This window comes from Oryzias latipes, chromosome 3 (assembly GCF_002234675.1).
Source record: "Oryzias latipes chromosome 3, ASM223467v1".
NCBI lineage: Eukaryota > Metazoa > Chordata > Actinopteri > Beloniformes > Adrianichthyidae > Oryzias > Oryzias latipes.
Window position 1 is genome coordinate 4,420,493 of NC_019861.2, and position 72,089 is coordinate 4,492,581.

At 42.3% G+C, this 72,089-nt stretch overlaps 2 protein-coding genes across 4 annotated transcripts in view; both read right to left on the reverse strand.

Moving 5' to 3' along the window:
* Window positions 1-1,288: 1,288 nt before the first annotated feature.
* serinc4 (serine incorporator 4) lies at window positions 1,289-39,109 on the reverse strand. Of its 2 annotated transcripts, none has more exons than XM_023951918.1 (11): window positions 38,866-39,109; window positions 17,109-17,276; window positions 12,149-12,327; window positions 11,559-11,638; window positions 11,346-11,439; window positions 10,481-10,692; window positions 8,082-8,177; window positions 6,241-6,367; window positions 6,052-6,164; window positions 2,452-2,605; window positions 1,289-2,365 (listed from the first exon to the last, which is right to left on the reverse strand). In XM_023951918.1, the coding sequence occupies exons 1-11, from the start codon at window positions 38,890-38,892 to the stop codon at window positions 2,158-2,160; spliced, it is 1,458 nt and encodes a 485-aa protein (XP_023807686.1). In that variant the 5' UTR covers window positions 38,893-39,109; the 3' UTR covers window positions 1,289-2,157. The 2 variants fall into 2 exon arrangements, with proteins under 2 accessions (XP_023807686.1, XP_023807685.1); XM_023951917.1 differs by lacking the exon at window positions 38,866-39,109 and adding an exon at window positions 33,437-33,763.
* A 26,189-nt stretch (window positions 39,110-65,298) lies between these two features.
* plekho2 (pleckstrin homology domain containing O2) overlaps window positions 65,299-72,089 on the reverse strand; it is a 21,054-nt gene continuing 14,263 nt past the window's right edge. Inside the window, exons 4-7 of one of the 2 annotated variants that reach the window (XM_020700091.2) lie at window positions 67,388-67,492; window positions 67,202-67,297; window positions 66,757-66,999; window positions 65,299-66,653 (exon numbers count right to left, since the gene is read on the reverse strand). In XM_020700091.2, the coding sequence (XP_020555750.1) occupies window positions 65,595-66,653; window positions 66,757-66,999; window positions 67,202-67,297; window positions 67,388-67,492 (1,503 nt within the window). In that variant the 3' untranslated portion in view covers window positions 65,299-65,594. The remainder of the gene's footprint in view (window positions 66,654-66,756; window positions 67,000-67,201; window positions 67,298-67,387; window positions 67,493-72,089) is intronic. The other variant, XM_023951924.1, reaches the window with a different exon arrangement.

The following is a 72,089-nucleotide window of genomic DNA, read 5'->3' on the forward strand; positions in this document are numbered from 1 at the left end:
TCTGACAATATTTAATGTCACATAACACAGAACACATGGAACTGTGTGCCATACACACACGCACGCATGCACGCACACACACACACACACACACACACACACATACATTAATTATAAAAAGATAGTAGCTTTAAAAGTAAGGGCAATTTGTTTAGCACTGATTTAACTTTTGTTAGTCAGAGATATGATTTGATGACCGAGGTGCTTCTATAACAGTAACATGAACAGTGTGAAGTTCACTGCTGGTATTACACTCTATCAAGAGGCTTTGTGTAAACAACCAGTGAACGCAGAGATTTCTGACTGAAACGTTGGTAAAATGTTCGAGCTTCTGTAAGAACCGTGTATGATTGGAGAAGGCTAGAGCACATATTCAGGTTAACAGCAAAGAGGATAAAACTTAAGATACAACAAGAGAAAAAGACTTGACTTGCATTGAATGAGGTTTTCATGGGAGAACAGCTGCTGCAGCAGGACGATCACATGATGTAGAGTTTAGCTTTTAACCCTTGTGCCATCCTATGACCCCACCCTTACATTGACGTGTTCTCCGTACCATGACAAAGGTGGATAAAGGTGGAAAGATTTCATGTAATCCATGGACACCAGTGAAGATCACAAATCATTGAACAAAAAAGGTTCAGAGCACTGTCTAGTGGGTCTAGATGACCCAACTCCCAATGTTAAAGTGCCTAGGATAGCACAAGGGTTTAAAGTATCAATATGACCCTTTTTACAACTTAAAAATTTATTATGTCATTTATATGTAGCATTAAAAAAACAAACACATAGCGGTGTTGTATTTTTTAAAGAGTAAGACTTTGCGGCTCCAACTGGGTTTTGGTTGGACAGAAATGGTCCCAAATGCCTTTTCGAGTATTAAAGACCCCTTTGTAGAATGGCTGACCTCACCTGATCCAGAGGTCAGCACTCTCTCCTAAAAACCAAGACGGTCTGTGTTCAAATCCCAACTGGGACCTTTCTGTGTGGAGTCCTCCTTGTTCATGAATGGATTTCCTCCCACAGTCCACAAACATCCCTCATACATTACCTGAGGTAAATTTTTACATGTGGTTGTCTCTCTGTCTGTGTAGCCCTGCTATGGAGGGACAAACCATCATGCATCATTTTCCCAACAGTAGCTGGAATGGGCTCCAGCCAGCTCCTGGTCCCAAAAGGGATTAAGCGAGTTTAGGAAATGGGTGGATGTCAAAGATACCATCAGTAATGGTGTCAATCAATGTTTGCGTTTGCTCTGAAATGTGGGAAAAATGAGCAGAAACACCAGAGAAGTGCAAACACCTTTATGATGGAGCAGCTTTAAAAACATTTGATGTAAAACCGGAAACGTTATCACTGCTCAGTTTCTCTTGTGGGGAAGGCAACAATAAGCATCATGAACACACAAAAGAGCAATGACGGCTCATCTAGAACCGATCCGTCTTTCAGCAGCAGACTTCATCTCTACATTCAGAGAAAGTCCGTCATTTCTGTTCCTGTTGGAGGTCTCTCACGGGCGCATTTTTCTTAGAATCAGTTTACACTCAACATGCAAAAATAGAACACTTTAGATTCTCCCTTTGAAGAGTTTTCTGTCTAAATGTTGATGTGTGGGTCTCAGAGAATCACCCCAGCGCTCCTCTGAGACAGGCGGGACCCTCAGCTTCCCGTCCTTTGTCACCGTTTCTGCTGCTTACTTCGTCGCAGAACGAACCCCCCACCCCATGAAGGTACAAAAATTTCGGCAAGCGAAGACGGGACAGGGATGAATGTAAGTTCTAAGCAGATGATGTTTTCTAAACTTTTATCCAGAATTTCCGGCAGCTTGTGAAGGATTTGTTGATGCTGGAAGGTGATAAATAAAGGTGCTGATCTGCAGCATCATATCAACACAAAGCCCCTCCTATGTCTACATTCAGCAAAAATAAAATCCCCATGAAATAGTAAACAATCAGACGTGTTCTCCTGGTACAGGATTCAGAACCAACTCCTGAATACTTCAAAACCGCAGTCCTCTCCTTTTCCAGGAGACTGGTCCCTTCAGGACCAGTTCTGCTGCCGTCCTCACACCGCCGGGTGTCTTTGACCCACCACCTCATGGGTGGGGGGATCAGAGCCCTCTCTTCGCATGGTTAGCTTCCCGATTCCCCTTCAGCGTCAGACGGTGACGCTAACGTGGCGGGAGGACGGTGGGCGACGTTTGATACGGGATCGTCTGGGTCTGGACTCGTTTTGACAGCTGCACAGAGGACCCAGCAGCAGCCACAGGTACAGAACCACGCAGGCCCAACAGGAAGTCATCTTTACCCAGAAGGTGGACCAGCTGCCGTGTGTGAAGGTGGTCTCCAGGACTGCAGACTCGTAGCTGGAAGCAGGGATGACAGAGTGCATTGATGATAAATGACTGGAATCCAGAAACATGAGTGAAACCAGGAAGTGGGACCAGCTCACCTGAACCAATTAGTAAGGGTCATCATGACGTAGAGTGAGGCCAGAAAGAACACAAAGTGAAAGAAGAAGTAACTGTAGGCCACTTTCTGTGTCTCGTTATGAATGACCTTCTGACAGCCTTTGTCTTCGTCGTCAACAACAAACTCCTCCTCAGCTGGAACACAGAAGAGCAGAAGAGAGATAAGATAAGATAATATAAGAGAAGAGAAGAGAAGAGAAGAGAAGAGAAGAGAAGAGAAGAGAAGAGAAGAGAAGAGAAGAGAAGAGAAGAGAAGAGAAGAGAAGAGAAGAGAAGAGAAGAGAAGAGAAGAGAAGAGAAGAGAAGAGAAGAGAAGAGAAGAGAAGAGAAGAGAAGAGAAGAGAAGAGAAGAGAAGAGAAGATAAGATAAGATAAGATAAGATAAGATAAGATAAGATAAGATAAGATAAGATAAGATAAGATAAGATAAGATAAGATAAGATAAGATAAGATCAGATCAGATCAGATCAGATCAGATCAGATCAAATCAACCTTTATTTATATAGCACTTTTTCAACAACATATGTCACTCAAAGTGCTGTGCATAAAATACAATAAAATTTAAAAACAAGATGACAAGACAAACCGTGCGACAACCCCCCCCCCCCCCCGCAAAAACACACACACACACACACACCCACACACACACACACACATCAATAAATAAATAAATAAATGAATGAATAAATTAAAAAAGTGATAAAATGATAGAATGTAGAGACCAGGCTTTGTCCTGAAGTGGGGAAACGATATTTTGGGGACATGTCCACACCAGCGACCCCCCAACCCAAGTTCAGGGAGAACACTACCACAGAACCCCCCAGATCCGATCAAAAGAGTCAGACCCAGGAGATCCCACTGCAGCGTCCCCGTTCACTGAGAAGGGTCAGTCACTGATGTGGAGGATCCCTCAGAGGAAAACACTGGAGTGTAATAAAATGTAAAAGGAATAAAATTAAAATATAAAATTAAAACATGGACAAAAAAACAAATAATTACATAAACCTCAATAGGCATATGAAATAGTAAGAGCGACTTAAAAATTAATAGAATAAATAAATAAATGTATTTACATACACATATAAAACTAGTTAAAAGAAAAATAAAAAAATAAATAATTAAAATATTTTAATAATAATAATAATAATAATAATAATAAATAAATAAATAAATAAATAAATAAATTAATAATAATAAAATAAAATAAATTAAAAATCCTAAAATTCAACTAAAAGCTAAATTAAAAAGGTAGGTCTTAAGCCTTCCTTTAAAAACATGAACAGTCTCTGCGGCCCTGAGGCTCCCTGGGAGGCTGTTCCACAGGCGGGGTCCGTAAAAACTGAATGAGGCCTCGCCGTATGTTTTTGTTCTTACTTTTGGAATAACCAAAAGGCCTGTATCAGAGGACACAAGATAAGATAAGATAGGACTTTACGGATCCCTGGGGGGAAATTCAGTTGTCACAGCAGCAAAAACAAGAAATATAGTAGTTAGAAAAAACAAAAAAGCATTAAGTAAGAATAAAATTGTAAAAATAGAAACTGGAGTGAAAGTACACATCAAAATAACAAGTCAAGTGGTAAAATAACAGCAGCGGTTTCAGCAGTCCAAGACCGTGTTGTTGTATAGCCTGACTGCTGTTGTGACGAAGGACCTCTGGTATCGTTCCTTTTTGCACTGGGGGTGCAGCAGTCTTCGGCTGAATGAGCTACTCATCGTCCTTACCGTCACATACAGAGGGTGGGAAGGGGTTGTTCCGGATGCTGGATAGCTTGGTCAGCATCCTATAGCATCCTCCTCTCACCTACAGAGTCCACTGAGTCCAGGGGACAGCCCAGCCCAGGACAGAGCTAGCTCTCTTCACCAGCTTGTCCAGTTTCTTTTTGTCCCTATCTGATGACATCATCTGCAACTCTAATTTCCGACCCATAGTGTAAATGTGGGCAAATCACGTCATTTAACCTGAATTTAACACTGAAGTTGACGAAAACTTCATTGAAGACGTTAGGAAATATCTTAATTCACACACAGACACAGAGAGAGAGCGGACAATTAGATAGAAAATAGAGATCCTATAAGTTACTGGAAAGATCTCATTTCTCATACCTTGCAGTGCTATAGAATGTAATTGGCCTGTTTCTATTTTTTTTATAGGCTGCTTCTGATTGGTGTACGAACACACCACCTCCTCTGCCTCATTGTGTGCCTGCGTTGTAAACGCGAATAGGTTCAGTAAACTCAAAATGAATGATGAAACTGATTACATAATATTTTTATTATCTTACTTAAAAATCACAAGTTATTGAGAACTTAGAATGTTTGAGTTGACACTTAACACTTTAAATTTAAACTATAACTTTTCTCTCATACACGACCCTCAAGGGGTCGAGGGGTCTCACAGACCTATGGCGTGTTGGGGGATCCCAACACATCAAACTCCACACAGAAAGCCGCTCTGTTACAGATCCTACTGGGGCCTACTTGCTCTGAGGCAGGAGCACTAACCGCTGTGCCACCTTGAAGAATTACTCAGCATGTGGGTGGCTTCACGTCTTAACGTTCATGGGCATATACAGTACGTTATGACGTCATCACGTCTCTTCACAAATCATTTTAGACACCAAGGTTTGATTTACTCCAAATGTTCAAGTCCAATAAAGATATAACTGTCAGGGTTGCATCGGCGTATAGGTTTCAAGCTAACTTTACTTGGTTGCTACTTTTGAGTTCTATGATTATAAAACTTTTGAGCTCATTAAACTGTTCCGGTTTACTTTCTGTGCCCATTCGCAGACACAGAGAGTCTATGATCAAGATGTCATTCATGTTAAAAATAAACGCTAGAAGCAATTGCGTCGCTTGAAAACTATAAACGCCACTCATCATCATTTATTCCTGAAATGTTAGAAATGAGGAAATTAGACTCTCAGAGTGTAGTTTCCATTGACATTACAGTCACTGGCAAATCACCTGCACAACTGCACCATTTGCTCTAGGGGTGTAACGAATACTCCATGAATCGATTTCTATTTCAACAATCTAACCAGATCAATCTGTCTGAGGGATGATATTAATCGAATCCAATTGACCCATACCATTAAAAAAACATTTTAAAAGGAAATCTACAATTGAGTTAGCCATTGAGACATGGTAGTTTTATTTAGCTAAAGTGTAAAAACAATCAACTGCATCGCAGCGGACAACAGATGTGTGATGGGACAAAAACTGATCATCATTCCAGTCCAATGTGTGGAAATACTCTGCATTTAGCAAAGAGACATGTGACCATACAGTGTGATAGAAACTATGAACGTCAGAAGAAAGGCGGCAGACACAAATTTGATGTGTGAATTGGGTTTGGTGTGAGCCCAGCATAAATCTACATATATGAGCCCTGGCTGCTCATTTCTATCTTCAGTAGAGGATCTGAGGTGGACTCCCCTGTCTTTCCCTCCCTTCAGTGTCAGCAGATGCTCTGCTGCCTACGGCAGAAACACCATCCATCCTCACTCTGTCCTCCTCCTGCTTCTTCTTCTGTGGTGTTTTGGTTGTCTCTTCAGAATAGCTGGGTGGCTACAAACCTGTGTCTTCCTCGGGGCAGCAGAAGCAGCAGGTGGCCTTCTGGAACTCGTATCGGTAAACCTTTATCATCCAGAAGGGCCCGAACACCTCAGCCAGGTAGGAGGCCTCGTTGCTGCAGGGAGAGAAGAGCGGGACAGTTGAAGGGGGGGTTTCTCTGGCTGCGTGATTTAGGATGGGGTTCTCCTCACCAAGCAAACAGGACGCAGCAGTACATGATGAAGGCTCCGATGACGGCCACAGCGTTGCCTTCGTTCTGGATGCCATCCTGTCCCACGTTGGGGTAACAGACAGTCATGTTCCTGCCCTGATGAAGCACTGAGACAGAGGAGAACATCACATGTTTGCCAAAGATGCAGTCAAAGCAGCCATGCTCCTCACAAGAGATTATCCATCCATAGAGGCATTTCTTAGGCAGAAATAGGAGAGGGGGGTCAAGATGACCCAACAGTTTTAGACGGATGTTAGAGAAGCAGCTGTGCTGCAGAGCTTTAGTCCAGCTTGGTGGAGGTTATGTTCTCCTCTGCTGACGAGGGGACCACTCTGTAGGCCAGTGTGTGTGCATGTGTGCGTGTTTGTGTGTGTGTGTGTGTGTGTGTGGGGGGGGGAAATAAGATGACTGAAACTATCAGATGTTTCCTCTGCCCACAAATGCTCCCCCCACATCGATGCTTCCATCACACCGACATGGAGAGATGCAGCAGACCCCAGATTTGACTGAGAACCTCCTTCCATCAGCAAGGGCATTAAAGATGAAACGTGGCTGGGTCTTTCAGCCTGACAACGATCCCAAACACACTGTTGCCTGGGTAACAAAAGAGGGGCTTTGTAAAAAGTATTCCTAGGTCCTGGAGTGGCCTAGCCAGTTTCCAGATCTCAACCCCATACAAAATCTTTGGAGGGAGTTGAAAGTCTGTGTTGCCCAGCGACAGCCCCTCCTCTGCTGCAGAGGAGATCTGCATGGAGGAATGGGCCAAAATATCAGCAACAGTTTGTGGAAACCTTGTGAAGACTTACAGAAAATGTTTGACTGCTGTCATTGTCAACAAAAGTTATCTAAAAAAGTTTTGAGTAAAATTTTGCTATTGACCAAGTGCTTAATTTCCACCATAATTTGTTAATAAAATCTTTGAAAATAAGAAAATGTGATTTTCTGGATTTTTATCTTATTTTGTCTCTCATAGTTGAGGTTTACCTACGATGAAAATGACAGGCCTCTCTCATCTTTTTAAGTGGGAGAACTTGCACAATTGGTGGCTAACAAAATACTTTTTTGCACCACTGGTCTGGGTTTGCATGTTTTTAAATAAGACTCAGAGTCACATGCCACTGTTAGAACATCACCCAGACTTTTTGTAATCAACCTTGTTTTGGATGTTGCTTTTTTTTCACATCTAAGGACTGTTTCAGCAGTAGCTCAGACTCACATGTCCATTCCCAACTCAATATATCATAGGTTTACAGTGTCTATGTCTCCTGGCTGCGGACCAAATAGTGCCGTTGTCGTGTTTGTGCGATGTTTTTGTTTCAAACACTGTAAGAAGATCTGTTTTGAAGCCATTGCAGTCTTTAAGGGAACACGTTCTGACATCGCTGAGCCGTCATTTTGTCAGGAATGCACAGAAAGAACACCTCTTTGTGTGATCCAACGGCAGGCCACCAGCTTTGCGGACAGCGTGTCTGAGCACACCACCTGTGGATGTGTGAGCAGGTGAGTCATAGCAATCAGAGGAAGGTTTGTGCGTATTGGCTTGTGTGCGAACTTACTGTATTTTGTTAGCCTGTACAGGCAGCAACAAAGTAATATCCTGAGGTAGGAGGTTTCTCTGTAATTATCTGATTTACAGATGGGAAGGAGACCTCTCATTTCTGATCAGCAAAACTGTACTTTGCCCTTTTCCAGAACCACAAACACTTTCCTGACGTGTTCATGCTCACTCCTGGACCCGAGCCATGGCTTTGATAACATTCTTCACATACACAGTGGCGTGTGTCGCGTGTGCATCTGCTCCAGGGGAAATGGTTAACATACCTTTTTCTGGAGGACGGCTGGAGAGAGCAGAAAAAGTCAAATACATGACATAACAGCTGATGATGGAGGCCTGGAGGAGTCCAGAACGGGGCTGTTCTGCAGGAGGAGAGACTACAGTCAGGAAAACACACACACACACACTAAAGAAATACACACAATGACACACACACGCACCATAAAGAAATACACACCATAACACACACATGTACCATAAAGAAATACACACCATGACATACACATGCCAGGAAGAAATACACACCATAACACACACACATGCACTAAAAAAATACACACAATAACACACACATACGCACCATCAAGAAATACACACCATAACACACACACACGCACCATCAAGAAATGCACACTATAACACACACATGCCAGGAAGAAATACACACCATAAAACACACACACGCACCATCAAGAAATACACACCATAACACACACACACGCACCATCCAGAAATACACACCATAACACACACATGCACTAAAGAAATACACACCATAAAACACACACACGCACCATCAAGAAATTCACAGCATAACACACACGCACCATAAAGAAATACACACCATAACACACACACACGCACCATCAAGAAATACACACCATAACACACACACACGCACCATCAAGAAATACACACCATAACACACACATGCCAGGAAGAAATACACACCATAACACACACACCATAAACACAAATACACACACCCCCACACACAAAGAAATGCACATACACACCATAAAGAAATACACAGCATGACACATACATGCCAGGAAGAAATACACACCATAACACACACACCTTAAAGAAATACACACCATGACACACACACCTTAAAGAAATACACACCATGACACACAGATGCACCAGAAAAAAATACACACCATAACACACACATGCACCATTAAGAAATACACACCATAACACACACACGCACCAGAAAGAAATACACCATAACACACACACATGCCAGGAAGAAATACACACCATAACACACACACATGCACTAAAGAAATACACACAATAACACACACACACGCACCATAAAGATATACACACCATAACACACTCATGTACCATAAAGAAATACACACCATAACACACACACGCACCATAAAGATATACACACCATAACACACACACGCACCATAAAGATATACACACCATAACACACACACGCACCATAAAGATATACACACCATAACACACACACGCACCATAAAGATATACACACCATAACACACACACGCACCATAAAGATATACACACCATAACACACACATGCACCATAAAGAAATACACACCATGACACACACATGCACCATAAAGAAATACACACCATGACACACACACGCACCATAAAGATATACACACCATAACACACACACGCACCATAAAGATATACACACCATAACACACACACGCACCATAAAGATATACACACCATAACACACACATGCACCATAAAGAAATACACACCATGACACACACACGCACCATAAAGATATACACACCATAACACACACATGCACCATAAAGAAATACACACCATGACACACACATGCCAGGAAGAAATGCACACCATAACACACACACAAAGAAATTCACAGCATAACACACACACACGCACCATCAAGAAATACACACCATAACACACACACCATAAACACAAACACACACACACCCACACACAAAGAAATACACATACACACCATAAGGAAATACACACCAAAACACACACACCATAAACACAAACACACACACCCACAATGAAAAAAAACACACACGGACCATGAAGAAATACAAATCCCATAACATACACTTATACAATGAAGAAATACACACACACACACCTGGAAGAAATACACACACCATAACATACCTGCAATAATACACACATCTCCACACACATCTCCCACACACGCACCCATGCCATGAGGAAATACACACCATAACACACACACATGCAGACATTCCCCCCTTTTTAATAAGGATGTTTTTAAGAGATGGTATATGCACGTGAACAATTTTGGAGGATTTTTGTCATTGTTTGTGTCTGTGTTTCAGAGGCAGGTACTACTTTACACAAGTGTGCACTTTTGCTGTCCCCGTTGGAGGAGAAGAATGAGACACATCACCAAAGAGGTGGAGAGAGCATCTTCCCTGCTCCTGAGTGTCTCTGACATTCCAAAGAAGACACATCTTCTATCCAGCCTCACAGTTTTGGGCCTTAAGTTAGCTACTGGTGTGGAATCAAACAGACATTCTTGATGTCTGTCTATTTCCTCTTGTTTTTAAGAACTTTTTATTTCCTAGCTCATCTCCCCCACTACTTCCTGTGTTGGTCTGCAGAGGTGCAGGTGTGCGTGCTAAAACACAGACTCACTCTGCTTCACGCATGGTGTAACAGCGATGAAGGACATGAGGCCGCAGAGCCCCAGGTTGACCCACAGCAGGACCTTGTTGAAGTGGCAGGCGATGGGATGCGTGTAGTACTTATACATGAAAGTGAAGGCCATGGTTGCAATCGTGTAGAAGAAGAGGGTGGCACACATCACAGCCAGGTACCAGCGCTTGTTCTCTGCAGCTCCAGTCAACCTGAGACATCCCAGAGATTTGGTTAGCAAGAAGCAGTTTTTGGTGAAGCGTTAATCAGTTGTTGTGATCAGCATCAGCTGGTAAAGGACAGCAGGAACCCCTTTAGCGCCTTTTTTTGAGAAGGCAGATCCACAACTGACTACACATGCTGCTTAGCTGGTCACTCAGTGAACTTGGATCGGGGTTAAAGTTCACGAGGGTAAAGTTCTGGCCCACATCTAACCATGTTTCTTTCTTTAAAAACTCAGGCACACGGAAGGAAACTTTGATTCTTCCTCCACGTGGATCTTTGCTGCAGCATCATTCAGCCTAGACAGGTGAGGGGAGCTCAGGTGTCTTGTCGAAAACGGGCAAAACACAATGTAAAAAGAAAAATATATATGTAAAAAACAAAAACAAATGTAGAGACAGAAAGCAACAAAAAGAAATAAAAGATTTACCAAAAAAAACTCAAAAGGCAAAAAAAAAACTGAACAGCAACATAAAAAAACAAATAAATCAGAAACAATTCCACTAAACAAACAGAAAGAAAACAAATCAAAGTAAACTAAAAGAAATCTAAGAAAAAGAAAAAAAGATAAGAACAAGTGCAGCTCATAACTGGAACATGATTCCAGTCCTGGTCGTCTTTCGTCAAGCCCCGCCCCACTCACCAGTTCTTGTTCCACGTGTGAGCAAAAGCTGTGATGAGGATTAGTTGGATCAGGATGAAGGCAAAGCCCCCCACCACACCAACATAATGCCAAGCTGTGAGAAGGCAGGATAGGACAGGTTAATTTTAGAAGAGTCACAAAGGTGGAGAGCAGGCAGCCCCCCAGCCTTGAACCATGCATGGGGCTGCTGCCCTCTAGGGGAGCTCCTGTTACCGTGCAGGAAGGACTCGGTGGGGATGAAGAAGGCGGCCGTGCACATGCCCAGCAGCATGATGAACTTCAGGAACCAGAAGCTGCAGAAGAGAATCAAATCTTCAGCAAATCTTCAGATGTTTGTGTGCAGAACGCCTTTGCTCTGACCTCAGAGGACCTGCAGGCCTCAGCCGCAGCTCTTCTTATGGTCTCAACAACAATGAAATCTGCTGTCAGGTTTTTCTACTGAAACTCTGACTGAGAAACAAGTCTGTACTGGGAGTCAGGGGTGGGGGGTCCTTCCCGTCTACCCCCAGCATGGCTCAACATCTGACCACAACAGGACTCCAGTTCATCAATTACACACTAAGACGCCTCAGAGAGCTGCGGCTTTCACAGAGACCCAGCAGAGAGGAGCAGCGGTCTGGTGAGTTAGATCCTAATCCGACTATAGTACTGATCAGCTGCGGAGGAAAGTGTGACGGGGGAGCTTTAAATAGCCCCCGACCCGTGGGGTAAGCACTTTCCCCAGCAGGCCGTGTTGGACGGATTAAAGCGATGCAGATGTGACTGTGAAGCTGTCCTAGTGTGAGCAGTGCGGGGGGACTGACCCGTTGTGAATGAGGGCTCTGAAGTCCTGAGTGGACTTCACGTCGACGAGGAAGATGGCCATCATCAAATAGAAGCAGGATGTGCCGAAGCAGACCCTGTACACCGCCGAGTAGCCCACCAGCATCTCACAGTGGCCCCCTCCATGCGCCTGGTCGCACACCACGTTGAAGAAAGGCACCTGAAACACGAACACTGGTTCTTCAGCAGAGAACAAGACAGACCCGAGAGGATGACTCCAGAGGGTGAGGAAGAAGCGGCGCTTCTCTGTGGAACAAAGAACCTGAACATTTCTGAGGAAAATGTTTAGTGAGTCAAAAAAGGGAAATTTGACTGTCCAGCAGCTTGAAGCCTCTGTCATCCATTTTTCTACTCTACTGGAGAAAGAAGCGAGAACTTTGGTTCTCTTGTGGAAGTGTGGACAACCTCTGATAAAATAAATCCTTCAGACTTTCTGGCTTTTAAGCAGGAGGTGTCAGAAAAGTTACCACAGGGATAACTGGCTTGTGGCGGTCAAGCGTTCACAGCGGCGACGCTTTTTGATCCTTTGATATGGACTCTTCCTATCATTATGGGGCAGTATTCACCAAGCTTTGGGTTGTTCACCCACTAATACGGAACGTGAGCTGGGTTTAGATGGTCGTGAGACAGGTTAGTTTGACTCTGTTTTAGAGTCACAAAAATCTGTGATTTATCTGCAGAGGCATGAAAAGACAGGTTATGAAGATGAAGCCAGTGGAGACAGACATGCACTGGAGGATGTGATTACATCCTTTTATTGTTGCTAGAACACCAGCTGCTGGTCTCTGTGTGCAGCCTTTTTTTGTAAAATGTTGCACTATAATACATGTTCTTTATGGCTCAGTTTTATGTTATTTTTCTTTATTGCAGTCAATATTCGACGATATAAAGCAATATATATACAGTATATATGTATATATATATATATATATATATATATATATATATATATATATATATATATATAGATATATATATATATATATATATATATATATATATATATATATATATATATATATATATCTTCTTCTTTCTCTTTCGGCTTTTCCCATCAGGGGTCGCCACAGCGAATCATCCTTTTCCACCTCACTCTATCATGAACATCTTCTACCCTAACATTAGCCAACTTCATGTCCTCTGTTAAGACATCCATGTATCTCCTCTTTGGCCGTCCTCTTGCCCTCCTGCCAGGCAGCTCCATCTCCAACATCCTTCTACCAATATATCCACTATCCCTCCTCTGAACATGTCCAAACCATCTCAGTCTGGCTTCTCTGACTTTGTCGCTAACACGGGCAACATGAGCCGTCCCTCTGATGTACTCGTTCCTTATCCTGTCTAACCTGGTCACTCCTAAGGAGAACCTCAACATCTTCATCTCCGCTACCTCCATCTCAGCCTCTTGTCTCTGTCTCACTGCTACCGTCTCTAACCCATAGAGCAGAGCTGGTCTCACCACTGTCTTGTACACCTTTCCTTTGAGTCTTGCTGGCACTCTTCTGTCACACAACACTCCTGACACTTTCCTCCACCCGCTCCAACCTGCCTGCACTCGCCTCTTCACCTCTTTTCCACACTCCCCATCACACTGAACTGTTGACCCCAAGTACTTAAACTCCTGCACCTTCTTCACCTCAGCCCCCTGTAACCTAACGCTTCTACCTTGATCCCTCTCGTTCAGAGTATATATATATATACTGATCGTTCCGATGGGTTAAATAAATCATCAAATCAGAGAGAAAGTTCACCTCCAAACTGGTTATTTTTGTCCAGATAATGAAGCAAAAGTTTGTTTATAGCACATTTATGCTTTGTGACCGGAACTACTTTTTTAGGCGTGGTATATCACTGTGATATCACTTTTTAATGCACACCCATCAGCCAATCAGAATCGAGTATTCACCTGGACCATGGTACAAGCAACTGTAATTGTCACTTTAAAAAGTTATAGTAAATAAATAATGAGTTATTTAACATTAAGGAGTAGTTATATTTATTTTTCATTACATTTAGTTACATGTATAAGTTATATCTGGCCCTTTGAGGACAGCCGCTATCCTCGGTGAAAATGAGTTTGACACATGTCCCACCCATCCAGTTCACGGAGCCCAATGTGCCTGTGTGCAACATTTGTTTGGGTGGGAGCGGGGAGGAGCAGGCGGATGGGCACAACCGGGGAATGAGGCTCCCCCCGAGTGACCGGCCCCCCGCCAGGCAGTCAGGAGGCGGCAAGCCAGCTGCCCGCTGGGGAGTGAGCAGCACCGACCGGGACTAGAGGAGACTGGTTAAGCTGGTCAGGAGGGCCAGCTCTGTCCTGGGCCGTACTCTGTGGAGGAGGCGGGAGAGAGGAGGTCCAAGTTCAGATCCATCATGGACAACAGCTTTGACCCACTGAACCCAACTGGGAAGAGACAGAGAAGGACTGCAGGTCTTTCATTCCCACCACCATCAGACTGCACAACTCATCTGTATGACTGGGTCATCAACATCTGCACAGTTAATTGTTATTTATATATTTACTTATTTGTTTGTGTGATCCCATATCTGATGAGCCGTAATTGTTCTATCACTTGCTTTTTTTTCTTTGGGCTGCCATGAAGAATACATTTCTCACTGTAAAGTTTCATTCCATTGAAAGATATTTTTAAGGGGGTTAATTGATATAATAATTGTGCAGATTAAGCCTGGTTATTCAATTGGCATGTTGCTGAACCCATTGCAGCAGCTTTCAACTTTACTTTGCCCACTTATGGTTTTCCAAGCATTGCTGAAGACAAAATCCATCAGAGATTTTTTGTCCAGATTTTACTTTACTGGGCTTGACTCACTGAAAAATGTTTACTAACAATATTATTGTATTACTGAAAATAATATGTAGAAGCATTTGTACAGAGCATCAAACCTGTCACTACTTCCTCTACAATAATGACGATTATGCAGATGACATTGTGATCCTCGGTGTGGTCAGGATTTATGTCCAAAGAAATTAAGTGACACAAAGAGGTTCTTGGAAATGAACCGGTGACCCTGAGAGCAAAGAACAACGGTTCCACCGCTGATCCACAGTCACAATTCAAAGAACATTTTAATCTATTTTGTCCATTTTGAATGTGGGCGCAAATGTGGGAATAGTTTCCAGTCACTTTATTTACTTTAAGAATATTTCTTGAAAAATAAGTTTGTTTGTTTTTTCCAAATACAGATGGTTTTGAAAGAAAGCCTTAATTATTGTGGAGCTTTACCCTTTTGGGCTTTAAATAAATGTTCTGCATCACATCTGCGTCTGAACGGCGAGAGAGCCTGAAAGGTGGCTGGTGACTGCGGCTGATGGCGCCATGACAACATTAGCCAGAAGCAGAAATTTTTACAACATTTTCAAATGTTGACATCTTTTATCAAGACTTTTTCTAGTGAATAAACGGTTTTAGTGAGCAAAGTAAGATTAAAACAGACTAAAACAGTCATCATTTTATTCCTTTCAAACAGGATGTTTGAAAGGAGTGCACACTCACACCTATGAAATACACACCATAACAGAGTTAGAGTGACCAGTCAACCTATGAAGCATGTTTTTGGACGGTGGGACGAAGCCGGAGTCCCCGGAGAGAACCCACGCATGCACGGGGAGAACATGCTAACTCCACACAGAAAGGCCCCCATTGATGTTCTGTTTCAGGTCCCTCAGCTGGGGCTTGAACCAGGGGACTGTGAGGCAAGAGCGCTAACCACTGCACCACCGTGCAGCGCTGCTAGGATAAAGACTCTAAATTGTTACATTGGTGTGTGTGTGGGTGTGGTTCTGTGGCCCTGTGATGGACTGACAACCTGTCCGCGTGTACCCCACCTTCATCCACATTCATCCACCAATAGTAGCTAGGATTGGCTTCAGCAACCCCATGACCCCAAAAGGAGTTCAGTAGATTTAGAAGATGGATGGATGGATGGATGGATGGATGGATGGATGGGATGGATGGATGGATGGATGGATGGATGGATGGATGGATGGAGGGATGGATGGATGGGATGGATGGATGGGATGGATGGATGGATGGATGGGATGGATGGATGGAGGGATGGATGGATGGATGGAGGGATGGATCGATGGATGGATGGATGGATGGATGGGATGGATGGATGGGATGGATGGATGGATGGATGGATGGATGGATGGGATGGATGGATGGATGGATGGGATGGATGGATGGATGGATGGATGGGATGGATGGATGGGATGGATGGATGGATGGATGGATGGATGGATGGGATGGATGGATGGAGGGATGGATGGATGGATGGAGGGATGGATGGATGGGATGGATGGATGGATGGATGGGATGGATGGATGGATGGATGGGTGGAGGGATGGATGGATGGGATGGATGGATGGATGGGAAGGATGGATGGATGGATGGGATGGATGGATGGATGGGTGGAGGGATGGATGGATGGATGGGTGGATGGATGGATTGGGCCACCTCATAACGGAGGTTCATCACTGAACCTTCTAAATCCCACAAGCCAGGAAACACATTTAAAAGAAATATTTTACCCCCTCCCTCTGCAGTAACTGCTACAAACTCTTCAAGATAGACTGCCGTGTGTTCTTATGCTTTACGTTTCTGCTTATATCTTTTTTTAAACTTATTTATGTGTTCATGCAGGTCGTGCATCTTAGGCAAATTCAAAAATGATTGAGGGTTAAATTTTATAAAAGAATAATGTTTTTAGCCATAAAAACAGGAGTTCTTATAGTGAAGCCAACAATAAAGTTATATTAAAAATTGAATTTATTTTAAGAGGCCACAGAGGAACAGAGCAAAAAGATTGAGAGGAAACCTTGAGGACAAGAGCATGCGGGACGTCTGGAACTTTGTAAACACCATACAAGCCAATTCCTCTTTGCATCAGTGACGGCCCCTTGTGGAATGTTGCACTCACATTTTCCCTGACCAGCTCAGAGACGGTGCGCGACAGCATCAGACAGGAGACGGCGCAGCTCAGGATATGGAAGAGCGTGTACATGACCCGCGTGCTGGTGGAGGACTTGACCGGGGGGCAGAAGGCACAGCAGAGCGAGCAAGGGGCCGGTCCACAGCAGCAGCATATCTGAGGAGAGATGGAGGGGGCAGAGTCAGCAGTGAGGTCTCGGTGCTGTGGTTCCTTCTGAAGCCCCCTGGAAGGCTTACTGGGAGGCAAACAGGGCTTCTTTACCCCCCCCCCCCCCCACTGTTCTCCTGTTTGCCATGTTCTGTCTTCTCAGGGTCCCACTTCTTCTTGGCTAACCTCTTCCTCTCAAAAAAACTCCTGATCTTCATCATTCCACCACCAAGTCTCCTGACCTGCTTTCTGCTTTACGGATGAAACGTCAATTTCCTTCCTCCCATTTTCCCTCATCACTTTAGCCGATCACACCAACTTCCACTTTCAGTCTCATCACCCATCTGACCCCATCCAGAACATTTTCATCAAACTCCTCCTTCAGGATTTTCCCTCTTTCCACTCCATGATCAAACATCTTGAAGCTGCTCCTAATCTATACGCTTTGCTCTTTTTCCATGTGAAGATCACTCTAAAGATCAACTTTTCTTCTGTCCATCAACTCTATTTTTCCTGTCAAAGTCTCTACATTCAAAGTTTTTCCTCTAAGTCCTTCATTTCTGTCTTTCTTTTCCTCTCTCTGCTGAAGAACACACCTTCCTCCTCTCCTTCTTCCACCATCCAGGGTGGTTGTTGGAACCTCAACCAACTCTGATCTGTTTCGGATGCCGTCTTTCCACGACTGCATTTCCCCAAACTTAGGACCGGGACATGAGAGCACAGAATTCTGCCCCCTTGTGGTTACAGTAGGTACTGCTGGTGAGTTTATTTAGCACCATAATGAACACACACACGCAAACACACCAACACATGGTAAAAAAAAATACAAACAATATAAAATACACACAACATAACACACAAATACCATATTACAAAAACACACACCATAACATGCATACAGTATTACAACACACACATACACACACAGTGACACACAACACAAACATCATGAACAAATACACACATACATCATAACTACCACATATACAGAATAATACATACACATGTACACATCTTGAACACACACTAGGCATGCACATCATAGAACAAATAGACAAATAGACACACACATTAAACGCACACACTATAACACTTATAGATACATACATTATAACAAATACATGCAATAACTTAATTATTATAACCACACACAAATAAACACACACACACACCGTACCACCTATGTTAAAACAGAAACACATACACTATAATTCACAGATATTATCTGATACACAGACATACACAATACCAAACACACACACAAAATCTATGAACAAATACACACAAACATCATAAAAATCACACATACAAAACAAAATATACACACACATTTTGAAAAGACAACCATATACCAGAAGTCATATACACTATCCAACAAATAGACACTGTAGACACACGCACATCAAAACACACACACACTATAACACTCATAGACACTCATTATGACACACACATGCCCTGACTTGCAACCCACAAACAAATAAGCACACATATTATAATCGCACTCACACAGACCAAAATTAGCCAAAACACAAGCACAAACAGGTAGAAGCCACAAAACACATTTAACAATTATAAAAACATCACCAAAATACGCACACATAAACAAAAATGCACACATATAGATACTATACCACACACTGAGTGTAAAACACACATACACATACACATTCCCTGGCCTCTGAGCTGGAATCGGGATCAAAACTGTTCGGCTGGACAGCTCCAACACCAAAGGTGACTGGAGTGGGACTTTCACTGTTACCAATTACTGTAAAGAAGAATGACTCTCACCATTCAAGCCCGCACCTGTACAGGTAACAGTAAGCAGCTGATTTTCTAACCAGTCTTCATGCTAATCAGTCATAATGACATGTTCCATAAATCCATTATGTTTGTCATGGATGAATATGCAGTGTAATATGGATATTTCTGAGAGATAGTAGAAAAGATGCACATGAAGAATTTCTGCTGTCACTGTTGGAGGAGAAGGAGCGATGACACAAAGAAAATACTTAGAAATGTCTGAACCAAAAATAACAAGATCTCTTCTTATCCTGCCTCATATGTCGGAGCTTCTGGAGAAGTTAGAGACTGATAAGTTTAGTGCTGTCATATTAATTGCAGTGGTTTCCGTTTTTGTCACATTAGGTTGTATTTTTCCATGCACAGTCTGTTCCTCTCCATCCCATCATTTTGGTACCCACAAGTTCGATGAAAAAAAAAATAAGTGAAAGAAAAAGTGAATTTTCAAAAAAACAATGCCCTTCTTTCTGATGGCTGGTTTGATCGGCACATGGTGGAATACACATTTATTCTTTTTTGTTTTCTACATTTATTTTTTAGTGCAACAAACCCAAAACTCTAAATAGCAAAGTTTTGCTGAATTAAGTGATGAAACTTCTCTGAGCCACGGACAGACAGGTGTCTGTGTCATGTCCTACTTTCTTCTTTCTCTTTCGGCTTTTCCCATCAGGGGTCGCCACAGCGAATCATCCTTTTCCACCTCACTCTATCATGGACATCTTCTACCCTAACATTAGCCAACTTCATGTCCTCTGTTAAGACATCCATGTATCTCCTCTTTGGCCGTCCTCTTGCCCTCCTGCCAGGCAGCTCCATCTCCAACATCCTTCTACCAATATATCCACTATCCCTCCTCTGAACATGTCCAAACCATCTCAGTCTGGCTTCTCTGACTTTGTCGCTAACACAGGCAACATGAGCCGTCCCTCTGATGTACTCGTTCCTTATCCTGTCTAACCTGGTCACTCCTAAGGAGAACCTCAACATCTTCATCTCCGCTACCTCCATCTCAGCCTCTTGTCTCTGTCTCACTGCTACCGTCTCTAACCCATAGAGCAGAGCTGGTCTCACCACTGTCTTGTACACCTTTCCTTTGAGTCTTGCTGGCACTCTTCTGTCACACAACACTCCTGACACTTTCCTCCACCCGCTCCAACCTGCCTGCACTCGCCTCTTCACCTCTTTTCCACACTCCCCATCACACTGAACTGTTGACCCCAAGTACTTAAACTCCTGCACCTTCTTCACCTCAGCCCCCTGTAACCTAACGCTTCTACCTTGATCCCTCTCGTTCAGACACATGTATTCTGTCTTACTACGACTGACCTTCATGCCTCTTCTTTCCAGAGCAAACCTCCACCTCTCTAGCTGTTCCTCCACCTGCTCTCTACTCTCACTGCAAATTACGATGTCAACAAATTACGATGTGTCATGTCCTACTTTAAGGCCCGTAATGCAGGATTATCCCTTCCACAAGGGAAACTGCTGCAGGCAGGGAGGGGATTAACCAGCGAAAACATACAACATTCACTAAGACCTCAAAACAGCCCAAATGCAGCCTTCGAGTCCTTTTGGATCACATAAGAAGGAAAATTAACTGTGTCTGCAGTCAGGAGGAGAAGGGAGACGGGAGAAGGGCGCACTTAGGGTTGGAGGATGATGTGATTGGCTGAGGAAAGAACTGGGAGTGACTGACAGGAGAGTTGACAAATCACATGGCTGCATCTCCGTTGACTGAAGGAGATGTTGTTTTTGAATGTGCGTAGAGATAAGGCAGCCAACCTCAGATCATAGGATCAAAGGGTCCTACTCCTACCTCTCATTACTCCCAGTGGTTGGGGTGGAGCCTTTTATGGCAGTTGAGGACTGAAAAATGGTGTTTGAAGCCCATTTCTTTTGCAAACTCTCCACAATATGCACAGGAAACTGACATCCATTGTCCTTTGAGTAGCTTTGGAATCAGGGATCCCAAACCAAGCACTGCTTTCAGTCCCTGCATGACCTGAAGACATGTGGTGGATGACACACATGGGATTTCCATGAGTGGTAATCTGTCACTACTTTGTGTTGTTTTTGTCAAACTCACAAAGTTTGAGTGAGATTTTCGTCAAGGAACAGTCCAGCAGAGCCATAGACATGACATTTATGTTTTCAGAACCTTGGCCCGTTCTGATTTTGGGATTACGTTCCCGTGTCCACATCTTACCAGCAAATTCATCCCTAAAGATGCGTTCACACCGAACGGGATTGAGATGCAGCCAGTTTCAATGTTAACTACAGATGCGATCTGACGTCCTGCGATGCGATTTGAGCGGCGTGGCCAGAGTTCAAATATTTGAACTCGCATTGCATCTACCAATCAGGCACTCAGCTTTGGGCATGTGATGCTTTCAGTGAATCAAACAGTGGGTAGAATACACATCCAATACCAGCATTTTTGTCCTAAACTTCCAGCTTTTTTGCTAACCCGCTGTGGCCGGAGCCCATCCCGACTACTGCTGGGCGAAGGCGGGATACATCCTGGACAGGTCGCCAGCCCGTCGCACCAGTGACGTGCGGTGAGGTTAATGGCTGGTGAGGCACTGACGTCATCAGTCAGATTTACAAACATATGAACCATGAGTATAAATAACTGAGTAGCTTATTCACCATTTGATTGACAACAGTTAACGTTTTGTTTAAAATATAATTTCAACATGTTTTTTTTCATATACAAACTGCAGCATAGAAAAAAGCACAAACGTTATTATCGTCTTACCTTTAGTTGTAAATAAAGTCCATACGCCGCTCCTTCTGAAGAAAATGAGTTGCCGCTTCCTATCACTTCTTCTAGTATTTTTTAGCGTCATAATCTCAGGGCTCACCGGCGCCCCCTAACATGAGGCACGAGAACTGCAACATGAGGCACGAGAACTGCTGGCCTCACCCAGCGGCTTTTTCGCCGTCGTTTAGCGCTCAGCACAAGAAACACGTCCCTCACATACAGTTATTTATAAAAACAAGCACTGTGCATCATATACATCTGCTAAATTATTTAAACTCAGCTCATATAGTACAAGTGATTGAACCGACATACAGAGAGACAGCAGTACCGTCTGACTGCATAGGTATTGCGCAATCCAAGGTGAGGCTCAGCGGGCTGGTGCCTCATCGCACGTCACTTAGTATCTGAACGGCAAATGCGGAAATTCAGCGATTTTGAAAAGAAAAAACACCCAAAAATGGTACATTTAAATGGAAAATGACCGCAAAGCACAACTTACTGATTAAATATAATAATTGAATTTATTTGTTCTCTTTTCTTCCCATAATGACAGGTGAGGCTGTGCCTCACCTGCCTCTCCTGACTGCACGTCACTGCGTCGCACCCACAGCGGCTCTCAGATAGAGAGCTGCTGGATGAGAAGGAAGCCTGCTCGGGCCTCCTTGACTTGGTGATATTGTTCTTTTTTTTGATAGAGACAATAATAAAATGTTTTTGTTTTTATTTTCCCCTCTTGGATTAAGCGGGACAGTGAACATTCAAATTGTGTCACAGAGACATAGAAACACAGTGGAAGAGGCTGTCATACAGACAGACAGTTAGTGAAGCTGCCGGTACCGGGAGAATCTCTGAATGATCTCATGAACCCAGACGTGATTACTGATGTTTTTGTAGAACTCTTCATAATAAATAAAACTGATCTCTAAACATCATCCGTGTCTTTCATGCATTGTAAACAAGATAAACATAGACACTGCTCCATGAAGCGATAAGGCTAAAAACATGAGCTAGGAGCTCCTCCCACACGCGGCAGTGGCGTTAAGCTAGAAGTTAGACAGCGAAGACACAGTTCTACAGTGTGTTTTCCTTATCAAGCAGCATCCTAGTTTTCTGAATTCCTCTATTCGGCAGAGTCTCTGATACTTTTGTGTAGTATTTGATTATCCCATGTCTATAGATCATAATTGCACATATCGCATTAGAAAACATTTGGTCCAAAGTTGATCTGGAAATGTTGATCAACTGTTTTGTTTCATTTCATCTTGACTACCTTGACCCTTTGGATGAAGAAGGTTTCAGGTGTGAAGTGTGACTATTGTGTCATCAAGAATGAAAGGAAAGGTGAAGAAGACTGTGATGAGAGCAGCCATGTTGTTGGTTTAGAGACTCTGATGCAGAGATAGGAAGCAGAGCTGGAGACAGCAGAGATGAAGATGCTGAGATTCTGTTTGGGACCAGGATGGATCAGAAATGAATCCATGCAGAGAAACTAGATCTGCCAGTTTCTTTATCTACATGTGAGTTCATGTAGATAAAGACATGGACATGGGACCTGGTATCAGGAAGTAAGACGACTCCATCTCTTAGGCACTGCCTTTCTCTCCTTATGATCATTTCATGATGTCATCCAAGAGTCGGCCTCGGCAGCGTCTCTGCGTTTCTCCCATGAAAACAAACAACATCCAAACTTTTGCAAAGATAGATGTGTTTATTGTGCATTTAAAAGGAAAGAATTCAGCCAATCACTGCTAGGTCCATGGAGAAAGTGGGTGTTTGTCTGGCGGTGGTGCTGACAGTGCAGACTCTTCCTGGAAGGGGCTGTTCCCCACTTTGTGATGTCACAAGGTGAAGACCCACTTGTTTTTGTGGATTGGGAGGGGCTGGTACTCAGAGAGCAGGTATTTAGAGGAATGTTCAGAAATGCGTGAACGAATCAAAATACTGCTTTAAGGTTGTTTATAGTGAGTGATTAATAATATAAAACACTAAAAAGCTCAAAGAAGTAGATTTTGAATGGTATAGGCCCCTTTAGACTACTGTTTGGTTTAAGTCATAGTCCAACTGTCTCCAAATCTCCGACTACACAGTACCCACTACAAAACAAGATTATCACTAGCAAATATCTTTGTTAAACAAACTTGAACATTCACTTATATTGTCAATGGAAAAGAAATTCAAGAATGCTTTAAAAGCAGAGTGGAAATCGAAGCTTCATACTGATTGGTTTGGATTTCAGGTGATTTATTAAGGCACAACTGGACTTCCCCATCATCAACATATGCCTTAATTGAGCTGCAGCTCCTTTTGAAGTGACTGTAATGTTATTTTCCTTCATAATGTTTTCTGTGTTTTGAAAGGTCTTGTCTCTGGATTGAGTTGCATTATTGCAGATACTGGCAGGTGATCACTGCCATCCTTTAGTTGTTTTCCCCACATTTAAACTGGCAACCGTATTTGTAAAATATTATCCATGTGACACCACATGTGTTGTTACCTGAGTCAGACTAAATATGTTGGCAATATAAAAAAAAAAATATTATATATATTAATATATATATTAAAAATGTGTTGTTACCTGAGTCAATGTGTTAGCCATAACTGCCTTACAGGTGGATACGGGCTGCCTGAGGGTGATAAATGGGCAAGCCTCTACAGGGCACATAGATGGTCTGCACAAAATGTTATGGTCGTTGACCACTCTTTGAGCCCACGAGGCGAAAATGTTGTGCATTCTGCAGGTATGCTGCAGGCGTTGTAGTGGATACTTAAGCAACACATAAGGATAAGTAGAAGTAAAGTAGTTAGATGGAGGTGTGTCCTACAGATTTCTCATTTTCTTCAACCCCCTGAACGCTGTGCACTGCACAGGGAGCCCAGTAGTGTTCAAGTAGAAGGTGTGCCCCCCCTGTGCATGTCTTGCTTTCAGCCTGACTGTTAGAAATGAGGGAGTTAGACAATCAGAGCGTACATTTTGGGTGCATCTTACAGGCACTTCCATATCAAGTGTGTGCAGCACTGGGCGCACTCAGTAAGGAGCCAGTCTTCCCACCACTAACAACTTGAGAGCTTTGTAAAGGGCTTCATATGACAGCATCACCCGTACGTCACAGGTACATGTAACTGACACTTTCCTTACAAATGTATCGTGAAACAACCACGCACGACAATGGTTTGTTCCATTTTCATGATGTCCCCCACAAGGGAACTGCAAGACTCACCTGCGCTCTTCTTAAGATAGAGTCCCTCCTATCTAGGCCTGGACAACCCAAAAACCCACAGCAACCGTACGAGTCAACCACTGAACCGGTGCGTGAGACTAAAGGCTGATTTTCATCCACCTCATTAATCATATCGAACAGTTAAACTTACCGTGCATCATATCTGGACCACTACCTGCACCCCGTTACAGAGACACAAAATTCTCTCGAATCCCTCGGCTCCATATCTGGTTAAAAATGTACTGCCACTCCTTAAACATCCAGTCCATTGACAATTTCACCACATTTTGTAGTAGACCAAACCTTTTGACAACAGAGATGTGATATTTAATAAACCACTTTTGTTTTGGTTTTCTCTATGATTTTCCATTTTTAAGCTGCGTTCACACTAAACGCGATTCACGGAACTAATTGGCCTTGGCCGCCTCTCCTTAGGCTGCTCACCGCCTGTCCAAAAAAGTGTTCATAAGCTTGATGCCCCGGCCAGCTGTGGGAGGAGCTACTTGGAGCGGTGTCTGAGTTTATGTCATTTACAATGCATGAAAGACACGGATGGTGATGGTGATTTTTTTAACATCACTGGTTTTATAAAGCAAGAGACCTCTGTGAGAACGGTGAAGAAACGCTACTTGACTACCAAAACCAACTAAAACTATATACCGTAAATTCCGGATTACAAAGCGCACCCGATTACAAGCCGCACCCACCCATATTCACGTGTTTGACTGCTTTTATACATACACAAGCCGCGTCAGAGTACAAGCCGCGCATGTGTTAGGTGATATTGTCATCCTGACAGATCACGTCCAGCATCCCAGAGTGAGTGCAATTCATTAGCACATTGTGGGTGGTGCCAGTTTTGCCTCTGGGTCACGTATTTGAGTGTATCGACATCTGTCAAACAGCATGGACCTATATTCTGTTCACAAGTCCCTCAGTTATGGTGTTTTTATTTCATTTTTTTTTTACTTATTGACAATCTAGGTATCTAACATAAAATTACAAACAGTAACCATATAATCAACATTACATCCCTCAGTTATAATGAGGAAATTTACATCCGCGATTCCACATTTCCCATGAGTCTTAGGGGCTAAAGGCGGGGCCAACGCCCGGCTCGCCATTCTGTTGTACGTGTTTAAGAATGAGCAAGTAGCAGCAGTGCATGGAGGGGTGAACGGGTACAGCTCTCCTTCCGCTTGTGTCGCAGCAGCGTTATGGGAGTAACAGGGCTGGTTAGAAAACACAACGGTAAAATAAAGCAGCGGCGACTGAAAAGCGCGCGCCTCAGCGCGATACGCGCGCCTCAGTGCGGCGCGTGCGTCAGAATTCAGAAGCCTCTGCGCTCCGCTCCCGCCCCGCGCGCTCCTTGTTTCCCCTACCTATCTACTCCGACACCTCTGGCCAGGGCGGCTTCAAGGAGGAGCACTTCGTCCCCGTTGCGCCGGTGGATGGAGCAAATCGTTTCTGTGCAAAGCAATCGGACTTAATACTGTACGTTTTGTGTATGAGGGGCGGGTGCGTTGTTACGTGTGGGAGCCTTCAGACTGCCATCGGCCCCGCAGCTCAATCAGCAGGAGAAGATGTCTCCAGCTCACACGGAGGCTGTGAGTTTTTCAAAGCAAAATTCCGCTTTTACGGTTTCCTTAGAAACCGTAAATGGAGTGTAAATTCACTCCATGCGCTGTTCTCTCCGTCACGCAGCAAACCGGCTTTTCCAAACCCGTTGGTGACGGTGGACTTTTTTACGCTGCTTTTAACGATTGCTTTTAACTTGAAAGCTTCATCATATTGTAGCGGCGATCACGTGCATGTTGGGTCTAATGGCCCCAAAGGATTCTGGGATGCGGCCGGGCATGCGTGTTTCGTTTTGTTGAACCATGACTGAAGTGTCTAAGACCTGAAGTCTAGTCCATGCTGTTTGGCTGCTAAGAGGTGTGTTGAATAAAAATGCCTTGTGCTTGGTGTTAGATAGAGAATTCAAACTATTCACTGAGTTCGAATCGGCCGCCAATTAAATCCATAAATTAGCCGCGTCACTGAATAAGCCGCAAGGCTGTAAGCGCAGGAAAAAAGTAGCGTCTTGTAGTCCGGAAATTACGGTAATCAAACCGTAAAACAGACCAGAAATTCATATTTTGCTAACATCATTTCTGTAAATAAAAATAACCCCAGAGTCCTCTTCACCACAGTTGAATCTTTAATCAACTCAAATGCGAACAAAAACACAATGCCAGCCTCCGCCTCATTGTGTGAGGACTTTGCAGACCACTTCAGGAGCAAGATTGATTCTGTCAGAGTGAACATCATAAAAGGACAGAAAAGCCTTTTTATTGGCAATGTTGGCTTGATTTTACCTGAGGAAGCACTGGGCAGTTTTGACCTGGTTGAAGCTGCAACACTTGGTCGAGTTTTCTCCCAAGTTAATCCAACAACTTGTTTTTTAGACCCCATCCCTACATCACTTTTTAAAACCTTTTACGGGTCTTTTGAGAGTGAGATTTTAAATATCATGAACTCCTCTCTACAGACGGGTATTTTTCCTGCTGCCTTTAAAACGGCAGTGGTGAAACCGTTACTCAAGAAAACTAATCAGTTTTTAATAACTACAGACCTGTGTCCAACTTGCCATTTTTAAGTAAGGTTTTAGAAAAACTTGTTTTTATTCAGCTAAACGAGTTTCTCTTACAAAACAACATTTTTGAGATAAACCAGTCTGGCTTTAGGACGAGCCACAGCACAGAGACAGCCTTGTTAAAAATTGGTAATGATCTCAGGTGTGCCTTGGATTCAGGTCAGATCTCAGCACTAGTTCTGTTAGATCTAAGTGCAGCATTTGATACTGTTGATCACCTGATCCTTGTAAACAGACTTAAAAGTCTTGGTCTTTCAGGGACTGTTCTCAAGTGGTTCGAGTCGTATCTCATGGAGAGAAGCTTTATGGTAAGCATGGACACATATTTTTCCGGGGTCCATGAAATTAATTGTGGTGTGCCTCAAGGTTCCATCCTGGGCCCCTTGCTTTTTAACATTTACATGCTTCCTCTGGGGAATGTCATCAGGAGCCACAACATCAGTTTTCATAGCTATGCTGATGATACCCAGCTGTACATAGCTATGTCTCCTGATGACACAAGACCAATAGAAGCACTTTTTAACTGTATTTTAGATGTGAAATTATGGATGGCAAATAATTTTCTGCAGCTCAACCAGGAAAAAACTGAAATTTTAGTTATTGGTCCTGAGGCCAAGAGAGAGAAACAGTTTCTGAAGCTACAGGAACTTTCCTTAAGTCATTCGGAAGCAGTCAGAAACCTGGGTGTTATCTTTGACTCTAAGCTGACTTTTATCCCCCATATAAAACAGGTGGTTAAAACTGGTTTTTATCATCTCAAAAATCTGGCTAGAGTCCGCCCACTACTCTCTCTTGCTAAAATGGAGATGCTAATGCATGCTTTTATCATGAGTGAAATTGATTACTGTAACGCCCTGCTTGCTGGTCTTCCAAAAACAAATATTAGGAACCTTCAGCTTCTCCAGAACTCTGCTGCACGAGTTCTTACAAAGACCAGGAGGCGGGCTCACATCACCCCAATTTTAAAATCCCTGCATTGCTTCAGTATTGATTTAAAGATACTTTTAACAGTTTTTAATGTCTTAACGGTCTTGCGCCTTCTTATTTATCAGATCTTTTAGTAAGATATGAACCCTCGCGGACCCTGAGATCCTCTGGCACTGGTCTGTTAACCATTCCAACTGTAAAAACTAAAACCTATGGAGAAGCTGCATTTCAGCACTATGGTCCCCGCTTATGGAACAGTCTGCCAGAGGGCCTGAGAGCCGCAGAGAGCATTGATGCTTATAAGAAAAGGCTCAAGACCCATCTTTTTAACCTGGCTTTTAGCTAATTTTTATTTATTATTTATTTATTTTACTACTTTTATTTATTTATTCAGTTATTTATCTATATGTATTTTCTATTTTTATTTTATTTCTTTATCCATTTTATCTTGTTTTATGAACTTGAACCTGATTTTTAACGTGTTATTTTAATTAACCTTATTTCAATGTTTTATCGTTTTTATCAATATGTTTACTTTTTGATTCTCATTTTTATTCATTTTTATTTCCGGTGCTTCCTCAGCTGGAACCTCTCCCTCTGGGACGGCTGCTGTTCAGCCACTGCGGCTCTGGGTGGGGACCTGCATCACCGCTTAGCTGTGGTGGAGTGGTCCCCGCCTGTGATGTTGCATTTGGCTGTCTATGTGGCTGTTCACAGAGGGGGAGGTTCCAATTATTAGCATTTCCAGCATCCTGTTTTTGTGCTCAGCATATGTTTTACAGCCTATTTTTCATTGTCATTTCCCATCAGTTAGAGAGTGGGAGGTGTGAAAGGCGTGGGGGGCTAGGTACGGGGAGGGGGGCCCTATTATTTATTTATTTATTAATGCTTGCTTGTTTTTATATTTTGTTGTTTTAATGTAAAGCACTTTGTGTTATATTTTTATATGAAAAGTGCTTTATAAATAAAGTTTGATTTGATTTGATTTGATTTGATCAGGTTTATTTATTACGAAGAGCTCTATAAAAACATAGGTATTCACGTCTCCATGTCTGTACCACAAGCTTCACTCCCACTTTAACCCTTGTGCTATCCTAGGCACTTTAACATTGGGAGTTGGGTCATCTAGACCCACTAGACCAGTGTTTTTCAACCAGTGTGCCGCGGCACACTTGTGTGCCGTGGGAGATGGTCAAGTGTGCCGTGGAAAATTGCCCTCATTAACTGATCTAAAAACATTTAACATCTCCAGGAAATCAGCTCTTTGTTCATTCAAACAGGCCCTGATAAAACACTGAGAAGTTAAGAATATGAAATATCATAAAATTATTTTTTCTTTGTGTTTATATGATTCTATTAAAGACACTTTGATAAGAATCACGGTCCTGCAATTTAGCTGCAGCTATAACTGTGTAAGGAAAAGTCCCGCCCCTTTAACTGTCTCCACCAATCATTCTTGAAGGCTTAATCACATGTCATCAGTCTGACCAATCAGAAGTGGTTAAAGTATTCACTTCCTTGTTTCGATTTAGCGCAAAAAAGTCTCTCAGTTCCAACAAAAATACCAGCTAAAGCTCGTCTTTAGCGGTGTAGCTTTCCACAGAATCTGGTATCAGACTGTGGAACAAGTGAACAAAACAATGAAGCTCAAAGACGCTGGTCTTTCTGCGGTCGGCGCATTAACGGCACTACATCTCCCATGATGCATTAAAGTGACTGTCTTAGCGCACAATGAGTCTCTCCTCTTAACGTCTTAAAACAACGAACACACATCAAACAGTTTTTGAATCTTGACTTAATTTTTAATACATCTTTTAGTAAAAAACAGCTGCAGCTTCCAGCTTTTTCTGCAACAATTATCACAAAAATGCACGTGAGATTGCAGAGGGGCTGTAGATCAATACAGACTATGAGCTTTTTCTTTTTTTTTCTTTTATTTATCTTTTTTTTGGATGCTGGTGTGCCGCGGGATTTTTGTCAAGGTTAAAGTGTGCCGTGGCTCAAAAAAGGTTGAAAAACACTGCACTAGACAGTGCTCTGAACCTTTTTTCTTCAATGATTTGTGATCTTCACTGGTGTCCATGGATTACATGAAATCTTTCCACCTTTATCCACCTTTGTCATGGTAGGGAGAACACGTCAATGGAAGGGTGGGGTCATCTAAGATAGCACAAGGGTTATAGATGCCTCTTCCGCAGTGTTATGTTCAAGCCTTCAAACTCTGACCAAGTTTGAAGGCTCTCAGTCTCTGACCGAGACCGAGGATCCCGCCATCCGCTGATTGAACGAATTGTCTTTATTGTAAAATGTTTGCGCATCATTACAAATTTTTAGTTTTCTGCATGTTTGGTTTAATTTTGTTATCTTCAAAACGTTCATGCTTGTGAGAGTTGAGAGGAATGATTGGAATTGTGATGTCTTCTGTCAATTGTCAGATTTAGCAAAGACAGGAAGCGACGTATGGTTTGCGCATGCTGGTCATGCAATGAAACCGATGGAGTTCTGTGTACAGATCAGGTGGTGTCAAGAATTTCTCGCCACATGTAAAATATCAGAAACTTTGGCGTTTCATGGCTGCCATTTTTTGAACGAGCACAAAGATAACTGAGCTGAGTGAGCGAACCTTACAGCTGCGCAAGGATTTGTAAGGTTAACCGCATGCTAATACATGCTTCCTGTACTTTGAGTTGTATAGTAGCTCTGTCTCAGGCTAACTAAAGTGTACATGTATATTTACCTAATAAAGTGATTTTCACATGAGAAAAAACCTATAGCTTTCTTTACTTACTTTCTTTCCTTGTTCTTTATTCTTCGTTAACATTTTAATCCACGTTACATCCACTGTTTTTCTTCCAGTAAAGCCTCTAATAAATGAAAGTCCCGCCCCGCTGCGTCACCGGATTTGACATACAAATTTCGGCCTATCAGATCAACCAGAAAGGTTACCGCCACCAAGTGACAAACACACCCCTTGAACATTTCTCGAAACTCAGCGAGCATGCAGCGAGAGTGCAGCGGGCAACAGTGCAGTTGTAAAATGCGGGATTGCTCGTTTGGCATTTCGTTTGCGCGGCTGTAAGGTTCACTCACTCAGTTCCTGAATCCACTCACTCAGTTATCTTTGCGCTCGTTCAATTAATGGCAGCCATGGAACGCCATTAGAAACTGTCACTCAGTTGAAGCGAAAAAACGTGAATTTTTAATCTGTAACATACATCCCATGTTGGTCCACTGACTGTAAAAGAGAACTGGACTGCGTGACCTCTCCCCCCCAACGTTCCAACGTACCCGCTGGTTCCAAGAAGCCAAAATCACATAGACTTCTATAGAGAAATAAACAACTGTAACTCAGTCATTCTATTGGTCAGAATAACCATTCTTGATCTGATACCTTTTTTAACATGTTTTTGATAATCCTCTTTTTTTTCTGGAAATTTTTTCTTCATCCCAAAATATTCAAGTCATAAACTGATCAATCAGATGCCTTAATAAAAGTAGATGGTTTCTCGCTGAACGTTTGATTGACAGATTCTTTTTAGTCTTATTTCAGAGGAAGGGGCTCGGCCTTCCTACCAGCTCACTCCGTCTTGTCTTTAGAGGCTGCCTTAGAAGCCCAGACCAAATACTACTTACTGACGATTTCTGGTTCCAACTTGGCGCCGTCCGTGTTGCCAAAAAATGGCCACTGAATTGACTTCATTTGGTTGGAACTGAAAGTAGGCCATTTTCTGTAGATGACGTCACACTCGCTCCAGTTCTCAGATTCAATGTATCGGTCACAAAACAACAATGAAACCACCGCTGATATAAATGTTAGGATAATAGAAAAACACAGCAGTGTCGTCACCACTAAATGCTTAACACAACAGCTCTTAATGATGATAATCTGATTGTGTGGTTGATCATAGGCACAAGTGTGATTAGCTTTGAGAGTAACAAGAATGTGTTGCTGTTCAAGTGTTTGATAGAAACACAGTGCTGTTAAGTAACTCAAGTGGATGAGAGTATTGTTGTGTAAGTTACTGCTATACATGACGGAGTACTTGTAGTTTAAAACTAATCACTTAGTTTACAAACACATTGTCTGGTAGTTGTCCTTTCACTACAGGACTTCTGCGTTACTTTCTTTGTAAAACTTAAAGAACGTCCGGCCGGCAGCGGAGGGAGCGATGCCGCTCCGGCTCTGTGTCTGTCGTCCAGCCAGCCGCCCAGAGTAAAAATCACCTCGCTATAGTCAATGGAAGCATCAATGATGCAATGGAAAATGTAGTTTATTATTGCTCTAAACCAGAAATGTGAAGGTATCTGCTGTAAATCCAAGTATTGCTCACATCCGTGTTAATGAGTGACTCATCACGTGAATAATTATTTCATGGGAACGACGGAATTTTTTTTTTTAACCATGTCAGGTCACGGGCTCCGTATTTTACAGTGTTCAAGAGCAACACAACAAGTGTGTTTGTCTGTCACAAGTGATTAACAGTTCTGTAGTCAGTTCAGTTTGCAGAACAAGTATTTCAGTCATCATCAAGGAATGCTGTGTGTCTGAAACTAACACATGCTTTAGAGTGACACACTGAGTTTGTGTAATGAACTCAGTGTGTTTTGGAGTACAGCACCACAAGAATTGTCATGTAGGACACAAGTAAATGGAACCACTGAAGCTTCTCGTATCATCTCTAAACAACCAGCAGACATCTTCCGCTCTGCTGAACAAACACAGCAAGTTTTTCTTTTTCTTCCTCCAAAGACTTGAAGCACCCCCCCCACACACACACACATATCCACAAAAATCAGTGAGTCTCTGACTTAAAGCTCTCACCTGATAGGCCACCATGTTCAGGAAGTAGCTGTAGACACTGGTGCGGCTCATCTCCTGCGTGGCGGACATGCCGCCCCCCCCGCAGCGCTTCTCCTCGGCCAGCACGCCCCTACATTTGGCCATGAACCTTCAGCTTTTGTCTCAGAGTTGGAGCAAACACGCCATCCTCGCAGCAGCACTCCCAGTGGTCCACAGTGGTCCTCCTCAGGCTGGATTAAATGAAGGCTTCCCACAGCCGAGCCCCCCCAGCATGAGCCCCAGTTCAGCCGCTCTCAGTCCAGCCTGGTGGGGGACAGTGCTTCGCTGTCAGGCGCTGCCAGAAGAGAGGGAGCGGTGGCGCTTCATCCCTCCCCCTGTTTTGCTCAGATTAGGGATAGAGACTGCGAGGGGAGGGGGGGGGGGATCAGGTCAACTTGGACAGCCTGTCCCATCTGTGCGTCCCTTCCCTCCCTCCCCCTCTCCCCAGGGCTGCACGCAGCACAATGGGATTAGGCAACAGTTGTTTCAATCCGAGTTCTAAGGATGAAGTTTTGCTGCCTTCCTTGACCCCTGCAGGTCTGGCCACAGCTGCCCCCCCCCCCCCCCCCCCCCCAAACACACATGTGTTTCCATAGAAAAAACCCTGAACCACAGAAGCAAACTTTGAAAATGCTCTCAGGGACAACATGTGAACCTGCATCCAAGTTCTCCACTGAAGAAGCATCCACCAGGTCTGACCACTGGGGGGCCTGCAGGTCTGGTTTTTGAGTCAGCCGCTGCTCATCCTGTGTCAGTCTAAAGCTCTTTGATCACAGCCTGACAAATGTCCTCCCTACTCTCTGGACACATCTGTTGAGTTCAGGAACAATGAGATGGTGGACTCTGATCTGGTCTGGTCTCCAGAACTGAAACATTGACTGTGGAACTGCAGCGGAGAGCTGAGGATGTGTGACAGTCCGATCAGATCTGGGTCAGTGTACATAATCCCATCGCAGCTCAGCCCTCAGGATGACCTTCACCTTCCAGCAGCACTTCGGATCCTGTGTTATCTGTGCGGCTGCCCTGACAAATGCCTTCCCACTCTGTTAGTCCTCATGAAGTTCGTGAGTTATTTCATCAGGATCTGCTACGTCTAAAACACCAAGACCTCATCCTCCTGGAATAACACTGACATACACCAATACATTATTGCAGAATATTTTCAGTGACGAGTTTAAAGCCAATCACACATTTTGAACGCAGGCCTTCTTCATTTCAGAAGTGCAGCGTGACATCATGTCCTGCAGAAATGTCCGAACAGCACCATCCCCTCATGTGGTAAGTCTGCAGCAGTCCATCAGGAAAACATGAACGCTAATGGTTGAAAGTCTTTAGGGGACACTCGTGCAAGCTTTTGTGTTGATGTGTGCGACTGAGGTCAGCAGACAGGTTTTCAATACAGAAAATGTTATCTGACAAAAAAACGGCGGCGAGCTGCAAACTGTCAAAGAAGCAAGGTCGGCCCGGGGCGCGCTCATCTAAGAGGCTTGGAGCTACAAACCCAGTGAGAGCAGACTCCCCCGCCGCTGGAAGGATTAGTCTGAATCGGACGGACAGCATCACAGCTGACGTCCATAACTACAACCAAGCCAGCTGAGCCTGTGACGGGCAGTGATGGCGGTCTGGAAGCAGACGCTTCAATGGGACAGAACACAACTGAAGAGCAACATCATCCAGACCGACTCACACATAGTGGAAAACTATCCAAACGGAGAGCAGACGCAGACAAACGCAGCTAAAAGGCAAAAAATCTAACACAAATAAATGCAGAACCATAACAAGAGACACGGATAAAAATGAGTTCAAATACAAAAATGCTGACACACAACAGCAACAGTGATGCTACACAACCACACACTTTCAAATCAAACTCAACCAACATGGTTGTTTCTACACAAAACACACAGTCACCAACCAAAACATGAGCAATTTTCTGAATCAATAATGACACTAAATTATAAAAAGTGTGAATGCTTTGAGCTGAATGTGGTCACTCAAGAGGCGGAACCTTTTTGCTTAACCCTTGTGCTATCTTAGATGACCCCCCCCTTACATTAACGTGTTCTCCCTACCATGACAAAGGTGGATAAAGGTGGAAAGATTTCATGTAATCCATGGACACCAGTGAAGATCACAAATCATTGAAGAAAAAAGGTTCAGAGCACTGTCTAGTGGGTCTAGATGACCCAACTCCCAATGTTAAAGTGCCTAGGATAGCACAAAGGTTAAACTGCTGTAGGAATTTTCCTATAGTACTAATAAATGATATGTGGAAAGAAGTAACTTTTAAATGGGTGTTAACATGTAATAAAGAGAAATCTTTTGAAAAATGCAAAAATATATCCAAAAAGCTTGTAGTAATCATGAATCTGTTCTACTCTAGAAATATCTGTGTGCATATTCCATTGTAAGCATGAAGTTACGTTCACACCAAACGTGATTTGTGTGGTAGCGGCATCCAGTTTCTATGTTGAGCCGATCTACAGAAGTGATATACTGTACGTAAACACAACAGACACACAAAAATCGCCAAGAAACATGACAAGCATTCTAAAAAACAATTTTACGTACACATATTCCATGACATTTGAACCAGATTCTTCTCGCTGGGAGGTGAGAGCGCTAACCACCGCGCCAGCGTGCAGCCTGTGTATGAATTCCTCTCTAGATATAAAGATCTGTTTAAAGGAAGTGCAATTTGTCACTGCGCCGTTGGTTTGTACGGCGCTCTGAGTTCAGCAGAGGAAGAGCTTAGTTTTCACAATTCAGATCAATTTCACATAAAGACTTTATGCTAAAATGTAGAGTGATGGATAACTTCTGAGCTTTACAAAACTGACAGAAGAATTGTGATCAGACTTGGAAACAGTGTCGGCAGTTGTCTGCAGTCTATCGTGCTGCAGCTGCAGTTTCTGCCTCACAGACACACTGGACACACTTCACTGCTTATTAAAGCTATTTTTGCACCAAACTTGATTCAGTTCCCAGCAAATTCCCGTCCAACACCTATGTTTGGACCAACATCAAATTTGCTGAATGCTCATCCAAATGAGATTGAGGGTCGTGTTGGAGAATCTGAATGCATGGAGGGTCGCCATAAACTTTTGTTTTCTGTTGTTTCTTTTAAAAATCATTATGTTCCTTTTAATGTTGCATATCTTTGCAGTTTACTTCTTTTTAGTTCTCTTTAGCTGAAGCCACCAGGTTTTTTTTTTTTTCTCCAGACATGAAGTTGAAGGACTTTAGTACTTCTTCCTCGACAAACCTCCTCTTCATCCCTCCTGTTGCATACTGTGTTGAAGTTTACGTCGCTGTTTTACAGATTAATGTGTCATCTGCCGAGCCATGCAAGTCAATCTCAGATTAGTAGGTTTATCTCAAATTTACTTCAAAATACGGGAAAGTCTCTGCAAATAACAATACATATTTTGGAAAAATCTTGGATGCCAATCTCTCTGGAAGATGCTGGATTATCAGACCAGAGCATTCTATCTATTCACCATGGCAACCATCCTTTTTTTTCTTTAGATGGTCAAGCAGCTGAGCAAACAGATGCCAGCTGAAGGGCTCTTGGACAGATGCTACTGCGGGGGCCACCTTGTTTCAGTGACTTCAACCTGATGCTCCTATTAAAGTTTAACAGCCCACAGTGTTGCATTGAACGACTGCTGTTGTGGATTTCTGTGTTTTATGAATGACGTGTTCTTGTGGACTAAAGCGGTTTGTGGAGTGGATGTGAATGAAGTCTTCCGCTCTCGTTCCTGGAACATCTCTGTGGACGGTTGGTGGGCTGCAGACCACATGGTCCCTGCGGTCATCACGTGCTTCTGCTGGCGGTCCAGTCAACAGCATTCCAGGGGGCCCGTTCACTCTCAGATAATTGCTGTTGCCTTGTGAGAGCGGAGGAAGAGGAGAACGTGCCTCAGAGAACAAAGGACAGAAAAGCGCGGCTGCAAATGTCTGAGAGCGCTCCGTGTCTGCTGCAGCAGGATTGTGCAATGACAGAGGGCTGCAGTCCAAGTTCACGGGTCCTGATGGGCTTCCTGAAGACAGCCTGTCTCAGGTTTGGAGCAGAGCAGCTTTCAGCGACCAGCGCCTCTGCTGGTGCTCACAGAAATCACATCCACTCATGCACAGGAGTCCATGCTGTGGTTCCTCCTGCTGCGCTGTGGTCATGGTGGGGTTTGAGGAATACAGATGCTTTAGGTGTTGAGGGAATCTGGCTTAATGTTAACTGCTGATCCCAACAAACACTGACCCCCCCCCACACACACACACGCACACACACACACTCTCACAATCGTGTGTCTCACGGTGGTGAGCATCTCTGCCAAACTAACTGACTGAAGTAACAATAGAGCCTCATGGACTGGACCATCACCGAGGGGTGAGGTCACTTTTAAAGTAGAATGAAATCTGATGCTAATTTAAATTGGATTTACTTTTAATTTGAAATTTCTACGTTATTTTTAGGAATGGTTTACAGTCGTCGTTGTTGGGATGCAGAATTCCCGACGAGGACGACGTTTTATTCAAATTTCAGTCAGACAACTCTCACAGAAGAATATCTTTTTCACAACATCTTTAGGTTGGAATTCACAACTTCGCTTTGGCATAAGGCTCCGTTCAATTCCTTGAGATAATTCTTTTTTCCTTAGACTTTCGGGTAACAAAACCCCGTAACGGAGCCCACAGGTGGAAGCCGGGGAGGAGGGAGAGGCGAAGAATGAGGGCTGAATGTAAGAGAGAATGAACAATTGTACACCTGACTTAAATAGGACGCTGAGCAGGTGAGTTAATAGACTGACCCGCCCTAGGGGAGTAATCTGTAAACACTGCAGAGTGTGCCTGCCCAAAATGCGACGAGTCGCAATTTTTAGATTTCCTAGATCCTTAATTCAATTCACCCACATTTTCAGTGTCTGCTTTGACGCTAAAAATAGAAGAAGTTCATTTTGATGTTATCCAATGACAGTTTTTGGATCCTAACATCACCACATTGTAGAGGGAAATGAACTTCCATATGATAACTGTTCTTTGCATGAGGGAGCGGTGAGCGACAGCCTCAGCAAAGCTCTGGAACAATGCTGGGGTTGAATGCAGCACATTATCAGAAGAAACTGGAGGAAAACTCGCACTCTTCTGCTCGGAGGCTGTGCGTGGGACGCACTTGGACAAAACCCAAGGCCACGTCCACCTGTCACTGGTTCCAACAGAACAAAGTGAAGGTTCTGGAGTGGTCAAACTGAGTTTGGCTGAAGGAAGATCAGATCTACATTCATCTTCAGCAGCATTCAGAGCTATTTGGAGCTTGTAGGTGGAAAGGTGTAAACTCAGATTGTTCACATCTTCTTTGGGTTTGGGGGAGTTCATCTGAAATGCTGAGTAGAACCTGAACAGGCGTGTCTCACCTGAGCTCGACACCAGTGCCTTGTCATGGTGTCCTCCACACTGCCAGGCAACCGTCAGTCGTACAGAAGGATGAAGGGGTTGGTGTGACCACAGCAGCTCCTCTCCGGACCCCGTGCCATTCCTCCGGCCCCCCCACGAGTCTGCTGAGGGACCTGGGCTCTGCACTGCTCCCCTCTTTCCAGTAATCTTGTTAGTCTGAGGAGTGATGGAGCTAAGGAACACAGATGCCTGAAAGAGTGTGGAGACAGGAAATCTGAGGCTGAAGCTCGAGTAAACCTCTTACATGCCACAGGAATAGAAGCAGGAGGAGGGATCGGGGGGGGGGGGGGGGGGGGGGGGCTGTAATCCTGTGACTTTTCCCTTCTTAAAGCAAAACAACAAAAACAGACTATTTTTAACATGTCAATTTACCTGCATGTTCATATATGGATTGTTTGCATTTCTGTTTGCTTGTTTTTATCTGATCTTCATTTTTTTGTTGTCGTCTTCATTTGACCATGGGTTAATTTGAGGTTAATTTATTTAACAGGTGTAAAGCATAGGACGCCATCCTGACCACAGGTTGGTGTTTAGAGAACAAAACGTCTGCAAGAAAGTATGCACAGTCACTTTGAAAACACACAAAGGTTTATGTAAATGTAAATTTTCTTATGCCATGTTCTGCATTCAAGTTCATGGTGTTTTTCACCTTTCAGCATGTCCCTTCATGGTCGCCACAATGAATCAGCTTTTACTTATCCACACAGGCCCCAAGTCTGGATCAGGTTTTCCTGCAGAAACACTGAGATCAGTTCTGACTTCTCCTCCCTGAGGAAGGTTGGAAGAAATGTTCCTGTCTGCATCCATCCCTTTGTGTGAAAACAGTGAACAAATGGAATGACTTTTTGAGAATTCAAGATTGATGTGTCCAACATGGAGGTCATATTGCTATTTCTGATGCAAAGAAAGAGTTGTTTATGCATATTTACAGCAGAGTAAAATACATTTTCTAAAACCTCTGAGGTCTTTCTCATGCAATGGTAGGGGAGTGGATCGCTGTCCCCACAGTGCAGGGGGTAAGACTCTGACGTGCGGTTGGCAAGGTGCTGGCTGCCGTTAAGAGAAGTTTTTATCCTAAATTAACATGGACTGCAAATGTTAATTACAGCACAGATGACATCAAAAACTCTGGTCCAGCTGTGACAGGTTTGAATAGGAAAACTGTTAACCTATTTATGTGAACAGAGTAAACAAAAAAGTTGGTTGATAACATGTGTTTGATCAGTTGTTCCACTGTTTCAAGAGCTGTGGGCGGCTTGGGGAAAGGGATCAGCTGCCATGATTTAGAAAAGCGATCAATGACAGAGAGGATGGTGGTGTTACCTCTTTTGCGGGGTAGATCTGTGATGAAATCCACTGTGACCAAAGACGCTGTGGTATGGGCAGTGGATGGAGGAGGCCGGCCGGAAGCTGTCAAGGAAACTATGAGAGACTATAAGAAAAGTGTTTGCTCAGTGGATCAGTCAGCGGGATTAGCATGCAGAGGTTCTAAATTAAAGACCGGCTGAAGACCGGTCTCCGATGACTTTTTTTTTGCCTTGCCATTCTTGATAAAATTGAGTTCGACTAACTCTATTATATTTCATTACATGGAATAATTTTCTTTGAGGTGGGGCTACTCATATTTATTGGATGGAAATCCTGCCCATAATTAACCCTTGTGCTATCTTAGATGACCCCACCCTTACATTGACGTGTTCTCCCTACCATGACAAAGGTGGATAAAGGTGGAAAGATTTCATGTAATCCATGGACACCAGTGAAGATCACAAATCATTGAAGAAAAAAGGGTAACGCTTTCTTTTACAGTACAGTACTTACAGTGTACTTAAGTGGTATTTACATGGTACTTATTGTGTAACTACTGGGTACTTTCAGGGTACTTACATGGTACTTTTTATGGAATTTACTGGGTACTTACAGTGTGTTTACATGGTACTTTACTGGGTACTTACATGGTACTTTTTGTGTCTACTTTGTACTTACATGGTACTTACTGTGTATTTATATGGTACTATTTGGTTCATACCTATGTGGTACTTACTGGGTATTTACATGTTGTGCAAAGGTGTCTTTTATGGTACTTACCACATGTAAGAACAAGGTAAGTACAAATAAAGTACCTTGACCTTTAGGTCTGCACTCGCTGCATGTTTCATGGTATTTACCATGAATTTACCACAGAAACTACCCCTTAAGTAAACTGAAACTGGACTGTAAAAGAAAGTCAGCCCTATTTCCACTCAACTACATGGTACTTTCATTACTAAATACTGGGTATGTTCACTTGAATATTACTTGGTACTTACCCCTTAAGTACAATGAAACTGTACTGTAAAAGAAAGTCAGCCCTATTTCCACTCTATTACATGGTACTTTCAGTAGTAAAGGCTGGGTATGTACACGTATTACATTCCCGTACAGTGTACATACACACTTGGTCTTCTGACCTCACCAAATGAGACAATGCTAACTTGTTGGTAAAGGTCAAATAACTGCATTGTAAAAACATATTCCTACTTCTTGTAACTTCTTCTTTCTCTTTCGGCTTTTCCCATCAGGGGTCGCCACAGCGAATCATCGTTTTCCACCTCACTCTGTCATGGACATCTTCTACCCTAACATTAGCCAACTTCATGTCCTCTGTTAAGACATCCATGTATCTCCTCTTTGGCCGTCCTCTTGCCCTCCTGCCAGGCAGCTCCATCTCCAACATCCTTCTACCAATATATCCACTATCCCTCCTCTGAACATGTCCAAACCATCTCAGTCTGGCTTCTCTGACTTTGTCGCTAACACAGGCAACATGAGCCGTCCCTCTGATGTACTCGTTCCTTATCCTGTCTAACCTGGTCACTCCTAAGGAGAACCTCAACATCTTCATCTCCGCTACCTCCATCTCAGCCTCTTGTCTGTGTCTCACTGCTACCGTCTCTAACCCATAGAGCAGAGCTGGTCTCACCACTGTCTTGTACACCTTTCCTTTGAGTCTTGCTGGCACTCTTCTGTCACACAACACTCCTGACACTTTCCTCCACCCACTCCAACCTGCCTGCACTCGCCTCTTCACCTCTTTTCCACACTCCCCATCACACTGAACTGTTGACCCCAAGTACTTAAACTCCTGCACCTTCTTCACCTCAGCCCCCTGTAACCTAACGCTTCTACCTTGATCCCTCTCGTTCAGACACATGTATTCTGTCTTACTACGACTGACCTTCATACCTCTTCTTTCCAGAGCAAACCTCCACCTCTCTAGCTGTTCCTCCACCTGCTCTCTACTCTCACTGCAAATTACGATGTCATCCGCAAACATCATTGTCCAGGGAGATTCCTGTCTTACCTCGTCTGTCAGCCTGTCCATCAGCATAGCAAACAAAAAAGGACTCAAAGCTGATCCTTGGTGTAGTCCCACCTCCACCTTGAACTCCTCTGTCTGACCTACAGCACATCTCACCACCGTCATACTTCTCTCATACATGTCCTGAACTACTCTGACATACTTCTCTGCCACTCCAGACGACCTCATACAGTACCACAGCTCCTCCCTCGGCACCCTGTCATACGCCTTCTCTAAATCTACGAACACACAATGCAGCTCCTTCTGACCATCTCTGTACTTTTCCATCAACATTCTCAAAGCAAAAATGGCATCAGTGGTGCTCTTACGGGGCATGAAACCATACTGCTGCTCACAAATCTCCACCTTCTTCCTAAGCCTGGCTTCCACTACTCTTTCCCACAGCTTCATTGTGTGGCTCATCAACTTTATTCCTCTATAGTTGCTGCAGTTCTGCGTGTCACCCTTGTTCTTAAAGATCGGGACCAGGACGCTTCTCCTCCATTCCTCGGGCATCTTCTCACTCTCTAGAATCCTATTGAACAAACTAGTTAGAAATTCCACTGCTGTCTCTCCTAAGCACTTCCATACCTCCACAGGTACGTCATCAGGACCAACGGCCTTTCCGCTCTTCATCCTTTTCAGAGCCTTCCTAACCTCATCCTTTCCAATCTCTGCTACTTCCTGCTCCACAACAACCACATCTTCCTCCCTTCTTTCCCTGTCATTTTCCTCGTTCATCAGCTCCTCAAAATACTCCTTCCATCTTTTCTGTACACTCTCCTGGGTTGTTAGCACCTTTCCATCTCTGTCCTTAATCACCCTTATCTGTTGCACGTCCTTCCCATCTCTGTCTCTCTGTCTGGCTAGCCTGTACAAGTCCTTCTCTCCTTCCTTTGTGTCTAGCCTGTCATAAAGCTCATCGTAAGCTTTCTGTTTGGCCTTTGCCACCTCTCTCTTCACTCTACGCTGCGCTTCCTTGTACTCCTGTCTACCTTCCTCAGTCCTTTCTACATCCCACTTCTTTTAGCCAACCTCTTCCTCTGGACGCATTCCTGTACTTCCTCATTCCACCACCAAGTCTCTTTACCGTCTTTCCTCTTTCCAGATGACACACCAAGCACCTTCCTACCTGTTTCCCTGATAATCTCTGCTGTAGTTTCCCAGTCATCTGGAAGCTCATCCTGACCACCCAGGACCTGTCTCAACTTCTGCCTAAATTCCTCACAAGTTTCTTCATTCTGTAGCTTCCACCACTTGGTCTTCTTTTCTGTTTTCCCTCTCTTCTTCTTCCTGACCTCCAGAATCATCTTACACACCACCATGCGGTGCTGTCTGGCTACACTCTCTCCTACCACCACTTTGCAGTCATTAACCTCTCTCAAATGACCTCGTCTACATAGGATGTAGTCCACCTGAGTACTCCTACCTCCACTTCTGTATGTCACTCTATGTTCCTCTCTCTTCTGGAAGTAAGTGTTGACTACAGCCATTTCCATCCTCTTTGCAAAGTCCACCACCATCTGTCCCTCCAGATTCCTTTCCTTCACACCAAACCTGCCCATCACCTCCTCATCACCTCAGTTGCCCTCACCAACATGTCCATTAAAGTCTGCTCCAATAACCACTCTCTCTCCTCTGGGAAAACTCTCTATGACCTCATCCAACTCACTCCAGAATCTCTCCTTCACTTCTAACTCACAGCCAACCTGTGGCGCATACCCACTGACTACATTCACCATCACCCCTTCAATTTCTAACTTTAGGCTCATCATCCTGTCTGAGACTCTTTTCACCTGTAGAACACTGTTTACAAACTCCCCCTTCAGAATCACTCCTACCCCATTTCTCTTCCTATCAACACCATGATAGAACAGTTTGTATCCTCCTCCAATACTACGTGCCTTGCTGCCCTTCCACCTTGTCTCTTGCACACACAGTACATCTACCTTCCTTCTCTCCATCATGTCTGCCAGCTCTCTGCCTTTCCCTGTCATTGTGCCAACGTTAAGAGTCCCTATTCTCAAACCTATGTTCCTGCCTTTTCCCTTCTCTCTCTGGCCACGGACCCTTCTGCCTCCCCTCTTTCTTCGACCAACAGTAGTCAAATTTCCACCGACACCCTGTAGGTTAACAGCATCGGTGGCGGTCGTTGTTAACCCGGGCCTCGACCGATCCGGTATGTCTAAAGTGTTGTGGATGATTCGCATGGTTATTTTGGCAATTTATACGCCGGATGCCCTTCCTGACGCAACCCTCTCTATTTATCCGGACTTGGGACCGGCACAGAAGTAACTGGCTTGCAACCCCTGTGGCTATTCCTACTTCTTGTAACATGAGGCAAATTTAAAGAAAAACAAGACAGCAGTGAAAACAACAATCTTTAATATGAAACATATCTGCAGCATACAAAGTGTCATCACAATGAAATATGTTTTAAGTACAAAACAGTACAAAGGAGCATTCCAAAAAACACATTATTGGCCTGAGGGTCGTGCTTTTTGTCCGTCAAAATTCTTTCAGCAGAGTTTGGTAACGGTGCAGGACATCTTCAGGGTTTGTAACTGCAATACAATTCACAATAAAAGCTCAAATGAACATAAAAAGCATAAGGACTTTGATGAAATACAAAATAAATTTTACTTATTTAATCATTTCTGTAATGAGTTTGATAAATCTCTGTGTATTATTTATCGCTTTGACTGTAATGGTTGAAATTAATCAATTATCCTCATTTATAAACATGATAGATTATCCACAACTTTAAATTTTAGTTATATAAACAAGAACAAAAAAGAAATCAAAGAAAAAAAAATCAAAATTGCCATAAAAAATCTAATTTGTTTAGACAAAGAATGACAAAATTAATGTTTTAATTGCCAATTGCTGTATGTATTTCTTCTTTATAAATATTATTTGCACCTACAATTTGCATTAGCATGAAAAACATGGCAGTGTAAAAGAAAAGGAAAAAGAAATAAATAGGCAATTTCAAATTCAACGCAGTTATTCACAAAAATATGTTTTACATTTTCAAACAGTTACATTCACTTTTGGGTGGTATTGTTGTCTCTTTCATATTTGAAAATAAATAAATAAATAAAAATAGAATTAAAATGGAGAAAGAAAAGAAAATGCAGTTAAACTCTTCATTAATGTAAATACTATGTCCACTTGGTGGATTTAACTTACTTTAGCTTACTCTCCTGTGGCTTCACGGATTCGTCTGGGATGTCTTCTTCACCATAGCTGATCTAAAGCGGTAAAAAGACGCAAGTACATCATCATTATTTTAAATAAACGCCTTTCTTTGATTTTCCCAGAAAGACGTGCGTTCAGTCAAACGAGCACAGAACAACAGACTTTATCATTTAGGCTACGTGCTTGTTTTACAGGTGCCCCTCTCCTGGTAAGTAACAACAATGTCTGTAGATTTTCATTACAAACTTTGAAAATTTAAACATTTTGAAATAACTGAAATTATTGCAGTAACATAGACGGGAGCCGGTTTAGCTCGTGCTGGTTTGCGGCGCCTTCTGTCCGTGAAACCAGGGTTCGACTCCAGGCTGCTCCCTGTTCCCTTCTCTACCTCTGTGCCAGTCCCAAGCCCAGTTTGAGAAGGTTGCCTCAGGAAGGGCATCCAGCGTAAAACATTGCCAAGCTTTCCATGCGACTTGTTCGCTGTGGCGACCCCTTGATGGGAGAAGCCGAATGAGGAAGAAGATTGCAGTAACGTAGACATGCTCTTACGTCACATTTCAAACACAGAGATAGCGGTTTGAAATCACAAGGTTAGCATCTTTATAAAGTTTGATCAGTTTAAATATTTACATGTAATTTATCCAATATTTAAAAAAACAAAAACACTGGCTTACCTGCCAGATGAAGAGAAATTCAAACTGTTGCGCCCGCCTCGAGGCTCTCCGGATTAATGCACGTTCACTTTGGGGGTAGTTGTGCTGCATTCAAGTGCGCGGGGAATTTGCAACTTTACTTGCCCCGACCTACTTAACAAAAACACACACTCGGGGTGTTTTTAGTATTAAAAGTAAATATTTAGCCTTGTTGTTTTACATATTTTCCTGACATTATATATTAAAACAAGTTCATTTTTAAAACAATATTTAAAAAAAGTTAAGTTTTGAATAATTTATTATCATGTTTATAAATGAGGATAATTAGCGGCTGGGTAGCTCGGTTGGTAAGGTGGGAAGCTACCATGCAGGAAACCAGGGTTCGATTCCCGGAGGGGAATGAGCAATGGTACTGGGGGCAAATACCATATCAATGGCGAGCAGTTAACATCACCCAGTGAGGGTCCTTAGGCAAGACCCTTAACGCTACTGCCTCCCGAGCGCGGTTTCGGCTGCAGCTCACCGCTCCCCAAGGGGATGGGTCAAATGCGGAGAAAGAATTTCCCTTCGTGGGATAAAATACAGTGTATAGAAAAAAAAAAAAAAAAAAAATTGATTAATTTCAACCATTACAGTCAAAGCGATAAAGAATACACAGAGATTTATCAAACTCATTACAGAAATGATTAAATAAGTAAAATTTATTTTGTATTTCATCAAAGTCGTTATGCTTTTTATTTTCATTTGAGCTTTTATTGTGAATTTTATTGCAGTTACAGACCCTGAAGAAGTCCTGCACCGTTACCAAACTCTGCTGAAAGAATTTTGACGGACAAAAAGCACGACCCTCAGGCCAATAATGTGTTTTTTGGAATGCTCCTTTGTACTGTTTTGTACTTAAAACATATTTCATTGTGATGACACTTTGTATGCTGCAGACATGTTTCATATAAAAGATTGTTGTTTTCACTGCTGTCATGTTTTTCTTTAAATTTGCCTCATGTTACAAGAAGTAGGAATATGTTTTTAAAATGCAGTTATTTGACCTTTACCAACAAGTTAGCATTGTCTCATTTGGTGAGGTCAGAAGACCAAGTGTGTATGTACACTGTACGGGAATGTAATACGTGTACATACCCAGCCTTTACTACTGAAAGTACCATGTAATAGAGTGGAAATAGGGCTGACTTTCTTTTACAGTACAGTTTCATTGTACTTAAGGGGTAAGTACCAAGTAATATTCAATTGAACATACCCAGTATTTAGTAATGAAAGTACCATGTAGTTGAGTGGAAATAGGGCTGACTTTCTTTTACAGTCCAGTTTCAGTTTACTTAAGGGGTAGTGTCTGTGGTAAATTCATGGTAAATACCATGAAACATGCAGCGAGTGCAGACCTAAAGGTCAAAGTACTTTATTTGTACTTACCTTGTTCTTACATGTGGAAAGTACCATAAAAGACACCTTTGCACAACATGTAAATACCCAGTAAGAATATTATAAATACCCAGTATGTACCACATAGGTATGAACCAAATAGTACCATATAAATACACAGTAAGTACCATGTAAGTACAAAGTAGACACAAAAAGTACCATGTAAGTACCCAGTAAAGTACCATGTAAACACACTGTAAGTACCCAGTAAATTCCATAAAAAGTACCATGTAAGTACCCTGAAAGTACCCAGTAGTTACACAATAAGTACCATGTAAATACCACTTAAGTACACTGTAAGTACTGTACTGTAAAAGAAAGCGTTACCGAAAAAAGGTTCAGAGCACTGTCTAGTGGGTCTAGATGACCCAACTCCCAATGTTAAAGTGCCTTGGATATCACAAGGGTTAAATTGAGTTCATCCAATGAGTTATTTATTTGAGTGTGTTTCTCCTGCCTAAGAGTTGTACTGACGAGATAGTGCATCGGCCTTTCCGTTCTTGGAGCCCGGACGATATGTGATCTGAAAAACAAAAGCGTGACAAGAACAGGGAACAACGTGCCTGCCGTGGGTTCAACCGTTTGGCGGACTTTATGTATTTCAGATTCATTTGGTCAGTAAGAACCAGGAAGTGTTGAACTGACCCTTCTAGCCAGTGTATTCACTCAGAGAATGCCTAAACATGGCCAGCAGTTCCCGGTCGCCCACGTCATAGTTCAGTTCCACAGTGTAAAATTTGATCTGACCAGTTTGTGCTTGGATCGTGCCTCTCCAGCACAGGCAGACCAAGGATAACGGGAAAATGAGGAACTCGATGGCGAACAGGCTGAGCGACTCCTGATGGCGATCTGATGAGATGACTGTGATGTCCAGAGTCAGGAACCGAATCTGGCAGTTTTCAAACTGTAGGGTAACCAGGAGGGTAAAGGTGAGCATGGGTTCACTCACCGGTTCAGTATAGGCGTCGTGGGTGGCGATTGGGACAGGTGTTGCGAATGTGGCCAGGCTGGCCGCAGTAGAGCCAGAGGTTATCCTGGAAACGCCTCGCTCTCTCCCTTGGAGAGCCAATGTGCATGGGCTTGTGATTGGACCGTGCGGCCCCTGGGAGAAACGGTGAGATGGGAATGACATTCGCTGAGGTTGGATGCGTGGGGTTCTTAGCAGGTTATCTAGTTTGATGGTTAGAGCTATGATTTGATCCAAGGATAATCTCTCATCGCGGCATCACATGTCATGGTTTGAGTTTGTTTTGTCTTGGTTTTTGTTTTAGTTCTTGTTCAGTCTTGTTTGGTTCTGTTTCCTGTTTTATTTTTCTTGTCATGTCTTGAGCTGTACTTCCTTTGGTCCCCATCTGCCCTGATCGTATTCACCTGTGTCTTGTCTGCCCTGTCTGTATATAAGTCTTGTCTCTGCCTTCCTCTTGTGCTGGTCCATTAACTTCTGGTCATGTATTTCACGTCCTCTGGTCTTAGCGTCCTTGTTCCATGTTTCTCGTCACGTCACAGTAAGTTTTCGTTTTTGTTTGGTCATCCTGCTCTGCAGCGCTTTTTGTTCGTTTAATAAACCCTCTAGTCCTGAACCCGTTGGCCTCCCGTCTCTGCGTCTGGGTCCCACCTGCTCTCGAGCCCCCTCCACATGACAATTTCAGTTCCCGCTGCAGCTCTGTAGTGAGTCCCTAATGGTAAGCCGTCACCAGCGAGCTGTTTGTCCAGTCTTAATACACCGCCAGAGTACAGAATCATAATGAGTAGGCGGCTGCGGTCTGCCGACCCTGCTTGATCCTGTATAACTGTTCACTGGGGTCTTTCTCCATCCAGTGGGTGGTTGAACACCTCCCAGTGCAGCTGTGTGAATGCAGCATATGAGTTCTCCAGCAAAGGCTGCAAACTTAAAAAGACATGATTTTCTTGGAGAAAATCCAGATCAAAGTATACAAAAACAAAGCGCTACAAAAAGCCATGAAGAACCTGTGGCGTCAGCTAGACGGAACGGCAGAACAAAGCATTTCAAATGTTTCAAATGTTCCACTCTCTGATCCTAAGATGGACATAAGCATTGATCCAGCTTTCTGGTTGCAATGCTCATCTTTTCATGTTTAAAACTTGCAGAGCACTGTAGGGAATCGAACCCTAACCCGCTAAAGCAGGCATCCCGTAATCAGTGTCTTTATTTTTTGACCAAACATGAAAGGAACCTAGGACAGCCTTGTGCTTCAACCAAGTTTCAGCTTACCGGACTGTCTCCGCCCCCCTCCACTTCCTTCCCGGCTTCACCACGATTCCCGACCATGACACTTTGACCTCACTGGATCCAGAGTTCTGCAGGTGTTCCCGCACTCGTGCCTCAATGAACTCCTGCTTGACGGAGCTGACAGAGAGCGTGAGGCTGTTGGTGCTCCCTAACATCCCCATTCTACTGAGGTTGTTAGAATATCAACAACTTTGAAGATCTCATATGTTGCTGCTTTTCTCTTTCAGTATTTACCATTTGATCTGTCTATCAACGCATTCCTTTATTAGAGTAAAGAACAAAAATAACATTTATGGGGGGAGGGGGGGGGGCTACCTGCACTTCTACAAACTTATCACTGAAGGCTTTCAGGGGACAGAGCTAATGAGCTTCATGATCAAATGATCCTGTTTGTAGAAGTGGAGTAGGTGGAAATCCTGACTGAGTCCAGACTGAAATGGTGAAAATCCCAACTGAAATGTTTCAGAAAGCTGCATAGCTCCCAGTCTGAGTTTGTTTCTGCTGTGAAAAGGACCCACTCTCCGAGCACCACTCACTCCATACCAGTCTAGATGCCATTCTGAGGCTCTGAAGTCAAACCTCTGTGGCTGGCTGCCCAAAGCAGTTCTGTCCATCAAAGTTACAGACAGAATCAAAGGTGAAGCCATGGAGCTCATTTGGCCTGAGCCCAAAGAAAACATGGTGGAAGTAACAGCCATTAAAAACTACTTCATGAGTCCCTCCTCCAGTTCTGGCTCCAGGCTGAGGCCCAGATAAATCTTGTTGGAAGGAATAATTCAATCCTGTAATAAAAGGTTTTTTTGTTTGAATCGCCCTTAGTCTGGCCCGTCCCCCAGGAGCAGTTTACCATGAAACAGCCCAACAGGGCAAATGCTTCTAGCAAAACCACTCCTGGGGTCATTCAGGCACACAAACCCCTCCACCACGATAAGGTGGCGATTCAGGGAGGGGAATTCATCAGTCACTAGCCAATTACTAACAATTACTGTGGGGAAACCGAAGTCCTCGGAGAAAACCCACAGGACTGCCAGGATTTGTTTGACTTATTTCCCCTATAAATTTGGTGACTGATCATTTATTTTATTGGATCAAATTGAATGATTTTATTTTTATGATTGATTTATTCTTGTTATAAAGGTCACTAAATATTTACTAATATATTTGTAAAAGTGGGGGGGACCGAAGCGCTCGGAGAAAACCCACGCAGACGCGGTCCTGTCAGCCAACGATGTTAACCAACAGACCAATGTGCTGCCCCTGTTTTTGAAGCTCATTTTCGGCATTTTTCCACAGAGTGTAGAGAAACTTTTAGGAGGAAGATTTTCTTCTTGGGTTTGGAGGTACAGACCTGGCAGTCAGTGGCCGAATTGTTGAAGGAACTTTGGGCTGTAGAGTCTGTGGGGCACGCCTCTACATTTTACAACCACCTTTTTTTTTTGGGGGGGGGGGGGGGGGGGGGGTTGCACCAGGTTCTTTAAGACGGTGTTCCTGATGCTTGTAAGAAAATCTTCTAAGATTTCTTTTTCTTTTTAACTGCTGCCTCCATTTGCCAACTCGTTTCGCGGTCCTGGCTCTGTTGGTCACTGTTTTTCCTTTTTCTTGAGGGAGCCGGAGCCTTTCTTTTTTCAGCTTTTTGCTGCTGGACCAAGCTTGTCATGTTCTTGTTGCTGGATCTTTCCTGGGAATTAGCTGCTGGTCTCTGAGGAACACTTGGGACCACTTTTGCTTCTGGCTGTTGGTGGACCTCTGCTGCTGCAGGCTCTTGAGGTTTGGTGGTGCTAGGCTTCTTCATCTCCAATTTAAAGAATGGATGTCTTAAAGCATCATTTGGAGAGATGCGTTTGTTTGGATCCACCTCCAGCATCTGCTTAAGAAGGTCAATCAACTGTTCCACTTCTTTCATCTTTGTCTCATCACAGTAGACATATTTGAGCTCGTCAAAGGACCAGCAGTCAACTTCGTCTTTGACTTGTTCCCCAGTTTTTTGGGACTGCTGTTCAGGTGTATCCAGCTTCCAGACAACTTTAGAGTTCTCTTCAGTCTTGGTGAAAAACTTGTTGGTGTACAACCCTTTGTCTAGATGTTCATTGTCCGGCATTCCCTGCATCTCCACCATGGCTCTGATGATGTTGTATTCAGAGTCCCGTGGAAGGATGTAAAAGCCTGCGTAAAGCAGGGCGAGGACATAGCCAACTGTCCACATGTCCAGACGTTCATCTAAGGGCAGGCCCAGGATGACTTCAGGTGCCCTGAAACAAATGTTTTGCATTCTGGTTCCCGTACGCATGTCTGTAGTTTTTTTTGTCAACCCAAAATCAATCAGTTTGACCCTGAAAGGCTCTGAAACTTGGTTCACCAGCATGATGTTGTCTAGTTTTATGTCACAGTGGACCAAGTTGATGCTCTTCAGGCCTTTCAGGGAAATTAGCAGCTGACAAGCAACGTCTCTGATTTCCTGCACAAACAGGGGACGGGATCTACGATCATTCATGAAGTCAAAAAGGCTTTGATCCAACATTTCAAAAACCATGCAAAGATGGCTTTTGTAGTGGAACCAGTCGACACACTTGACCAAGTTGTATTTATGAGCATCAATTTTGGAAATCTCAATCATGGCTTTTATTTCATCTTGTGCTGTGTGATTAAAACCTTTTTTGATGATTTTAATGGCCACCTCTTTGTTTGTTGATAGATTTGTGCATTTTGCCACTTTTCCAAAAGTTCCTTCACCAAGAAACTTTTCTACAATATAGACACCTTCATGGCTACGAAGAATGAAGTTTTCTTGCACTTCAAATGAATTCTCAGTCATGATTTTTGCGATTTCAAGTACAAGACTGAGCAAAATTAATTTTCAAGGTGAGATGATAAAGCTCACAAAGAAATATCTTGTTTGCAAAAAGAGGGTTTTTGTACTTCACAGCAAACCTGCAAGGTGTCTGTCAGTTTTAGGGTCTATATATATCAACTTTTCTCTGATGACATCATCGCTGCCTAATCCAAGATCAAAGCCAGTTATGGCACCTAACTGTCAACTAAACATAATGTCATCATATTTCATCATATGTCGTCACATGTCAAACATCATATTTCATCATAATGTCAAACATCACATGTCATCATTGCAATAAACTGGTCACATGATAACCCCCCCCCCCCCTTTTTTTCGTTGACTAAATTTCTATTTTCTATTTTTCTTGCATTTTTTAAAAAGTCATTGACGAAACTGACGTTTTTATAGACTTTTTTTAAGCTTTAACAATGTGTAGTTTTTATTTATACAGAGACTTTGTTATTTCAGAGACTTTGTACAAAAGACTTTTTGTTCGATAGAATCAAATCAGACAACATAAAGCACATGCGTTTATTCTCTTCTTTTCTATGTCCTCAGATCCAGCCCCTCATGAAAACCAGGTTCCAGGTGAAGGTGTTGTTCTGCTGCTGTGCTTCCACGTTCATTTCAACTTCATATTTGGCGGTTTTTCTCCCAGACAGTCTGAAAAATGTCCGTCCTTGATGGGATGTGACTGTCAGAAAGAAGAGCGTTTAGCCTCGTATCTCCATCGTGTGTTTTTGTAGAGAAACGTCGTTTTGATTTGTGTGTTCAAGGCGGAGGGAATCGTACTCTGAAACAAAGACTGAAGTTGCATAAGAAAGCTGGACAGAGCAGTCCAGGAAAGCGGTCTGAAGACACAGCCCCCATTAAGAAGAGCAGAGGAAACACTTTTTTACTTCAAGTTTTTGACTTTTTTTTAATTGAGTCACAAAGTGCAAACAATCCTGTTCAACATGACTCAGCTGATACAGAATAAAGATCTTCTCCACCTTCGGGTTCCCAACACTCTGCACCAGTATTCAGATGCAATCAATGGAATACTTTTACATAAAAAACACATTATTTATTATTTCAATTATTTAAAATAATTCAGCTTAATCAGCCATAATATTGGCATCAACGAGCTCAACCCTAATTTAAACAAACTTGATAATAATATAGGCTACGAATTAAGATGAAGTTTAAATATTATTTAAACATATTTAGAATTTTTTATTACCAATTGCTCCTTCAACTTCAATGCAGATTATTTGTTGTTCTACATGTAACCACAAGGGGGCGACAGAAACACTGTAAGGACTTTCAACATGAAGCAATCACAGATTTTTCGTTTAAATTATGCAATTTCATGTTTACCACTGACGTAGATGTTAAGTTATGATATGTATGTCGTCAAATAGCAAACAACATTAATTTATAGACTGAGGAATTGTTATAAAAGATTGTAAAATGCTGTAACGAAGTCTGAGAAATTCTGTTTGGAGACAATTAGTCTTTTCTGTTATATATAAATACATAAAAAAAGATAGCATAGAGTAAGAAAAAGTCTAAAAGTTTTCGTTTAACTTTGATGTAAAGTTGTGAAATGTAAAGGTTGAGTTTATATATGTCTATTTTAATCATTGAATCAAATACATGTCTATTTTCTGTTTCTTTTAAGATTTTTTGAACGCTTCTTAGTTTTCAGTTTTATCTTCAGGTAGCTGATGCTGAGCTGGGTTGCATCACCAAAACAAGACCCTGCCCCAATAGGCGTGGAGTAAGCTTGTGCTCATTTCTCATCATGCCTGTATTTATACTCTCTCTGCTAGCTTACAGCTCCTTACACAGCTCCTCACACCCCCAGCCAATCAGCGACACCCTCACACAGCACGTGTGCTAAACGTCACACAAGATGAGGGGGATGACAAAGATGTTGTGGTAGAGGAAACTGAAGAGCACCTGGAGGCCAAGATTGCGGATCTTGCTGATTTGCATGCAAAGGTAAAATAGAAATATATGCATCTAGGCATCTAAAATGCAATGTTTATAATAGCCATTAAATAAGTATTTCTGTTTTCTCAGATTTACCAGGACATAAAAAACGCACAAAAGAAGGAATATAAGACCAGGAAAAAAACGGAATGGGAAATCCTTTATATGCCAAGGTGGCGATGAGGTCCTAAAGGCAGTAAAAGAAAGGAAGGACAAAAAGGAGGATGTCTGAAAATGGTGTGGCAACCCTGTCAAGTAAAGCAGAATGTCAACTTAAACAAAATGTGAATGTTCCCTGTGAACCTGTGAATGCCCCCCCCCCCCCCCCCCCCCCCCGGACTGCTTTGGTCCCATCGCCGGGGGCGCTCCTGGCCTGGGGATCTCTCCCCCCCTCTCCTGGTCTGGCTGGGTAGGATCTGGATCCTCTTATGAACACACGGTTCTCTTTGGCAGCATGCATGTCCCCCCCCCCCCCCCCCCCCCTGCACATGCACACTGCTCCCTATCTGCTTCATCCCTCCACCTGACCCACAGTGTATTGATGGACAGATATTTTCCACTCATCTTAGTGTCAGAATTTCACCTTTGGATGTAATATTTGCCTTTCCAGCAGATCTGGTATAATTGTTACAGCTTACAATAATGATTTATGCAGATCAGTGGTTGTATCCCCCACTCTCTCACCTTTCTTCCTTTTACTATCTTTCAACCCCCCCCCCACACCAAAAACAAATCTACACTCTGGTTTTTCAAAAATATTTAACCTTTTTTTGTGATGGTAAAACATGTCCAACAAAAAAGTCTTCAGCTCTAATCTGTTTGCTCAGTTGTTGGACAGAACAAGTTACAGAAAAAAAAAAAGAGTTCGCTTGGCGTTCACTTGTTCCATGAAGGGATACAACGCAGCTTGGATATCATCAAAAATCTTTTTAAGGTCTTCGTAGTCCTGGTTTTTCTTAGGGGCCGTGGTCAGCTCTCTTTTTTTGGGGAAAGATCAACTTTTAAGTCACTTGAAGATAGTTGTATACCCGCCGTGAGCCACACGCGTCCGTGCTCTAACCCGGAACCGGAAAAAAGTATTTAATCACACAAATATGCCCTCGTAGACATATCACTTACAATTGTAATCTTTTATTGTCAAATAGTGTACTTTAAACCAGTGTTTTTCAACCAGTGGAGATGTTCAGGTGTGCCGTGGGAAATTGCCCTCATTAACTGATCTAAAAACATTTCCCATCTCCAGGATATCAGCTCTTTGTTCATCCAAACAGGCCCTGATAAAACACTGAGTAGTTAGGAATATGACAGATCATATAATATATTTTTTTGTGTTTATTTGATTCTATTAAAAACATTTTGATAAGAATGACTGAATGAATAGCGTCAGCTGTTTTCATAAAATTCCAGCCCCTTTAACTGTCTCCACCAATCATTCTTGGAGGCTTTATCACATGTCATCAGTCTGACCAATCAGAAGTGGTTAAAGTCTTCACTTCCTTGTTCTGATTTAGCTCATAAAGTCTCTCAGTTCCGACAAAAATACCAGCTACAGCTCGTCTTAAGCGGTGTAGCTTTCCACAGAATCCGGTATCAGACCGTGGAACAGGTGAACAAAACAATGAAGCTCAGAGAAGCGAGTCGGTCTGCCATCGCTACATCTCCCATCATGCATTGGGTTAAAGTGACAGCGTCTCAGCGCACAATGAGTCTTTCTTGTTAAACGTCTTGAAACCACAACAAACACACATTAAAGAGTTTTTAAATCTTTTAACTTAACTTTTACAACATCTTTTAGAAAAAACAGCCGCAACTTCCAGCTTTTTCTGCCACAATAATGATCACAAAAAGGCATGTGAGATTACGGAGGGGCTGTAGATCAATACAGACTATGAGTTTCTCCTTTTTTTATTTAATTTTTGGATGCTGGTGTGCCGTGGGTTTTTTGTCAAGGTTAAAGTGTGCCGTGGCTCAAAAAAGATTGAAAAACACTGTTCTAAACAGTGAAACATTGCTTTTGTGTATTCTTGTTTTCCATATGTAATTTTCATCAATGTAGGGAAAGGATGTCCACATTGTGGACGTGTATGTTGTTCCAACATGGAAGTTTAAGACAGGAGATCCAATGGCTGCTCTTCCTGTAAGGCCCTTTCTTGTGACCTTTTAATGTCCTTTACTCAGCTTGACTTATGATTTAGCAAATTTGCTTGTTTAAATCTTCAGGCTGATTTTCATAACAAAAACCTAATAATCATCCCTGCCTCGTTCTAAAGTTGTTTTTTAAAGTTTAGCCTCATTCTCATTCAGGCTGTGAAAGGTGTTAAATTATTTGTGTTGATCATTTGTATTTCTAATGATTTTGACAGTGACCTCACTCACACGGCAACACGACTGGGTTCAGACCTTTCACCACGTCAGCAGCAGGTGACATCAGACTATGATTCTCCGAGTGACACTGAGTGCTGAACGGCTAGGATCTGCAAGGAGAAAATTTATTTGAGATCGCCAGGATTCATAGTCCACTTCATTACTTGGCTTTGGAGTTTTCCAGAGAAGGAGCGAAGACGCAACGAAGTGGCTGCGAGGTCTGCGTTTTTGACCACATGCTCAACAACTATTTTCTATACTGCTGGTGGCTTTAATTGATTTGTTGTCAATGAGATACGTTGGGATGTTCTGCTTTGACGAGGATGTGGCCCCAGCAGACCAGCATTTAGCTGACTGGGTAAAGGTGGGGAGGATGCTGGCATTGACCGGGCTGATGCACCATCATCTTCTTCCTCCTAATCCTCTTCATCCTCATCGTTGTCAGTATTGAGTGTGGTTCTGGAGTAGCTTTTGAGAGTTTTACCTGCTGCATCCAGGTGCTGGCCGATCTGGGTCATCACTGTTCTTAGAACCTCTTCAAAACTGTAGCTGCTCCAGTCTGCAAGTTTTTTTTAGTTTGACCAGGTAATCAGGGGGGTGACTGCTGCTGTCCACTGTAGCGGCGCATTCTGAGGCTAACGCGGTCACGTGGCACACGAGGTTAGCAGTAGTCCAAGTGTAAGTGTATGGTAGCAATGGTTTTAAGGCAGGAAATGCGGCTGTCTGTAAACTCCGCGACCAGGTTTTTATCAAATGAACTGTTGAGATCGTTAACACAAAATCTGTGGTTCAATTTTCCAATCAAGCACCTCATCATATGTTGTTTGTGGTGCCCGAGATTACAGCCGAAAGGGAAACATCAACACCGGATTGAGTTATGAAATCCATGGTGTTGGAAAACAAAAAAAATATCCACACACTCTGGCTCCTAGCTAGCTCACCTCTTTGTAACGCTTGCTCTGACCTACAGAAGACTTATTCGACTCATGGAGCCCAGAGTGTGTGGATAGAAAACCCAACACAGGAATAAAGGAATCAATTGACTGTATTAAAACACAAAGAAAACAATAAGTTGAGACAGTGGAGAATGGAGTCCAGGAATCCACAAGGATATTTTTCAGTCGTTGGTTTTCAAAGTTGCTTTTTCCTTTGGGTATGTCATCTTCGTCAAAGTTCCTTTTTAGGTTCGTTAATCAAGTTCTCATTGTTAGTTCGTGGGTAGCTCACCATGCACCATTGCTGTATGGTGCAGATCAAAAGTGGTTCCAATCAGGGATAGAAGTGAGGGTTTGAAAAAAAAAACCTGACCTAAACGAGGTCAAACAAATGATAGATTAGACAACATTTACTATTTACAGCATATATTATTTACAGATACAGCAGTCAACTGAATGCCATTATTGTAAGAAAAAAATAATCAATTTAGGTCCCAACAGAATTTGTAGAAACCTACTTTCAAGTTTCAGGCCTATAAATCAATGGGTTTCAATAATGTTTTAAAAATAAAGTGCACTTTTAATCACGTTTGGCATTAGCATTTATCAGTTTAACATTAATCAGAGGAGGAAAAACAATGAGTGAAACGAATGAATGAATTAAAAATTAAAATGGCCGACCATGCACAAGTACTAATAAAAACAACAAGTTGAAAAGTCCAAAACGGTCAAAAACTGAAAACAATCATTGACTGAAATATTTCCAATTTCTAAAGAAAAAGGACTGATCAAAAATCTGCATGTAGCCACACTAGCATGGCATTTCTGTGAAACAGGGAGCCTTGGCAGGACTGTTGTTTGCTGCTATGTGTGTGACTCAATTGCATAGACTCACTGAAGAGTAGTTTGGTCAAAGTGGATCCAGTGAGATGTTGCACCAAAGTGTGGTTTAAAGTTTAACCCTTGTGCTATCCTAGGCACTTTAACATTGGGAGTTGGGCCATCTAGACCCACTAGACAGTGCTCTGAACCTTTTTTCTTTAATGATTTGTGATCTTCACTGGTGTCCATGGATTACATGAAATCTTTCCACCTTTATCCACCTTTGTCATGGTAGGGAGAACACGTCAATGTAAGGGGGGGGGGGGGGGGGTCATAGGATAGCACAAGGGTTAAATAGCAGACAGCTACAAGAGATACAGCCAGCCACAGCAGATCAGCAACAGCCTGATGTTGGATGATAGGACGTTACAATGTGACCCAGACGTTAATATAGGGAACTGGAAATAATGACTTGGGAAATAAGAGCGCCCAGGTGTTCCAAATCTGTTGATGTAAGTGGGGGAACTGATCCGGGTTACATATTTCCTATGATCCAGTCAGATCAATCTGTCTGAGGCAAGTTGTTAGAGTCAAATTAAATCTACTTATACCAATACAAAATTGTTTAAAAATGAAAGAAATTGGTCAAATAGATATTGGAAAAATACCAGATATGTGACCACAATGTGTGGATTCGTCATTTATTCTTGTTTACTTGTTTGTTTGTACACATATTTAATTTACACTTGATTATCTAGCAAGACATCCAAGGAATCTGGCAAATGCCACCTGAAATGTTCAGTACCAAGTATTTATCTCTGAGTCAAACTGGTTGAAGTTTTAGCAATTGATGTCCTGGATCCATTTAGGTCAGTGAATCGGATCAAATCATTCAGAATGAGAAAATTTAGCGAGAAAATGCACCTGTGTTAAAAGTAAATACACTATGAATGAGGATTTATGTAAAAGCAAAATATGATCAATCTTTTTGCTTTGAAATCAGCGACCACAAATTATGATATGCAATGAATCGTTAAAACAAAATGTTACACCCCTATTAAAAACATATTTGTAATTATATTGAGAGAAAATAAATGAACAGAAATACTGAAAAAGCAAAAGCTACAAAGAGAATCTGTAAAAGAGACGTTCAGCTGTGGTGTGTTCAGGGTTCCAAAGTGGAATTTTATCCAGAGTTCCAACAAGGCGTGTTTTTTTAAACAATTTTTTAAGGTTACTGTGGTGGAATTCAGTTCATTTTCCCTCACATCTTCACAGGTTTGTTGGGTAGCTAACCATCCGGTAGCCTTTGTATCCAAGAATGTAAAAAACCTGACTAGAGAGCAGATACTTCAGTATATGCCAGCGACCCTCGATGGTCATGGGAAGTGCTGCTGTGGTGTACAGCAACAGAAGCAGGAAACGGGAAGTAAATGAGGTGACCACAATCTTTAGCACAAGGTCTGCCACAGTTAGGGCAAGAAATTAGTCATTTTGCTGGTCGTAGTTACACTAATTGAAACATTCTTCCAGTTTTTGAAGCTATTTTGCCATTTAACCCTTAATTAGCGTCATGCTAGCTCTTGAGTATTAGTCTCATTCCTTTCTTCTCTTCTTCCTTTTGTCATTCTTGACCTGGGTGGTCCTGCCATCCTCTAAGATGCTGCTGGGTTCCTCATCTTTAGAAAATGACAAACATTCTTTTAAATCCCTGTTAGAAGGAGAAGCTTTTATTTAAATTAGTCAAAAATAAGAAAACAATGTATACAATATTTTGCAAATTTGAGACCATAAGTTGAACCAAAGTTGAATAATTAAGATAATTTTAAAAAACAACAGCAAGTCAAACAAAAAGAAGATTGAATGAAATATTGTTTCACGCCAGAGAAACAGAGGCCTCTAAAGTCTTGGGATTATGAACATTGAAAGAAAATGGATTTTGCATATTCTGAGCAGCAACAGCAAAAGCCTCATTTCTATTGTTCTCCAATGGGATTTGTTTGTCCTTCAGTGTGGGTGAACATTTAAAGTTCCTCAGATGGAAGACAGATCAGGCAAAGGTTAGTGAAGGAACTGTACTTTACTAGTAAAAGGCGCTACTTCAGGTGGGAACAAACAACAACCAAAATAACTCAAAAGCCAGAATGACAAACAAAACTAATTACTTTTTTTTTTTCCGGTTTGGGGTTACAGCACGGACGCGTTTGGCTCACGGCGGCTAAACAACTATCTTCAAGTGACTTAATAGGTGATTTTCTCCAAAAAAAGAGAGCTCAGTTTGATTCGTCATCGTATGAATGTTTAACTGATGATTGTATTGTTGTGTATTATTCTTACTTGATTGCTTGAAATAAACCATTTTAAATCAAATTTCAAATCAAAAAGCAGAAAAGTGATAACCAAACATGACATGAACCACTGATAAGATACTTCAACACTGAGCACTAGAACATACACTCAAATGAAGTTAAAACCAATCAACCAAAAGTGGAATTGAGTGAGTTCCAAGGAGTCTTAACTCTCCGACAAGTGACAAAAGCTGTCCTAAAAACATGGGTACAGAGTAATGTAATGATTTAAAGACTTACTGTGAGGACAGTTTTAAGTTTCAATGTTCTTTTAACATTTTTTGTGGCATTTTTCTGATAAATGAAGACATGTAAAAAAAATCAAAATTGCATTTCTGAGTGTTTTTTTAATCAAATTGTAGTAAATAAAGGGCAGATAACAAATTGCTGTTTGGAAAAAGATTGTATTTGTGACATAGAAAAAACTAGAAGGAGCCACAAGCTCACTGCTCCTTTCCATTCTTTTGCAGACAAATAGATCCATGTACGTCTTTGTTTTCCTCCTCTGAGCTGGAACCTGGATCCGAACTGTACAGCTGGATAGCTTACATATTTCTTGCCATTTTATTCCACCAGTAATGTGAGTTTAGCCGTTTGAGGGGTTGTAAGCTAGCGGGAGAGAGTATAAACGGGGTGCTCTCAGCAACGGGGTGGATAATGGGGGGCGGGGTTGCTCCCATTGACTGTATATAAGAAGTGGACAGAGCGCGTGTGAAGTCACCCGTGGAAAGTGCCTTACAGCAAAATAAAGCCAATTCAGTCGCCATCTTTCTGCAGTACTGATATTGCCATGTTGTAGCCAGACGACAGTGATTGGTCCGAGTTGCTCTGAGTCAATGTTTCTATCACAACTACTGTGGCCTACCAGAAGTGAGCTTGTTTAAAGTCCACTCCCCTTCCACTGGCAGGGGGCTCAGGAAAATGTGTCAAACATTTCGGGTGGGTCAGCGGGAACCATGGGCTGTTAAGGGAATTGATTGGTTAGTTTCCCAGATATGAATAACTTGCGGGAGAGAAAAAATATCATTACAAAATAGAGGGTTATCAAGAAGATGTTAATAAAAGGAGTCAAAGTAAGAATGTTTTTCTGACCAAAAGCTATTTATTTCTTTATAAATCAGTGGTCCCCAACCACGAACCGCTGTCAGACTATATTTTCATGGACCGGTCTGGAGGGGGCCAAAGTTTATTTTTAACAGAGTAGAACATTATCTGTGCTTAAGTTTTTAAAATGCTGCCTTCCTAATTCACCCCTAATCTCCCTTTTCCAAGTTTCCTCAGTTCAGAAACATCGTCAGCAGGTCAGAAACTTTATTTGATTAAATCTTCATTATCTGTCACATATTTGTGGCTGGTTTAAACTTAGACTTTGTGATGAAGACTTCAAAGCGGGAAGTAATCCAGCGTTACATTCTCTGCCAAACCACCTGAGCATCAGTGAAAACATGAATATTTTTGTGTGAGTTTTCTGTTTGTTGTGATATCAGTAAATCGTGGATCTTTTCAGGATTTCTTATCCTATTTTTGAAACTTAAAGTCCCATTACCAAGCTATTCGTTCAGAGTAAACTATACCCATATATGGTAATTTCTTTGGAACACTAAAAGAAAGATTTCTTAATGAAATATGAGTTAGCTATTTTCCTTCCCAGAAGTAAGACGTGTCTGTGTTTCACCCAGAGAAAACAACATCTAAACTTTTGCAAAGATGGATGTGCATATAAAAGGAAAGCTTTAAGCAGACCAGCGCTAGCGCCGCAGAGAAAGTGTACGTATAGCCTTGGGCGGAGCTGCCAGCACAGACTCTTCCTGGAAGGGGCTGTTCCTCACTTTAAGATGTCACAATGTGAGCACCCACTCGTTTTCGTGGGTTGGGAGGGGGTCAGAGAGCAGAGTTTTAGAGGAATGCTCAGAAGAGTGTGAAGAATGTTTAAGAGACAAAGGTTTTTATGTGAAAGTTTAAACCTTGGAGCTAAGAAAAGATAAAAAAAGAAAAGAAACAAGTTTGATATTTATTTTTGTAATTTGGAAAAGTTATGTTTATCTCTGATTATGAGCATCAGCACATGTGAATCATGAAAATGACAAAATATACTGAGGCATACAACACTTCGCTTTCAACAATTTGAGCAAAAATAACAGGAAAACCAACATGTTGAGCAAAAGAGAACTTTAGTTAAGTCATTTATCTGAAAAAGTAGACTTTAGAGAATACCTGATCTGTGCTACACACTTCTATGATATTGACCATACTGATTAAATACATAGTTCCTGCAGCAAAATTACAAATTATATAAAAAAACACACTAATCAATAGCCTTGGCAGTAAGCAAAGAAACAGTGAAAAGTGTAAAATTCATAAATAAGAATACATTTTTGCGTTTATTTTACAACCAATCGAAGCATCGTTTATTTGACTCTCACTCTTTAATTTTAATAATTGCCCCCTTAGAAACATGAATAATACTTCATTTTTAGGAAAATCATAGTACAGATTTATTTTCCAACAACAAACGTGAACAATGGTTTGCAGAGAAATCCCAGTAGAAGACAACAAATGGTTCCATAATTTCATAAGACACTTCTGCCCACACTAACCCAGGACTTACACCGGTCTGTCTGCAGTGCATCTCGCTTGCATCGCGTACGGAATTAGTTTACATTGTCTCTGCCGCGTCCCCCCGACTCCCAGAGGAGTGGTTTGTCCTGCCACCCCTGTATGCACTTCGTCCCACTCTCTTCGCTCATGCAAAACTTTGACAGTCAGGCCCCATGGCCTCTCCTTCCTCACTAAGTCCTTGTAAAATACATGTTTTGGGTCATAAATGATGTTGTGCTTTTCCACTTCCAAAGCTAAACTTGATGGTGATGTCTGGGGTATTAATGCCTGATATCTTTGGGCACATCCCCTGAAATATAAAATACTATTTTATAAAGTTTTATTTTTGAATGAAAACAGAAGCTTTTATTTTGAAATCCAGACCTCTTTCCTGGATCTTCAGCTTTTTACCACCACAGACTGGAACTAGAACTCCTACATAAAGCATGCGGTGCGGTGAGACGCATATCAGGCGCAGACATGGCGGAGGTGATGTAAACATCCTGATTGATTTTTGAAAGTTCCATTTCATTGTTTCAACGCAATGGAGATGCACTGCAGACCAGTGGAAACCAGCCTTAAGCCTTACACACAAAGCATTTTTTCCCTCTGCCTTTCAAAACGAGCACAGCATAACGGTACTTTCAGCTACAAACTAAGATAACTGCCTAAAAAAATCCTTTATTTCTTAAAACGGTAGAAGACAGAAGCATCATCCTTTATCAACTTCATACAAAGAATCAACTCAGAATGCAGCACTAGCTAGTAAAGCTTTGTGAATCAAGGTAAAAAAATCTGCTTTAAAGGGCCTATACCATTCTTTTCTTTTCTGAGTTAACTATATCCATGTATATCTTAAAATATAAATTTTTTGGCACACCAAAGAACATTTTTTATGAAAAATGAGTTATTTTCCCAGCTTATTTTCCTACGATGACTCAATCTCTGAGGCTCCGCCTTTCCCTCCTTGTGGGTGCTGCCCATGATGTCAACCTAGAGTCAGCCTCAGCAGCGTGTCTGCGTTACACCCGTGAAAACAAACAACATCCAAACTTTTGCAAAGATGGATGTGCATGTTAAAGGAAAGTGTTTAGCCGACTATCGCTAGCTCCACCAAGAAAGTGGGTGTTAGCCTGGGGCGGTGCTGGCAGTGCAGACTCTTCCTGGAAGGGGCGGTTCCCCACTGTGGGATGTCACAATTTGAGGACCCTCATTATTGTGGGCTGGGAGGGGCTGGTGCTCAGATAGCAGGTTTTTTAGAGGAATGCTCAGAAATGCGTGAACGGATCAAAGTACGGCTTCGGGGTTGTTTATAGTGAGGAATGAACATTATAATACATTTAAAAGTTGATTTTGCATAATTTAGGTCCTTTAAAAGTCTGACTTTTTAAAGTAAACTCATTACAGGTGTTCTGAGAAAAGCTGAGGGAAACACATCTGTTAAGGTAATAAAGGAAGAAGTAGTCAACTGGACTTGGTTTATCCAAAATATTCTATTTTATTACTTATTTTATATATATTTTTAACCCTTGTGCTATCCTATGAACCCACCCTTGCATTGACGTGTTCTACCTACCGTGACAAAGGTGGATAAAGGTGGAAAGATTTCATGTAATCCATGGACACCAGTGAAGATCACAAATCATTGAAGAAAAAGGTTCAGCGCACTGTCTAGTGGGTCTACATGACCCAACTCCCAATGTTAAAGTGCCTAGGATAGCACAAGGGTTACTATATGACAAACCAAGTCCAGCTGACTACTGCATGAATGAGAATCATAGACAGCACACATCTGGGTTAGTCATCACACAGAATCTTTTTGAACCAAGTCTTTCCTCTTTACTCAATCTGCAGACATTGATCTACAGTCTAAGGCGCTTATTGAAAGTGTCCAGTCTGTGTGAACTGAGGAATGATTTGTCAGTAATCTTCACCAGCTCAGTCTGTTGCTTGGCCTGTTCTGAACTTTCTGGTTTTTGATCTCTTGGAGGACATTGTCAGCTTTCCTCAGTTTCTCCATGGCCTGAGACAGTAGCTCCTCCGCTGAGCTCTCCTCATAACCTCCTTCCTTAGCCAGGTTAAGAAGCTTTCTTGTGTTTTCCATTTCAATAGCAACTTTAGCCTGGAGGTCTGTGAACTCATCTCCAGGAGGTGGTGCACACTCAGCTGCGTTAGAATGGGTCATCTGAGAAATGAAGGAATTGGAAAGCATGTTTTCATAAGAGGCTGATCTAACCTTCAAAGCAGAAGAGCTCTGATCAGGAATGACCTCTGGTTTCATCTTAGTTTTGAAGGCAGGCTTCAGGACCCTCACATCTTGGTGGCTACTGTTGAGTGCAGAACCTGAAAGTGACTTTTCTTCTCCAGTTGTTTTCTTCCAGAGCTGTGGACTCTGACTGAGGCCGTTGGAGGGTGGCTCAGCTGAAGACAGGACCTCTGAAGGGACTTTGGGTGGAGGCTTTGGGGCTTGAAGAGGCCTGGTTGGGTGATCAGAGGCTGAACAAGTTGGAGTCTTGTTAGGATGAGTGAACTGAGGCTTTTTCTGTTGGACAGATTTCTCGTGGTTTTGTTTGCAAGTTAAAAGAGGACTGTTGCTCTTGCTTTGTGACTCGGTAGAATCTTGGATGTCACACAAGTTGCCCCATTCCACTCCTTTGACAGAAGCCAGCTGGCCTTTCCCATCCGTCTCCTCAGCTCGTCTTGTGTCCGTTTCACAACCCTTCCCTTGGTGTGACTCTGTTGTGGGGTCCACCTGGTACTCAGGTTCACCGGGATGATCGGGGAGGTTTTCCTCTGTGAGAAAAGGTGAAGGAAGGAAAGAACCACGTTGGGGCTGTAGCGTGACTACAAGGTTCCTCAGGGTATTGCTGGGTTTGTTTGGTGGGGTTGGTGGTGGTCCTGGGTTGGTCTTGGCAGCAGGTATCTGATCACTCACAGCTTCTCCATCAGGTGAGGCACAAGATGTGGCTTCATTTGGCTGAGACTGAACATTGAAGAACAACAAATAATTTGCATAGAAATCAATCAAACTTAAAAGTCCATAAATATATGTACATGGGACAATAATGCCACAAACAAACAAACAAACAAACCTTTTTCTCTGGACTTTCATGAATAGACGTATCTTCTGCTAAAGTATCTTCCTCTGCATCGGTAGGCAGAATGGAAGGTTCAATCGTTTTCTTCTGAACACTGGCCTCTGGCTCACCCTCCTCTTCCTCTTCTTTTAAAGTCTCTGTCCAACTAGCAGAGGTACTCTGGGTCCCATTAGGCATGACGGCATCCTCAACGTCGAGATCTAACCGCAGGAGACCATCAGAAGACCCAATGGCCACCTAAAGGGCAAAACGAGTTCAGATGTAGCGTTAGGTATACATGGCTGTTCTCAGCATACTGAGGTTCACTGCTCATAGAGGTCATCCTTTTCATTCACAGTCTAAAAATATTCTGAAACCTTTACGACAAATACAAAAATAATTTGAGATCAATTTCTGGCTTTGAAACTGAAGGCTAAAACCCTACTCTAGTCTTACAAACCTCTTTCATGTGGATCCTGGTTGGTGGCCTCCTGTTCCGGTTCCCTTTAGGCCTTGTTCGAGTAACATGCTCTAAATTAGTACTTTCAACTTTCACCTGCATAGAAATCACTGGGTTTAGACAGGACAAATTTCATTCATGAAACCTCTGGCAGTTAACTGTGGAGCAAAAAAGAAAAGGCTTTACCTCGTCGAAGGCTTTGTTTTTTGCACGACTGATTCCATCACTGAGGGCTTTAATCCAAGCCTCCTTCTCCTCTACAGACTGAGCCTGGAGCTTGACATCATGGACCTGGATAAAGCTGTACTTCAAAGGTCTCATCAAGTGAGGATGTTTATGTGGTGTTTTGTTTCTGTTACACTTTTTCCCCAACAGTACAGAACTTGTCCACAGCTGTGGTGTCAAAACCTGAGCAGATTTACTGCAACATGGCACCTAAACAGGCTCTTACTGGGGCTGCTTCTGCTAACATTTTAAGAGTTTATCACCACGGGAGACCGCATTAGGCAGGAATATTTTGACATCGTGCTCTCCAACTTAGCACAGAGCCACAAGTGAGAGCAAATAAGCCAAATTAAGGATCTAGTAGTTCAAAGAAAGCATTTCTGAGATACATTTTGGGGGCAGTTTTATGCTACAAAATATTTGTTTTGGGAAAAGAAAATCCTAATTCTAACTTAAAAAAGAATAATTGTTAAAAAATGAACCATACTACCATATTGTAGAACATTTGAGGAACCCTTTGAACAAATGTCTACTTTCACTTTGCTTAACAGAACAATATCCACATTTACATGCTGAAATAAAAGACCCAGAGTCGAAGTGAAAGTTTTGTGCTCCTTTTAAAAAACAAGAGGTCTTCCTGATTTTAACTTCTGCTATCTAGCTGGTGGCGAGTTGCTGTTAGGACAAAGCTCAAATGCACATGGCAGCAAAGCCATCTTGCCTTTTGCACGGTATTTTACGCAGTAACCCTTGTGTTATCTTAGATGACCCCACCCTTACATTGACGTGTTCTCCCTACCATGACAAAGGTGGATGAAGGTGGAAAGATTTCATGTAATCCATGGACACCAGTGAAGATCACAAATCATTGAAGAAAGAAGGTTCAGAGCACTGTCTAGTGGGTCTAGATGACCCAACTCCCAACGTTAAAGTGCCTAGGATAGCACAAGAGTGTAGAGGTATTAAGGCCCAGAATATTTGGACAGGGACACAGTCTTCCTGATTTGGGTTTTGCATGCCACCATATTGGATTTGAAATCAAACGACTACAATCAAACTGATGTCCAGACTTTCTAGGTTTAATTCAAGGTGACAGGGCTGTTTCTTGCTGTAGGCAAACTAGGCGACTGCCTAGGGCCCCCAAGTGGCCACAAAGCCGCATGTACCTGTAGCTAGTCCCTGAGTTTATTAAACCCTTTAGAGAATTAACTATCAATAAACATTGGGTGTAAACAAAAATAAACAGCAATAACAAGCTGCGGCTGATGATTTTTTGAATTATTAGCGCTGTCACATAGTTTGTGAAGTGGCAGGCTGGCCACACCCACAGGTGTGGTGGGAATGATTGACAGCTAACATTCAGTCCAATAGCAAAGGGATTGGGGGGAAAAAAATCAACCAGCTCAGTTGTGCAAAAAATGCAGGAAAAAGAAACTGGTTAAGGAAAACTGGCAAACCTAAAGGTAAGTTATTTATTAATGATGTGGCTGTAGAGGTGAAATGTCATTTTTTTCCTCCCCAATTTCATTGTCCTGTTAGCTAAGTAGCTAGCATTGGACACTGGTAGCATTTAAAGTCGAATACGTTTCCAGATTCTATGAAATGTGGTTGTATTCAGTGGCAGCGACAGATTACGGAATTGGAAGATATTGCTCCCAATTTTGCACACTTGATTTTTTTTTTTGCCTTATTTAGGAAGAATTTACTGTGATTAGTCTGTGTTTTTTTTAACCCTAATAAAAGGTGTATTCAGACTTGGAAAATCCTTTTTTTCCAGACCCAGACTGCTAAATTTGTTCCAGATCGAGTCCCAAACCTCACGTTTGGTCTGTATTCAGACTGGTATCAAGCGGACCATCCTGTTATGGAGTTTGTAAACCAGGCGTTCTCAAAGTTTACGTAGCGGAGGGCCTAATTAAGAACTCGACATTAGATTGGGGGCCAATTTTGGTGAAAAAATATGGATAAACATAAAAAGTTGTTTTTAATAACTTTGATGACCAAGTGTCATTTGTACAGCTAACCAGGCCCTCCACATTTTTACCTGGATCTTCTACTCATCTGGTATTTATATCATTGATAGACTTTCTTTTGCATTGGACAAACAATGTCAGCTACTTTCAGCATACATTGTTTTTACAAACTCCCCATTACTTAAAGCCTTGCCACGCCGGATCATTTCCAAAGCCACAATGTAGCTACTAGCTTCTTACACGGCTTCACTGGATTTTTGTAAACCTTATCTGCTGTGGAGCATAGCCGCGTTGTTGTTGTTGAAGCTTATTGCTGCACTCCTCAACCGGTAAATTTGTCATCGTTTTTATGATTTGTAACATAGTGACGATTTATTTTGAATTATTTGAGCATTTCATTTACCTGCTTGCAAATAAGGCACATGACTTTATATATGAGGTACAACAACGCATTTGTCCACGTCGCTTCTTTTTTATCAAAGGCCACAAAAAATCTTCCCATCGGCCGCCATTGGCCCCCGGGCCGCACTTTGAGAACCCCTGTTGTAAACAAAACCATGTGACTAAAAATCTCGTCAGTCATTAGCCAGGAACTACGCACGACGAAGGCGGGACAAAGTAACTAGAGGAAGACGGACTTGCTGCACTTTACAATTGTTATCGGGACATTGAACTTAACAAAACGATTAATTTCGATGACCAGTTTTATATTTCGGGAACAACACTTTTTACTTGTTACTTTGGTGCGACCCAGGCGTGCTGCAAGGCGGTTACTGGCTAGGAGACGAGGCGTGTGAGCTTTAACTCAGAGGTTAGTAACTGTATGAAGGTACACTGATAAGTGTTTATGACTTATCGATTGTCTGTAAAAACTGAGAGAAGCAGTGTGGATCAGATTGGTTGTTTTAATGAGTCTGCATTCTTCCGATCACATTTCAAGGAGTTCCTGTGTCTCTTCGTTGTGGTGTTACGGCATTATTTTAAGAGAATTCTGTTCAGGAACTACAAGGGAGCTTTAGGATGACCTCACAGCAGCGCTGAGACAGAAAATCCTGCAAAAAGCGATTCAGCTGTGTTTAAATAAATGTTGTAACAAGTGAACAGTTGGACCCTTTTCTCTGGTTAATAGCACATCAACTGTTGCTTCATATTTGTCTGTGGCTCATCTATTCCTTCATATCTACTCTGGTTACTTGGGCAATTTTGGCTGGTTTGGTCCAGATTTTCTGCTCCAATGACAGATTGTATTCAGACTGAGGAATCTCAGAGCACCTTGTGGTGAGTTCTTTGTACTTAGTTTTATAAAATTTCTAGAAACTGACACACCGTCTACTTCCTGGAGAGTGCTCTTTACTTGAGTGGGTGTTGGGTAGTGGCTATGAATTTTCTTCACCATGGAAAGGATCCTGCAGTAATCCACCACTGTTGTCATCTATGGCCTTTTAAATTGACCAAGTTCACCTTTTCCTCAGAAGTTGATCGTTTTGGAACTCCTAATATATCTGCAACCTCTATGATGGATTTCCTCCTTTTTTCCACTGGTCCACTTCACCTCCATTTACCAGATGCTATGTGTTCACAGCAACAGCCTCCAAATGCAAACCCCACCCTTTTGTCTGCTTAAATGATGACAGGTTAAGAAGCGAAGAGTCTCAGCAGCCTTTGTGGATTTTTGCAGCCTCCTGAGTCAACGGTCTAGTTACTTTTGGTGCCTAGAAAACGAGGTGGCTGTAATTTCGTGCTCCAATTTAGATATGAAAACTACTTCTTAGAGTCTGCACTTTAAGCCTGCATTGGTTAGATACCGTATTTTCCGGACTATAAGTTGCTGTGGAGTATAAGTCGCACCAGCCCAAAAATGCATCATAAAGTAGAAAAAAACACAGATGAGTCGCACTGGACTATAAGTCGCATTTTGACGGGAAATTTATTTGACAAAATCTGAGACCAAGATATAATAACTTGCACAAACTCATATGACACAATCATAGCAGACTGTTTATCTCATAATTTCACAGTAATTCTTTCTCATGCATACTTATTTATTTATTCCTTTCATAAAGCATCATTGGCCAACTAATACTCTGTTTTCATCCTGTATTTGTAGAATGTAGTCATTTTTATTGCATTTATGAATCTATGAAATCATTGGAACATAGAATATTATGTTTTTAGCCTTCAAGATATTACTGTAAAAAAAGGTTTGCTGATTCTCTGAGTCACTTAACATACCTCATACATCAAATTGACCCAGGAACATCATCTCTGTTCCTCACAAATGAACATAACAGGAGGGTTAACAATGTATTTATTTCAATTTATTTCTAATATAAGTCGCTGCAGAGTATAAATCGCACCCTTTGCCAAACTATGAAAAAAAGGGCGATGTATAGTCCGGAAAATACGGTATTTGTTTCCTGAATGTGTTTTCTGCAATAGAAATAAGTACACTTGTGCCTAACTTATAACAAACTATTTTAACTTTATTTAAAGTTTAAATCAAATGAATTCAAAATTACTTCATTAATCCTAAAAAGGAAATGATCAAGCCTTAACATTCATTTGTGAATTCGGTTTCTAGCTTTGGAGACAGCAAGGCCAGGAGCACAGATAAAGGGGTGAGAAATGCTTTGTGGTTGGTTATAAGGTTAACACACTAAGCAGGTCTATTGCACCGCACTATTTTAAGA

Bases quoted from the DNA above. Each gene is read 5' to 3' on its own strand.
- serinc4 (XM_023951917.1), bottom strand. From the start codon at position 33,559: ATGGCCAAATGTAGGGGCGTGCTGGCCGAGGAGAAGCGCTGCGGGGGG. The intron at 17,277-33,436 runs GTGAGAGCTTTA...ATCTCTCCTCAG, and splicing joins TGAACATGGTGGCCTATCAG to ATATGCTGCTGCTGTGGACC. The intron at 11,639-12,148 runs GTCAGTCCCCCC...TCTCTTCTGCAG, and splicing joins AGAGCCCTCATTCACAACGG to CTTCTGGTTCCTGAAGTTCA.